The 72,089-nt window shown below is 38.5% G+C and overlaps 1 protein-coding gene across 1 annotated transcript; it reads right to left on the reverse strand.

The window, feature by feature from the left end:
* Nucleotides 1-10,925: 10,925 nt before the first annotated feature.
* On the reverse strand, nt 10,926-58,852 carry LOC5564999 (N-acetylgalactosaminyltransferase 7). Its single transcript, XM_021838287.1, has 3 exons — nt 58,360-58,852; nt 30,382-31,030; nt 10,926-12,745 (listed from the first exon to the last, which is right to left on the reverse strand). Exons 1-3 carry the CDS (start codon nt 58,577-58,579, stop codon nt 11,824-11,826), a joined length of 1,791 nt encoding a protein of 596 aa, XP_021693979.1. The 5' UTR covers nt 58,580-58,852; the 3' UTR covers nt 10,926-11,823.
* Nucleotides 58,853-72,089: the final 13,237 nt, after the last annotated feature.

Genomic DNA, 72,089 nt, shown 5'->3' on the forward strand with positions numbered 1-72,089 from the left:
TTTTGTCGAAAAATCAGGCTCAACTTCCAAGGTATTTCAGCATTTTCTAGTTGTCTTCAGATGAATGGTAGAACTTAAACCTGGTGTGAAACAATGTAATAAAATCAATCAGAGTGTTTATTCCAGCAATAAATTCTCTCTTTGATGTTGATTAAATTTTTTTTACAGATTTGTAGCAACATTTTTCAAAAAAAAAAAAAACTTTTCGATATGCTTTATAGAATTTTAGTATAATCGAATTCCTCAAGTAACATTAAAGGTTGGCTTCAAACTTTTGCAAATCCTTTGGAAATTAGTCAATTAAAATTGTGGGACTTCATACTTTCAAAGCGAATTCCTCCTGGAAGACGTTCATTCCTCCTTTGTCTACTTTTTATTAGCAAATTGGTTCCGGATAATGTTCCCGGATTTACCTAAAAAAAGTTACTTAATCTTTCAAAAGTTCAGTGTTTCCTCGCCATTCCTCCAAAAATCATTGATTCTATCAAATCTAATACTAAGATATTTCGCTGAAAGTTCTATTAGACATTTCTTTAAAAAGTTTTTCAAAAGAAAAAATATTACATTTTTTTCCGCAAAGTTCATTACAAGTCCTTAAAAAATATTTCAAAAAAACATCGAAAATTGCATAAAAAAAACCTTTTTTCCAAGTAATTTCGCTTTACTTCCCCGGTTCGTTTGAAAATTGGAAAGAAAATTGTTTTTGAAACGCCTCTTGCCATAGAATCATCAGAGGGAATTTGCTGAAAACCTTCAGGAGAACTTTCGCTTTCAAAATTAGCATAGGGGTAAAGTAATCTGTAGAAAAAAATGTAGCAAAATAACTGGGAAGAAGGAAAAGATTTATTAGGATATTCATAGATACATATATTGGTCTTCCTTAAAAAACTTCTTAGAAACAATGTTATCAATTATTAGCAGAATCCATATTCTTGGTTTGAATTTTGTGCAATACGAGGGCGGAATTTTTAGAAGCTTTCTGGCAGAATTCTAGAAAACCATAAATCAAAGAAAGATAAATTTTAAGGATATTTTCCAAAGAAGATTCTGATGGACCTTCTTAAGAAATATGTAAGAAAATCTGAATATTTCTGCATTAGGTTTGATATATATTCATCTAATGTTTTTGAAACAAATATCTCAGTTAACGATTGCAGTTAAGAGATTGCATGACGATTCATGTTGAATCGATCGATATTTTTTCATATAATTGAAAGTCTATTTTCGGTTTTGTGGTAACTTTTTGATAATGGGTGTGTACACAAGAAAATCGCCAACCAAACTGCTGTTCAGCATCATTTCAGTTAGAATTTGATTGGAGAATGTTAATGGGGAACGTGGGTTAATATATAAATAACAGAATTTGTAAAAAAATTCATCTGCAAAAGTGTTTCAAGTTCAAATATGCATAGCAAACACTTATAGGTTTGTATAAATGGGTATAAACTAATATTTCTAAAAATACATGGAATGATTCACGTTTCGACATTGAATTCAACATAAATCAAACATTTTTGAAATATAAATATTTCGAACAAAACCGAGTGAGGATGTCGCATACCTTCAGGCGTATAACATTATATGGAAATTTCTGACTTTGATTACAAAAATGGCCCCAATTTGTGAAAATGATGTTCGATATGAGATTTGAGACCGGATTCATGATCTACTTTAACTGGGCTGTCAGGGATATGCAACGAATTATTTAAAATCTTATCAAAATGTTTGTAAGGATTTCAAAAATGCAAAAATCTCATCGATTTTTAATATTAGAATATAAAAACTCAAACGCTATCGCTTCCAATGAAAATAGTCCTGTCATGAAGTATCATACTAATACTCTTAACTTTCGCATATTTAACTGATTAACATAAATTATGTTATTTCGTTTAGTATGTTGTGAGTCCCTCACTATCAATGTTACCCGCATTATCAAAGATACACCGTTTAGGGTATTTGGAAATTTATTGAAGAGGTTTTAATTATCCGACTTCAACATTTTGTTGTTTCACCTTCCTTCGCATGGAACATTTTCCATACTCCAAACAGTACTACAGTACTACAAAATAATCGGAATTAAACTTTTCAAAAAAGTTTGTTTGGAATTTCTAAAGGTAGGAAAAATGGGACCTACATCAATATGTTGATCATAGTATCATGAAACTTCGGAGTTCATACAATATGTTATCTAAGATTTTAATTACAAATATTTGCAGTAAAAATTCCATCCGTTTTAACACCAATAATATTCTAACAATAAAAGACGAAGGAAGCTTTTCTGTGAGAAACATTGTCAACAAGTTTCAGAAATTCTATGGATTATTTCTTGAATATTAAGACAGGAAATAAGTATTTTTTTCCGAATTCTTGTGAAGAATTATTCAAAAAAAAAAAAATACCAACAAACTTCTTCCAACCCATTCTATGTGTTCTAGAAATCTGATACGCAGCGATTGGTATAGGAATATGTAAAGCAATCACTAAAAATATTGAAATATTCCTGAAGTAATTAATAAGATGAAATTTTTTTTCAGTTTTTTTATGGAAGAATCCTGAGATTACCATTCGTTAAAAAATTATAAAAAGTTATTTTTAGAACCTGAAAGTTATTTTTAGAACTAATAAGAAGTTCTAAAAATAACTTTCAGGTTCTAAAAATAACTTTTTATAATTTTTTAACGAATGGTAATCTCAGGATTCTTCCATAAAAAAAAAAAAAAAAAAAAAAAAAAAAAAAAAAAAAAAAAAAAAAAAAAAAAAAAAGAACTAATAAGAATATTTGTTGGGGCCCAGATAGCCGTAGCGGTAAACGCGCAGCTATTCAGCAAGACCAAGCTGAGGGTCGTGGGTTCGAATCCCACCGGTCGAGGATCTTTTCGGGTTGGAAATTTTCTCGACTTCCAAGGGCATAAAGTATTATCGTACCTGTCACACGATATACGCATGCAAAAATGGTCATTGGCATAGTAAGCTTCCAGTTAATAACTGTGGAAGTGCTCACAAGAACACTAAGCTGAGAAGCAGGCTCTGTCCCAGTGGGGACGTAAAGCCAGAAAGAAGAAGAAGAATATTTCTTGGAACTTATGAAGAATTTTTTTGAGAAGTTTAATAATGAATTGCAAAATCTTAGTTAATCTGGTGAAAAAAATATTGAAAAAAAGTCCCAAAAGAATCGTGAGTGTGGTTTGAAGAAAAAAATATCTCTGGAGAATACTTAGATTATACTCTGGTTATTTTTTTGGAAGAATCAAAGGGAAACAGTGATATAATTCTCTATGCAATCCCTGAACAAATTACTCGAGAAATCTTTGAGTAATTTCGCGGAAGAGTTTTGAAAAAAACGGTTGAACGCTAGGAACTTTATAGGAATTTTAGATTTCTTCAAACATTTTATAGTTAGGCATTTTTAAACAAATAAAAATATTTTTGAAAGCGTTTTGAAGTAATACGAGATGTTGTTCCTTTATTTTAAAGGAATCTTTAAATAATATTTTGTGAAAAAACACAGATAGATCTGCGGAGAGCTTCTATGAGAAATCATGATTAGTATTGTTACAATTGAATTATTTTTAATTTCTTGTGAGATATTACGATGAAACCTGGAAGAGTCATTTAGTTTTTTTGCAAGAAGTTTGGATAATTTTTGCTAAAATTTTTTCAAACAAACTTGTAGAGGAACTTTAGGACGAACTTCAAAAGCAAAGCTGAAAAAACTGGTTTCAAACTTTCTTAGGAATCCGTGGAATTAATCCTTGCTTGATGATCTTGAAGACATTTATGGTGAAAGTCCTAGAGCTTTTTATGGTGAAATCCTCAATAATTCCAAAAAATCATAATCAAATTATTAATTAACAACCAGAGGATACTTTAAACAAAATATTGGAATTTATATGTAATAAGTACGTAGAGAACCTTCCAGGAGAAATAGTTAAAATAATTTGTAATGCATTATCTGGCAGAGTTCTTCAATATATTTTTTAAACAATTCGATAGAGATTCTTCGAGACATTTTCTGGTAAGATCAGAAAGTCGTGGGAATCCCAGGACAAAATCAGTGAAAATTGGTAAAGGAGTTCTTGGAGAAAACACTGAAAATTAAAAAAATATAACTCCTGAAGAAAATCCCGTAGGAATTTTCAGAGGAATCTCTTCAAAACACATGTTTGAATTTCAAAAATTTCGTGGAAGAATAACAAAGGACATTTCTTGTGATTTTTTGTTAAAATTATTTAAGAAATTTTGACTGGATTACAAAATGAATGAATCTTTTTCGTAGCGAAAATTGAAATTTACAAACATCACTAATGTGCCGTGAAATGAGACAGAATAACAAATAATTAAAATCAATACAAATCTGTTAAAACTATGAAATTTTGCTATGGATGCTATAAATCAGTGGTCACCAAAGTGCGGTCCGCGGGCCGGACGTGATGTATGTATCTCTTAATCTAATCTAATCTAATCTAATCTAAGCGCTTACACAGCCAATATTGAAAAGCATCCTGGAAATACTGGAAATTATTTCAGTATTTTCTTGTCAGCATTAATATTTGCAGCATATCGTCAATATGTTACAAATATTAAAATGGCCAGGCCCACTGTGCAGACTTGGGTTTGAAGATAATCAAAAAATTACGGCGATCAGATTATTCACGTATGAATAACGTGATAGACGAGAATTTTTCAATTTTATGATTGAAGAAACGGGGACAACCGTACCAACCGTTTCATACAAGGGAAGGTGAGTGAAATCGTTGGAAGTGGCGTTGCTAAAAATGTTAATGCACACTTCTTTTGTTTGCTTCTTTCCAGGGATGGGACATAGGTTGAAAAAAAAACAGGGCTGAGGATCACTGCTATAAAACTATTAAACTAAAAAAAACATGAAACTATGAAATTTTCTAGCCCCCCCCCCTAGGCCCCCTTCAGAAAAATTTCCTAGCTACGCCAATGATGATTCAAGTTGATCGCTACTTGTGACATTATCCGATAAACTCTTTGTCCCACGACAAACATTGCATCGGATGCTCCTTATGTCGGTGCAATGCGCGCGTGGTGCGGTTTTCAAATCATGCTGCTGCAAGAGCGACGGCCCTCTTAGACCGTTCGAATACCATGTTGTTTGTCGCTAGAGACGATTATTTTCCATCCTTGCTGTTGCCTGCCGAGAAGTTGGTTAAGCATGCAAAATGCAAACCCAGTTTATGATTATGAATAGCAAGTTATCCTTAAGTCCTATCAAAATGTGGTCTTCAGCAAAGTTGTAGCTGAAAGGATTTCACATGAACAGAGGTTGTTCACTTTTCCATAAAATAGTATGTCGAAGAGATAGAGGCCTGGACACAAAAAGTTGGCGTTTTTCATAGTAGCGGACTTTGGGGCAAGTGTGCCATAGGGGCAAGTGTGCCACCCCTGCTTTTTATAAAAACTACAATATATATTTTCTTTTTGAGCTTGACAATATGTTCCCTTATATTTCACAATACAATGATCAAAATATGATGAAAAATGCTCTATTTTTCACGTATTTACAGCGACTTGTGCCAAGACAACCAAATTTAAGTGGATTTTTATAAGATTTTGTTGTTTCTAAATAGCATGGTGAAAGGTCAATTATTAACAGATTTTTCTAACGTACTGTACATCGTGAAACTATTCAAATATGTAAGTTATTGTGGCATTTGAACGAATAAAGTATTTAGTTTTACCAACGAAATTCAGTTTGGTTTAAATGTATACTTATTGGGGCAAGTGTGCCACCTATTTGGTAAACAAAAATTGTTGGAGTGAAATTTATAAAAATGTAAACATCATCAACAAAATCATAATAATAAATCAAAATGAGGCACCAGTAGTAGTTTCTGAAGTATAGTAGGGGAATAACTGACATGTTGCCCCCTAAAGTGATTTTTTCTCAAAATATTCAAAATTCAATACGTTTTTCGGCTTATTAAGTACAGTTTTTCATATCTACATCAATATTTTACCGTTATTTAGTGCTTATCTAGTCTAATATTATACAGTGAGAGGCAAAATAAAGTGCCCACCTTACCAGTTTTCGAATTTCTCTCATTGATTTGGTTCAAATTAAAGTTAACACACCTAAATCTTTTGTGATATTTTATTTTTGATGTTCTTTTAAAGTTGCACTTACGAAATTTTGATTAAAAAAAGAATTTTACTTAAAGAAAAAGAAAATCAATTTGTATTGAAAAAAAAGTAGTGACAAAAATAAGTGCCCACTTCCTTCTTGGCCCCAGAAAAGATGATTTAAGAAAAATAAAAAGCAATTTAATAGTTAATGTGTCCTCCTTTGGCCTTAAGGACTTGCTGGAGGCTCTTCGGCATGCTTTTCACCAGGTTTTGTAGGTGTTGTGGATCTAGTTCTTCCCAGGCGCGCTCCAAGGCTTCAAAATAATTATTTTTGTTGGTAACACCAGTTTTTTCAACCCTAGCATCGAGAATCGCCCACAAATTCTCGATGGGGTTGAGGTCTGGGCTTTGTGGAGGCCATTCCAGCGGTTTAATCCGACAAGACCGGAAGAAAGACTTGGTCTTCTTTCCAGTATGCTTCGGGTCGTTGTTCTAGAGAAATATGAATTTCTCTTCAAGGCCCGTCTGGATCAGCGAAACCTCCAGATTTTCCAGCAAGATGTTAATGTAGGAATCTGCCGTCATTATTCCGTCGATTTTCACGACGCTTCCTACTCCACTCCATGAAAAACACCCCCAGACCATCACATTTCATCACATCACACTTCCATGCGTCACCGTTCCTTGGATGTGGCGCTCCTGAAGCTCGAGCTGTCTAACCGAGAGCGGCGGGCTCGTGTGTGATGCAGAGCACCACATCCAAGGAACGGTGAAGCATGGAGGAGGAAATGTGATGGTCTGGGGGTGTTTTTCATGGAGTGGAGTAGAAAACCTCGTGAAAATCGACGGAATAATGATGGCAGATTCCTACATTAACATCTTGCTGGAAAATCTGGAGGTTTCGCTGATCCAGACGGGCCTTGAAGAGAAATTCATATTTCTCTAGAACAACGACCCGAAGCATACTGGAAAGAAGACCAAGTCTTTTTTCCGGTCTTGTCGGATTAAACCGCTGGAATGGCCTCCACAAAGCCCAGACCTCAACCCCATCGAGAATTTGTGGGCGATTCTCGATGCCAGGGTTGAAAAAACTGGTGTTACCAACAAAAATAATTATTTTGAAGCCTTGGAGCGCGCCTGGGAAGAACTAGATCCACAACACCTACAAAACCTGGTGAAAAGCATGCCGAAGAGCCTCCAGCAAGTCCTTAAGGCCAAAGGAGGACACATTAACTATTAAATTGCTTTTTATTTTTCTTAAATCATCTTTTCTGGGGCCAAGAAGGAAGTGGGCACTTATTTTTGTCACTACTTTTTTTTCAATACAAATTGATTTTCTTTTTCTTTAAGTAAAATTCTTTTTTTTATCAAAATTTCGTAAGTGCAACTTTAAAAGAACATCAAAAATAAAATATCACAAAAGATTTAGGTGTGTTAACTTTAATTTGAACCAAATCAATGAGAGAAATTCGAAAACTGGTAAGGTGGGCACTTTATTTTGCCTCTCACTGTACATATTCGCCGTAATATAAGGGTAATACATATACTGTATTGAATGGAGACAAAAATAACCATTTTAGTTATTTGAATTGAGTAATAGGGAGTTACGCATGTTTTAAACCCTGTTATAAAGCCCCTTATTACGGTAAACTTTTTTTTAAATTATCGATCAGCGTCTGCTTTGTAAGTATTATTAATAGGAAATAAAGACAATTTCATTACAAGTAGAATTACATGCGATGTTCATTCGGTAGCCGTCTTGCCCCATATGGGTGGCACACTTGCCCCATAGTGTCGAAAAATAGGTTATTTTGGATGATATTTGAGAAGCTCCAAAACTAATACTTTTTGAAATTATTTTCTTTTTGAATGGCACAGTGGTTATGAAAAGATGTAAAACTAACATCATGAGGATAAATTGGTGGATTTAATGAGCTTTAGACAAAGTTAGAGAACAATTTGCTTAAGGTGGTACACTTTCCCCAAATTCCGCTAATCTCCATATAAACTTCAAATGGCTTGTGCACAGTCAAATTTATTCCGAATCATTTCAAACTTTGGGAGGATGCTGTTTACCATAATATAAATCGTTTAAGCATAGGGGAGCAAAAATTTCAAAATTTGCATCACTCTAATAAGCACCCTATTCGATCTGATGCAAAGTGTTCTTCAGGAAGTCGAGAGTTGTCTATTGTTCTTTTTACGGAAAGACGAAACCGCGATGGAAATCGACCTTTACGTCTTTTTGGCACTGAGATTAATGTAACTGATCAGGTGAAGTATGTTGGAGTCGTTCTAGATTCCAAACTTTCTTGGACACCTCACATTGATTTCAGAGTCAAAAAAGCTTGCATGGCCTTCGGTCAATGCCGGCGAACCTTTGGTAAAACTTGGGGCCTCAAACCCAAATATATCAAATGGATTTACACAACAGTTGTTCGACCAATATTGGCATATGGATGTCTTGTGTGGTGGCAAAAGGGCGAAGTGAGAACAATCCAATCAAAATTGGGCCATCTCCAAAGGATGTGCCTGATGGCGATGTCTGGTGCGTTCTCCACAACTCCCACAGCAGTGCTCGAGGCTCTTTTCGACGTTGTGCCACTACACATACATCTTAAACAAGAAGCACTTTCTTGCTCTTACCGTTTATGGGTACTGGATCTACTGGAAAAAAAATCCAGTGAATCGTCGATCTACACACACTTCGTTGTTTCCACTTTTGGTAAATTGGGACAAAATTGTTCTTGCTCCAAGTGATCTCACAAATGCTTGTCACTTTCCTTACAGGACATTTACCACACAATTCCCTTCACAGGAAGAGAGGACGTCTGACTATTTGGAGAGAAGTATATAAAACAATATAGTTTGTTACACTGATGGCTCCCTTTTTGAAGGAAGAGCTGCTGCAGGTGTATATTCTCGTGAGCTAAGGCTGAGTCAGTTCCACTCACTTGGTAGAAACTGTACCGTTTTTTAGGCGGAAATATTTGCTCTTATGTGTGGAGTGCAATCAGCACTTCAACAACGCGTAATGGGTAAAGTCATATACTTCTGTTCAGATAGTCAGGCTGCTATAAAAGCTCTCGCTTCAGCCAACTCAAGGTCGAAGCTTGTTATCGCATGTCGAACTCAAATTGAGGAACTGAATTCAGTCAACTATGTAAACCTTGTATGGGTACCTGACCATTCTTCCATCGCTAGAAATGAATTGGTTGATGAGCTAGCTCGCGATGGAGCATCGCATGACTTCATCTTCCCTGTGCCGGCTATTCCAATTTCGAAGTGCTGGGTAAAGCTTCAGATAAACTCTTGGGCGGCAACTCAGCACAAGCAATATTGGAATAGTTTGGAGTCATGTCGTCGAACAAAATTGTACATTACTGAGCCATCTCATCTTCTATTGCCACGATTAATGCGTTATATGATTAGGTTAAGTTAGGTTAAGTATATTAAAAACTTTTTTTTTCTCTTATAAGCAGGTGAAATCAACTCACCTGTAAAAAATCTGAACTGCTACGGCAAATGAAATGTAATATGTTGTTAACAAAATGTTAATAAAATCTTAGATTTGTTTTACCAAATTAGGATGATAGTGTTGTCTAATAACACAGAACACCTAGATATAAGAAATAATGAATGTAATGTTTGGAATGATACTAATAAAGAAATTAAAAAAAAAAAAAAAAAAAAAAAAAAAAAAAAAAAAAAAAAAAAAAAAAAAAAAAACTGAGCCATCTTCAAGGATGGCGAAGTATTTAACAAATCTGTCAAAGCAGAATTGCAGTCTCTTGGTCAGAGCGTTGACAGGCCACTGCCGACTCAACTATCCAATGGCAAATATTCAGCGTGCTGACTCATTTGTGTGTGATAGTTGTGACTCCAATTATGGAACTTCGTATCACCTGATATGTGACTATCCAGTTTTTGCGCAAATGCGATTCCAATTACTTGGTAAACACTTATTAAGTGAAACTGAATTCAGAAGCCTGAATCTTCAGGACATTCTGTTATTCTTAACCCGCTGTGGTAATGAGCTATAGGCTCTTTTTACGCTCTTGCGTTTTGCAGTGGTATGGAGCTACATGCTCTCAATTCGCTTGCTAATGCGATCTTCCCTCTTCAAGGGACCCCACTCCTATTTCCTCCCATCTTTCCCTTCCCTTTCCTCTCCCATCGGGTAGATGACGAAATAGGCTCAAATATGGCGATGGCACAAATCTCACAACTGGTGGGGAACGTGCCTTTGGAGCCGGCCTTCTGATACCTGATACTTGATACTCTACGAATTTTAAATTTCATTTAAATCGGTCAATAAATAACTGAGAACAAGCCTACTCCAAGTTGACCATTTTGTATGGAGGATTGAAAAACTTTCAATGTAAATGGGACTGGTATGCGAATATTGGCAGTACAGCTCTTTAAAGTGCTCTGGCGTCAGAACACAGACGAACGGTTATGCAAAACGAAATGAATCAAAGCTCAAAAAACCAAGACAGGGACATGTTCTCAATCATAGAAAAAAAAATCGTCAGCTATTTAAATTTAATAACAAGGTTTATTTGTCTTAATTAATACAGTTAACTCTCCCTTACTCGATATTCCGTATCTCGATATCGAGTAAGAGAACCATAGTAAAAGTTGGTTTTCATGGCTAACTCGATGGTCCCTTGCATCGCATTTGCATTGGTTTTGTGTTCTGTAACTCGATACCTCCCTAACTCGATGGTCCCTTCAATATCGAGTAAGGGAGAGATGACTGTAGAAAATTTATCCTAAATTGATTCAATTTTAAGTCGTAACCAGGTGATTTCCGTTTCACTTATTAATTCTTTACATTTCCGTATCAGCTCATGTGCTTCGATAATACTCCTAGTTTATATCAAGAAGGATTGCCATTGTGTGTGTGGGATTCTTATAGTTTAAATGCTACTGTACCGCGTTGTAAATCGGGGCTGGCGTGATGTACCAGTATCTCACTATTGAGTTATTGATAATGAGGAAGTCTTGTATCGTATTGTAATGGAGCACACGGGTGTATCGTACTAACACAAAATTCAGTCAATCTTTTGATTTCACAATTTAAGGTTCTGCATTCCAACACAAACGGTACCTCAACTTAATAACAAAAAAAATGTTGCAATCCTCCGTCAGCGGAATTTTTGTCAACTGTAAAAGAAGGCACACGCGATCGTACGCGCTTTAATTGTACCGCTAATAATTTGTTCGGTTTTTGCACGACAAACAGGTCATTGCTTAGTGGGCTAAATCCTAGCCATAATCGCACTTATTTCGTGACGCTGGTTTTTGAAAGGTGTGAAACCAAAGACACAAAACAAGTTCCGAATATGGGTCGGACTTTTTTCCACTGTGCACTGCCTTGGGGGTAACATATCCTACTGTTTCAAATTGAATCGATCGATAAATTAAGTGATTGCTCCTTTTCCGGAAATTTTAAGTCATTTTGGCAAATCGCTATTCCCAAGTATTGCAGCTTTACTGTGTAACAGTTTTGGCGGACGAGGATCGCCTTAAAAAAGTTCCTAAACAGTTTCTTACGTTTATGTACAAGTGTTAGTCAGCTGAGAAAGGAACGTAGGCTAAGTTCTTCACGTAGGCGGTTGTCGACACCGCCCCCACCTATCGTCGGTGAAGAGCTTAAGCCCGTTCCGTGGTGTGATCTGGAATGTTGTGCAGCGTCGAGCCCGGACGGAACTATCCGCCATTCGACTACCACCGCGGAGTGATGGTGTGGAACTTCCAAGATTGATATGCATTGTGCACGTCGCATGGCATCAGTGCCAGGGCTCGCGTTTGCGGATGGTATCCCATGCACATTTTGTACGTCCGGTGCAGCAGCGTGGAGGTGTTCTCGTCGTACTGCCACGGACCATCGACCGTTCCCATCCGGCAGAAGGCCAATTTGATGCCCATATTGTCCGCTTCGATACACCGCTCCCCAACACCCAACTGCCCAGCGGCGTTCAACCGTATCAACTGATTATGGCCCTGGCCATGGCAGTGCTGTAGTCCGATCATCGCCGGAGGTTGACGACCCAGCGCATCGACGCACTTCTCCGTTCCGGAATTCTTCAGCTCTCCCCAGAACAAGTTGGCTGGAAGTGCCGGATACTTGTCCAACACGTCGTAAGCAACGTTGTCCATATACCACTGGAAGCTCTTGCACTGCAGGCGTTCCTTCAGAGCCAACTGTTCGCTGATATCACCCATATCCAGAAACCGTGCCAGAGGTTCCCGAGTGTAGAAGTACTCCTTGTACTGCTCATCGAACCACGTTTCGATGACTCGCTTGTAGTTGATCGTGATCAGTGGTCCCTTCTTCTTGTTGGCCAGCTTGCCAAAGTTGTACGGCATGAAGCCACGGTACACATGGCCCACTCGGGAGCACGGGACCCACTCGATACTGCCACCGCACTGCCAGATCTTGAAGCTCAGCTCGAAGTTCTCTCCGCCCCAGACCAGCAGACCCGGATCGTAGGCGCCGATTTCGAGGAAGAACTCACGATTGATGGCAAAGAGACCGCCGGCATGCGTCGGGCTTTTGTAGGGTTCGCTGTCGTGCTTTCGGCGTTTCTGCTCCCGGCGAGGCACCTCGTTCTCCTTGTACAACATGCCCCATTCGAAGATGCCCCTGCAAATGAACATAAAAATAATAGTTAACAATAGGGAAAAGCAAAACACATATGAGCGGTTCCACGCGAAATCGGTAAACGATGAAACTCGACTACCTTGGATTCAAATGGAATTTTGCACATAGTTTCGATATAATAGAATAAGTTTTTTCCACTGGTGGAGAGACCATTTAAAATCAAGAGTAACTTCTGATAAGGGCGTAAGTATTTTTAGCATCACCATTTAAAAAAAATGTATCACGGAAACCGTTCGTTATAGAGAAAAAGTGTCTGAGGAAGGATGGTAGACAATCAAATAGGCTTTGTAAAAAAAAATACACTGAAAAAAAATACTTATATTTTCATGAAAAAATCGAAATTAAACCTTAAAACACAAATTGCAAAAAATAGGTATCTTCGATTTGTTTCAATTTTTTTCTGTAAAATTTCAATGTAAAACCAGATGTTTTAAGCACAGTTTCAACATGGTGCAATCTAAAATAAAAAAGTTTTTCTAAGAGCAACTTTTGGTGCATTTCTGAAAATTCAATTTCTGGCCGTAGAAAAGACGTTTTGATGCTGTAATATGATTCTTCACCCAAAAACAATTAAAAATGCTAATAACAATGATCTTCCTAAAACTAGCCGTTTTCTAGATATTTAGGATTCAATTATATTAATATCATAAAACTTAAGAAAACACGCCCGTTTCATAAGTTACTCCAGATGCTCCACCAACAATGTTACGTTTATCTCTTTCCACATTAATATCCCATGTTTTAAGGGCAGTTTCAACATGGTGCAATTTAAAATAAAAAAGTTTTTCTAAGGGCAACTTTTGGTGTATTTCTGAAAATTCAATTTCTGGTTATAGAAAAGGCACATTGAAAAGGATGGTTACTAGAGCTAGTCTGGCAAGACAGTATGAGCATCCAGTCACTAATGCAAAAGCTTTGTATGAGTGGGCTAGTAAGCGGAGAGAAGAATACCTGACAAAATTGTCATTTTGTTTTGTGTCACAGGAAGATTACGAACAAGGATCAGAAGAACTAAGTAACATACATCAACAAGCAAAGCTAATTCCAGAACACAGAAATTCCATTGCTTTGTATTCATTTCCAAAAACAAAATCGCAGCAAAACTGTATTCAAGCGATGAGGCAGTAAGCTATTATAATGTTTATAGAAAAGTAAAAACATAATCAAATAACTTGACATTTAAAATCTGTTCTATACCAATATATATTAAAACAAATAAAAATATTAAAATTATGTACAATAATCGTGAGAATAAATAAATAAGGTTAAGAAGTTTAAAGGCGTTTTTCTTTCTTCCCCTCCTTAACATCATTCATATTATCATCTTCCATCGTAATACCACAGACAAACAGAAGTAACACCTCGAACATTTTTCACGAAATTCTCTCGACCACAAATACTACCACCATCTAGTGAGCTTATTGAACGAAATAACTTTTTGTGCCACATGTCCAACAGGTGGCGGTAGTGTGAAATGTCAAACACGAAGGAAAGCGACGCGCGCGCCTCTGGTTGTGAACTTACAACTGTTGTATTTTAAACTAATCGTTAAATTCGTGGGCGATGGAAATTTATCCAGTGTTACGTCTGTTTGTCTGTGGTAATACTTATATTAATTCTCAACAATATTCCAACAATCATCCTGTATCTTTCGAACAGTTCATCCAACCGTCTAAATGTCAAAGAAAAAGTAGATGGGATATTAATGTGGGAAGAGATTAACGTAACATTGTTAATGGAGCATCTGGAATAATGTAAGAAACGGGCGTATTTTCTTAAGTTTTATGATATTAATATAATTCAATCCCAAATATCTTGAAGCGGTAACTTATAGAAATTGATATTAGAATTTTGAATTGTTTTTGGATAAAAAATCATATTGCAGCATCAAAACGCCTTTTCTATAACCAGAAATTGAATTTTCAGAAATACACCAAAAGTTGCCATTAGAAAAAAAATTTGATTTTAAATTGCACCATGTTGAAACTGTGCTTAAAACATCTGGTTTTACATTGAAATTTTACAGAAAAAATTTGGAAAAAATCGAAGATACCTATTTTTTGCAATTTGTGTTTTAAGGTTTAATTTCGATTTTTTCATGAAAATAAAAGTATTTTTTTTTTCAGTGTATATTTTTTTTACAAAGCCTATTTGATTGTCTACCATCCCTCCTCAGACACTATTTCTCTATAACAAACGGTTTCCGAGGTACAATTTTTTTAAATGGTGGTGCCAAAAATACATACGCCCTTATCAGAAGTTACTCTCGATTCTAAACGATCCCCAATTACATGAGATAATTTTCGTCTCATATACTTAATACATCTGCGCAGTTTCATCCAAATCGGAATGGTACATGTCAGATTTCAGCATTTTATGGACGATTTCGTGTGGAACCGCTCATACGTGTCTAAGATTTATGAAATTAGGAAAATTTGCACATGAAAAGATTTTGGAGGAGAAACCCGCCTATTCTGTGACAAGAAGCGTAACCTGGAAGAGGTAGAATACCAAGAGATGAAGTTGACGTGCCGTTTTTATTATTATTATCTTTATTAACGAGATTTGCAGCCCGAGGCTGGCTCATCTCGGTGCCGTACCGTTGTCAAGAAACACGGAAACTCCACCTCGGAATCCCACGCACGCTGCCATTTGACCATAGAGACTAGTTTGGTAGTCCTGCGTATACCTCTTGTGCCGCGCCTTTCGAAGCACTGACACGGTACGGTACGCGCTCGCAACCCTCAGGCAGATTAGCCTATAAGTACTCTCTAGCTTGCTACAGTAGCTATCGGTACTTAAAGCCGTGCCCCAAGCCGGGCCACCATACCTCAGTATGGACGAGGCGACACTGGCCAGAAGCTTACGCTTACTGGCGTACACCGCAGAACTATTGGACATCACCCGGGACAGTGCCACAATAGCTGTGGAGACTCTCTTGCAGGCATAATCAACGTGGCTACCGAAGGTAAGCTTATCGTCGATCATCAACCCCAAGTGTTTGACGGAGCGCTTCGAAGTGATCGTGCAGTCGCCTACACTCATCACCGCTTGCTGCACCGTCTTTCGGTTGTTGACAACAACAGCCTCAGTTGTGGTGAGCCAATTCCAGTTTCCTGGAGCTCATCCACTCCTCCACAATTGCGATCGAGTGGGCTGCAGTCAATTCCACTTCTTCGATCGATTCACCGTAGACCTCCAGCGTAATATCGTCGACAAAACCAACAATGACCACACCCGCTGGGAATCTTAATCTCAACACATCGTCGTACATGACATTCCATAACACCGGACCCAGGATGGAACCTTGAGGGACTCCTGAGGTTATGTGAAAGCACTTCCGACCCACCTCTGTGTCATAGACTAATACCCGATTCTGGAAGTAACTCCCGAGAATCTTGTACAGGTACTCAGGTATCCCCAGACGCAAGAGCGCATCAGCAATAGCCGCCCAACAAGCACTATTGAATGCGTTCCTTACATCCAGAGTCACTACTGCACAGTAGCGAATCCCCCTCCTCTTACGCTGGAGTGCTATCTCAGCGGTTTTTTTTAACCGTCAGAATAGTGTCTACGGTGGACCTCCCTTATTGGAAGCCGAACTGGTTGCTTGAGAGACCATTTACACCCTCGGTGTACCTCAACAGTCTGTTGAGGATGATCTTCTCGAGCACCTTCCCTATACGCCTACGGGTCACCGGGTGGTTTTTCTGCCTTTGGCAATAGTATCAGGCTCTGCCTCTTGCACACATCTGGAAATACTCCCTCGTCCAGGCATATCTGCATAGCAGATCTGAACATCCCGGGAACCTCCAAGATTGCGACTTTGAGGGCCAGGTTTGGAACTCCGTCCGGACTTGGTGCCTTACCTATACTGAGGCATTTTGCAATCCCTACAAGTTCCTCATCGGTTACCCTCTCCTCATCGCCAGCCCCAATCCCCGGCTGTCCTACGAAAGTAGGCCAAGGGCTAAGGTTGTGGCGCGGAAAGAGCCCCTCGATGATCCCCTCCAGCATCTCTGGAGATTGCTCTGTAGGAGACATTGCACCTCTTGTCTTCGCCATAACGATCCTGTAGGCATCACCCCACGGATTCGCGTTGGCACTCTGACAGAGTCCCTCAAAGCAGGCCTTTTTGCTTGCCCTTATCTCGAACTTCAGCGCGACTTTGGCAGCAGTGAACACCACACGTGGTTCTTCACGCTCCTCCTCGGTACGTGCTCGCTGCATCCGCCTCCTGGCCCGTAGACAGGCACGGCACAGGTTCGCAATCGCTTGAGTCCACCAGTACGTCGGTGGTCTCCCATTCCTAGGGTGGACTTGATAAGGCATGATCGCATCGCATGCACACGAGAGAACCGCTACCAGTTCGTCCCCGCTTAGGCCGAGTAGGTTACGCTCACGGCGGAGCGCCTCTCTAAGTACTTCGTCATTGAAGTACGATGTTTCCACCTACGAGGGCTTGACCTTGACCTAGCCGCTTCTTCTAATCGACTCCGCTACGTTTCGACTAAAGGTACTTTTGGTACCAACATTAGCCAGATCGACATCTGGCACGACCAGTGCCTCTAGCAGAATTTGACCCGCTGGTTCGTGATACCGCTTCCCCATTCCACGGCCCAGGCATTGAAGTCACCCGCTATTACTACTGGCCTTCGCTGTCAGCACGGTCGACATACAGTCCAGCATCTGCGTGAACCGCTCGGTCGACCAACTCGGAGGCGCATAGCAGCTACAGAAGAGGACTCCGTTTACCTTGGCGATCACGAAGCCCTCGTAGGTAGTAGACACCAACTCCTGGACAGGGTATTTACCCGTCGTCCATATCGCCGCCAGTTTTCCGGATCCATCCACGACCCAGTTGCCGTTGCCGGCGGGTACTCGGTATGGGTCCGATATAATGGCGATATCCGTCCCCCACTCAGCAACTGCTTGATACAGCATTTGCTGAGCTGCGTCACAGTGGTTCAGTTTCAGCTGCGTTACCTGCACTGTGTTTTTTTCAATTATGGCTCTTTTGAAGGTCGGGCACCTTGAGCCTCCCGTTGGATTCTTATTGTTCACGAACTTCCCGGAACAAATCAAATACTTGGGAGGGTTCTTGCAGCCTAGTGCCTTATGACCTTCCTCACCACATCGCCTACACAACTTGATCCTATCAGGGCCTTTACAGCCCCAGGACTTGTGTCCTGGTTCCCTACACCTGAAGCAGATCACCGGTTACTCGTGTATGGTCAATGAGCATACTGACCAACCCACCTTGATCTTTCCTACCTTAGCGGACTTGTTAGCGTCCGCCACAGGTAGCTGTACTAAGGCCACCTGAGTTCCTGCCGGACCTTTCCGTAGCCGAACGACAGCGGTGGGCACCTGTTGCCACAGTGCCGTGACGAGCTCTTCTGCGTCAGTGATTCCGTCAAGGTTCATCACCTTCAGAGCCACTGCCTGCGTTAGAGCCCTCACCTCGACACCCTCGCCAAGGACCTCTTCCGCCAAGCTTTTGTATCATTTCACCTGTACGAGTGCTTCTGACACTGCGTACATCGGCTCCTAGATCTGCGAGCTTCGCGTCGCTGCGCATCGCCTTCAAGACTTCCGAGTACTTGGACTCTTCCGTCTTGATGATGATCGCATCACCCTTTTCGCGCTTGGCACCTACCCTCCTACCTTTCTTTGGCCTGGTATCCCTACGCTTCTGCACTTCGTGCTTCTTGTTCTTCTTCTTTCGCTCTACGGTTGGGGTGTTTGAGGACTTCTCAATGGTCGCAACCCCCTGTTCCCATCAATCCGTGAGGGGCCAGCCTTTTCGGGCCCACCCTTCTCAGCTTTCCGGGACGCCTGGTTGGGGTCCGACTTTCCAGCCCTGCTGCCGACTTTCGGGGTTAATATCCGCCTGGCCTTGCGAGCGCCGTCGGGTAGCTCCTCCCCTGACGGCTGCCTCGCACGCTTCTGCGATTGCTTGTTATAAGCATTCGCTTCCGCACTTTTAGGGCTACCCGCAAAAACGAAGGGCTCCGTCTGGGTAGACTTCGGCACTTTCAATTCCACGGGTTCTGCCACTGTCACAGTGGCTATGGATTCAGCATGGTTCTGCTTGGCCGCCAACATCGACTTACGAAGTCTCAACAGGGCCTGCTTGAGGTCCTTGCTGATGTTGGACTTCGAGGACGTAAAGTCAATGATGGAGTCAAGCTGCTGTGCAGCCACTTCCATCGCAGAGAGCCCCTCTTTATTTTTATTGATGGCCCTGATCAATCTCGCTCCATCCATAACCTCACCCAATACGTTAGCCGGGAATGAAATATGGTGTCCAGCACTGGCACTACGTGCGCTGCTGCCTCCTCCTGCTTCCACTCTCCTCAACGGAGACCTAGCTAACCCACTTCTTGCGAAGGGGTTCGCTTTCCTACTACTGCTACCTGCGCTACTACTGCTATTTTGATAAGAATTTGTACTCATTATGGATCCCACGAGTTGCACGGGAAAAGAGGTGCACCACGCCCTGCACAGCCCTGCATTAACGCGGTAAGGGACAAATTACTGTGAGGGGTGCCCAGGTGCCCCACAGGCTCCGTTAACGACCGAGCATCTTTTTCACCCCCTCGACCACTCATTCCTTGGCACGGTTTTTCGCTTCACACCTTGAATTGGGGTTACCCTGTTTGGTGGACTCTTACCACCGGAACAGGTCATCTGTAGTTCTATTCTAAGCCAGAAACTACACAGTAAAGGAGACGGAGTATGAGAAGATGGAACAGCTGTGCCGATCTCAAGAAACACGCAAGTTCTATCAGAAGCTCAACGCATCCCGCAACGGATTCGTGCCGCGAGCCGAGATGTGCAGGGATAAGGATGGGAGCATTTTGACGGACGAGTGTGAGGTGATAGAAAGATGGAAACAGCACTTCGACGAACACCTGAATGGCGCTGAGAGCACAGGCAATGAAGGACGGGACAACGGAGAAAATGCCTTCGTCAGTACTGCGGGCGATGGAAACCAACCAGCCCCCACTTTGAGGGAGGTTAAGGATGCCATTCACCAGCTCAAGAACAATAAAGCTGCTGGTAAGAATGGTATCGGAGCTGAACTCATAAAGATGGGCCCGGCGAGGCTGGCCGTCTGCATCGGCTGATAGGCACAATCTGGAAAATAGAACAGCTACTGGAGGAGTGGAAGGAAGGGGTAATATGCCCCATCTACAAGAAAGGCGACAAGTTAGATTGTGAGAACTTTCGAGCACCATTCAAAATGCGGCCTACAAAGTATTATCCCAGATCATCTTCCGTCATCTGTCACCTGTAGTAAACGAGTTCGTGGGAAGTTATCAAGCCGGCTTCGTTGACGGCCGTTCGACAATGGACCAGATCTTTACTGTACGGCAAATCCTCCAAAAATGTCGTGAATACCAGGTCCCAACGCATCACCTTTTCATCGATTTCAAGGCGGCATACGACAGTATCGACCGCGTAGAGCTACCATGGACGAGAACAGTTTTCCCGGGAAGCTCACGAGACTGATAAGAGCTACGATGGAAAGTGTGCAAAACTGTGTGAAGATTTCAGGCGAACACTCCAGTTCGTTTGGATCCCACCGGGGACTACGACAAGGTGATGGACTTTCGTGCCTATTGTTCAATACTGCGCTAGAAGGTGTTATGCGGAGAGCCGGGCTAAACAGCCGGGATACGATTTCCACGAGATCCAGTCAATTTGTTTGCTTCGCAGATGATATAGACATCGTCGGCCGAAGATTTGAAAGGGTGGCAGACCTGTACACCCGCCTGAAACGCGAGGCAGCAAAAGTTGAACTGGTGGTGAATGCGACCAAGACAAAGTACATGCTAGGTGGTGGGGCCGAGCGCGACATGGCTCGACTAGGTAGCAGTGTTACGATAGACGGGGATACGTTCGAGGTGGTCGACGAGTTCGTCTACCTTGGATCCTTGTTGACGACTGACAATAACGTTAGCCGTGAAATACGGAGGCGCATCATCAGTGGAAATCGGGCCTACTTTGGCCTCCAGAAGAAGCTGCGGTCAAAAAAGATTCACGCCCGGTAGTCGGTAGTCCTCTACGGGCATGAAACGTGGACGGTGCTCGAGGAGGACCTGCAAGCACTTGGAGTCTTCGAACGTCGGGTGCTTAGGACGATCTTCGGCGGTGTACAGGAAAACGGTGTGTGGCGGCGAAGGATGAATCACGAGCTCGCCCAACTCTACGGCGAACCCAGTATCCAGAAGGTGGCCAAAGCTGTAAAGGATACGATGGGCAAGGCATGTTGCAAGAATGCCGGACAGCAACCTTGCATTGTGCTCGCTTGAGATCCGGTTGGTACAAGAAGACGTGGAGCGCAGCGAGCTAGGTGGGCGGATTTGGCGAGCGTGGGGCAGAACCGAGGATGGAGAGATGCGACCACGAACCGAGTATTGTGGCGTGAAATTGTATTTCGTTTTCTTTATAATGTGTTTGAATGGATCAACCACATGTTCAGCACACACGAAAATATTTCTAATGTTGATTAAACTCAAAATATTCTTAATTTTATTATTACGGTATCAACATTTCGAGTATTATCGAAGTTGTATGCTCCTCAGATATATTTCCAACGAGGAAAAGTAGCTCGACAAAACTTTCACACGCAGAAAATTTTAAAATATGTATTCTGTCTGGGTAAATAAACTATCTTCAACTTTAACAGTTGTTTTCGATACTAAATTCAAGAAAACCCAATATTGCAGCTAAAACTGTCCCAAACAAAATATATAGTAAAATTTTCCTCGACAGAATAATTTTAACTATTTGATGGCCCAAATGTTGAACGTTTTCGTGAAAATATCCTAGGTACATCAATGTTCAATAATGATCGAGATTTTGACACCGCTTTGTATGAAACTCTTAAAAACTTTGTTATGTCATGCACCTTAACGTCGAAAACAACATAATGTGAACACGATTTAAAACAACGATTTAGAAAATTCTAGGTATAGCTTGGTTAAATATAATTAAAATCGTATTTCAAAGCAAAAAGTTAAGACATTTCAAGGCATTGGTCCATATTTTAAAAAGTGTCGCGGAGCACCTGCCAAGATTTCGCGGAGCACCAAGTACTCCGCGGAGCACGATATGAAAACCGCTATGTTATACGATCATTATTCGATGAAATTTTAAAAAGTTCGTCGCTTATCCCTGACAGCTCAGTGATAGTAGAATATGAATCCGGTCTCTAATCTCATAGCGAAAATCATTTTTACAATTTGGGGCCAGTTTTATAATCGAAGCCGCGGACTCTGACCACTCGGCTAAGGAAGGCCTAAATAACCGGAAAAAAAATATCTCATAAAGCTGAACACAAAAGAATGAAACAACATTAGGGTATGAGAATGAAGAATGAGTATGATTATTTCGACACAAATGCCAAATAAATGGGAAAGTGTCCTAAATTAACATTAATAATAATTAACAACAACATTAAGCTATTATTTTGACATCTGGGTCAATGGCAAGTATCACCCTGGTACCCAGTCAAATCGGAAAAGGTGAAAGAAAAATGTTGAAATTCCTTAACAGTAGCTATTTAATAGTAACGTGAATTTGTATAGCGATATAGCACAGTAATTACTAAGATTATTTCACTACCAAGGATCCTGAAGCGAAAATTTGCTAACAAACTTACATCTTGTCACCTTAATTCACTGGAGAGAGGATTGATGATAAACAAGTGATCATGTTACGATTGACCTTATTCTAGTGCATTTTATTTTTTATAAAAACTTGACGTCAGAACTAATGATTAGCCCTGAGACGGGACTCGCGAAGACGGTCTTCTTTTTCTGTGATTGCTGAGTTTTTTTCTTATTCCACTTTGTATTTATACTAATTATGCGCATGCTGTTCAAAAGCTCACATGAACCTCTCAGCATAAAATGATTGAGTTTGCATCACATCGAATCATAAATAGCCGTTTGAGTGAAATTTCACGCCAGCAAACGTAACATACATTAGAAATAATTAATCTTCTGCTTAGATTTATCTGCAACTTTGGAAAAAACTGCTCCGCCGACTGAGGTTTTTAATAACAGTTTACTTTGAACACAATACTTTTCACTTTTTCAGCCATAAAAACGGTGGGCTGCATTTGACGTTTCGTGAGAGGAAAATATGGGCTGCATATGACGTTGATATTTTTCCTCTTCACGAGTCTATCTCAGGATTAGCCTACGTAGGGTAACAGTCGTATTTTGGACCCCCTAAGGAAGTGATTTTAGTTTTGTGTCGTAATTAATTGATTGCACAGCGTAACAATGTCAAAGAACATGTCAAAATGTAGAGAAAAACTTCCTCTACGAGATAAAAATGCGCAAACGGTCATGTAGGATCCAAAAAACGTCGAAAATAATTGAACTGTGAAGCACTGTTTTTCATTATTTTGGACACACCAATACATTTTGGACCCTCAAAGTATATATTTTGGACCCCCGGCATTTTTTTATCGTTTGGCGACAAAGTCCATGACACTGGATGTATAATATGCTTGCCCATAGTCTAATCAATCGATCGACAATGGAAAACCGAAGAAATTCTACGCTTTTTGTCCAGAAATTTGAAAAAAGTTTTTGTTTACATTTGAACAATTTCTGACGGCTCCAATTTCTGTGTGTAACGTGTTGTAACGGTTGCATAAATGCACGGATTAAATTAAATTAATTTCAGATAAAATAAACACATTTTCTTTGTACAAACGGTTGATGCAAGTGCGGAATAGTCCTATCTTTTCAAATGGCATGCAAATTGAGTTGGTCTTTCGATTTAAACTGGGAAATTTGCAGGAAAACGGCCAAGGGGGTCCAAAATATATTGCCCAGGTAACCATAAGCCGTATATCGGGCCCTTTCAGCCATATACGGCTAATATAGTGCTATTTAACGGCTTATTGGCATTATATCAGCCGTAAATCAACATTTTGGCCCAATATACGGCTTATTGGTTACCTGGGTGGTTACCCTACTACGTACTACTACCAGGGTGTCCATTAAAAATCAGTTTTCCGATTCCCGGATTTTTCCCTTATGCTCAAAAGATTAAAAAACGGATGACTAAAAGATCCTGCACCTTGATATCTTCTTTTTTCCTCACACAAAATGGTCAAAGTGTAAGCTCTTATTCTTGGCTTGGGATTATATTTTTCAGCCAGCTATAATTTTAGATATTTGATCGCTTTTGTTACAACTTTTTTTGATTAGAAGTTGAGTGAATTTCAAAGCAATGGCAAAATTTGCATGTATTATAAAATTCATATTTTATTTTCTGACCTAAAGATTCTGGTCAAACTACTGCTTAACACGGCTTCTGCTAAATCACTTATACAGGGGATAGGCAAAATGATTGAGATAGGCAAAATTTTGCCCAAATTCAAATGCTTATAACTTTATGAAAAATATGAAAAATTTGGTCCAGTTTTAGGAACTTTCTGGTCCATGCATATTTGCCACTGGACACCGGAGATGTTCCGGATTTTCTGAGGTCATGTCCAAATGTCATTTTTTCTGTCGCTTGTATTTTTGTGCGGTGTAAAGTTAGATAGATGTTTGCAATTTTCCTAGAAACTAGAACTAATAGGAAGTTGAATGCCACTGGACGCATTAAGATTGGTTGGAAATCTTCAGAAATATGACCATTTCCGTAAAACTGGTTCCGGAAAGCATGGTCAGTCATGTTTGTATTTCAAATCATGTAAATATTATCCGGAGCTATATCCAAGCGGACAGCAACCTTAAAAATGATGTTTCCTGCAGCGTATTCAGAACCATTAGATGCACAGACCACTCTATAGAAGGTTCCAGGTACCCCGGGGGAAGTGGTCAATTAGGAACATATCCGGAACCATATCGATATGGGCATCAAACTTCATGATTTTCAAAGGTTATGCTTTCCGAAGCATTTCCAGCATCACCGGCTGCCATGACCACTTTATAATAGGTTCCAGGTGCCCCGGGGGATGTGGCCAATTCAAAACATGCCCGAAAACACATCAATATGGGTATAAACATCAAGATTTTTGAAGGTGATGCTAATAGAAGTATTTACAGCGCAACTTATTTATACGACCACTGTATAGTAGGTTCCATGGGCCCTGGGGGATGAGGTCATGTTTCGAATTGGCCACATCTCTAGGAGCCCCTGGAATCTACTATAGAGTGGTTATTACATCATGTGGTTCTGAAAATGATCGCCATTTTCCAAGTCCCATGGATCTTACTGTTTATGGTAGAATGTGATTCTAAACAGATGAACGGACATGTTCCGAATCGGCCACATTCCCCGGGGCACCTGGAACCTACTATAAAGTGGTCATGGCAGCCGGTGACGCTGGAAATGCTTCGGAAAGCATAAACTTTAAAAATCATGAAGTTTGATGCCCATATTGATATGGTTCCGGATATGTTCCTAATTGACCACTTCCCCCAGGGTACTTGGAACCTTCTATAGTGTAGTCTGTGCATCTAATGGTTCTGAATATGCTGCAGGAATCATCATTTTTAAGGTTAGTGTCCGCTTGGATATAGCTCCGTATAATATTAACATGATTGGAAATACAAACATGACTGACCATGCTTTCAAGAACCAGTTTTACGGAAATGGTCATATTTCTGAAGATTTCCAACCAATCTTAATGCGTCCGGTGGCATTCAACTTCCTATTAGTTCTAGTTTCTAGGAAAATTGCAAACATCTATCGAACTTTACACCGCACAAAAATAGAAGCGACAGAAAAAATGACATTTGGACATGACCTCAGAAAATCCGGAACATCTCCGGTGTCCAGTGGCCAATATGCATGGCCAAAGAAGTTCCTAAAACTGGACCAAATTTGCCGTCGACTGCTTCCAGATGCATCCAATTTCATCCATTTTTCATAAAGTTATAAGCATTTGAATTTGGGCAAAATTTTGCCTATCTCAATCATTTTGCCTATCCCCTGTAATACGGGAAAATATAATTTCAAGCTGTCGAGAAGATTACAAACTGATGGTGGGTTATGGGCACAGTCAGACCCTTGAGCTTGCAATATGGGTTTGTATATGGGAATGCCATTGACGATTTGTAAACTTCTACGAGGTTTTTCGAGTCCCAACAGGGCGCGTACACCGGGTTGCGGATAGGAGCAAAGGGAGATCAATAACATCTACTTAAAATAATAGAGCAAAAATCCGTTCTATGATTAAGCAATGTTTAGCGGTCTCATATGGTGTTTTAGTACCTTAATTTTTTTCACTCACTGGGAATTCTGACTTTGGTGATATAGGGTGTCCCAGAAAGTATGGGCACGACTTTGATAACGAATATCACAATATTTTTCCAAACAAATAAATATTTTTATATTTTTGTATTTCCTAGGGGCATTTCAAATGTTGCTTGTGAAAATAATGTTTGATAAAATAACCTTTTACATTGAAATGTTTGACATTATAAAATCATGCTAGCCAGCACAGACTCTACTTTTGTGTTTTGTTGGAACTTAACTTAAATAAATGTATATATATTGCATCCAAGATGTTTCACAAGAATTTTTGTTCAAAATTTTACTCGGCTTTGCTAGAAAACGTTTGACAAAATGGTAAAATTTTGAAAAAATCGCTAATTTTCCTCTCCACACAAGATAAATTCACGAAATCAAAACTTTTCAGGTATTTTCAATATGAATAAAATGCTTTATTTCATATTTACTCATATCAAATATCTATACTTTTGGATAGGCAACAACAGTTTTAGACTTTTACATGTTTTAACGGATATACAATTACTTTTTTTTACCCTTTTAAAAATCGACCACAGCTGAAATTCAAATTTTATATACTTAGGTTTATAATTTCCAATAAAATCAGTAATAGTCTAATTATTTATCGTATCAGCAATGATGAATATATTTTTTTCAGATTTTTATTGTACGTACTTTATGACAGGCACAAATTTTATACAACAAAGTCGTTCAGAAATAACGCGATTTGTGCAAAACTCATAAGAGGAGCTTCCACAAATGTTACATAATATACAAACAGGTGATGAAAAAATCTCTCAAAATTCAAAATCTGCTCCTTATGAGTATAAAATGTGTGAAAATCAGAATATTATCTGCACAAGTCTCGAAATGGCAGTATGGTAAAGTCGTGCCATTACTTTCTGGGACATCGTATATCAATAGTGACTTATCAGTTAATAATTAGAATTAAATAATACTTAACATAAAAAAGGTGCAAAGCAGCTTTATTGCAGTGCTAAATAAAAAAGCATCAATTTTCTATACTTGACAAACTATTGAAGATAATCAATGAGCAAAAGAACTACCAATTAGGAAAGTCACATCAGCTAACTCCATACACATACAAATGTTAGACATAGGGTCATGGCGAGCATTTGGTATGTATGATGATGACTGATTCTTACCTAATAAGGGTACTGGAAAATTTATTTACAAATTATTTATCTACATCGGTCTTACGAACCGAAAGGCTCAGCTATGCTGTAAAATCGTTTTTTTTGAAACTACTCATGAGTAACTGCAATATAACTAACGGAACGCAAGAGTGGGTGCGTTACTTTTGGGACGTATATGTAAATAGTACAGTAAATGGAACACTTGACTTTCTTCAGACCTAGAACAGTAGTACGACATAATAGATTCAACTTTATATAGATATTTTTTTTTATTTGTTTGTAGGCATTTGATATATAAGATAGGTTTTAATTTCCATAATGACAATGAACATTCAATTAATGAAACAGTACGTAATTAAGAAAATGACATCACACTTCATATTTCTGCTACATTAACGACGAATCTATTTACTTTTCAAACTTGAAGATCTGTATGAACAAAGATGTTTTCGGCTAGTGAACTACCTTAGACCTAATTTAAAATTTTAGGCATGAACGAATATTTTGGACTCCTTCCTGATTATAACTTTTTTATACAAGAGGCAACACTATTACGATCATCCACCATACTTTTTTTGTTGGAAGAAAGCTATCCTCAAATTTGGCTATTTCTTTTGCCAGGCTAAATTCTAGCCAATGCCATAGAACGTTCTTGGAGAATTGCTTCAAGGAATTCCACATAGATTGCTTAGAAATTCTTCTTGAAATTCTTAAGATATTTTTCCAGATATTCCTTCAATACTTCTCAATGAACTCTTAAAAGATTTCCTCCAGAAGCTCCTCATCTCCAAGATTCTCTAAAAATTGTTAGAGAATTTCTTTCAGTCTTAAATATTTCTTAAAATAGCATTTGGATTTCCTAGAACTATTTCAGGAATGCTTATAAAATTATTTTTCAGGATAACATATTTTTTTCCAAATTGTTTTCCTTTTTTTTTTCTTAGAATATCTATGATAACTCTTCACAATGATTCGTTACAGTTAATATTTTAGGATTTTGATATGAATTACCCCTAGTTTTTCTCCCCGAAAAAATAACTTAATATTCTTAACAGAATGCATTCAGGGCTTGAACAATGCGCTGATTAAAAGGTTTCCAATGTTTCTCTTGTACTTGTCGTACCTTCAGCAATGCTCCGAGGAACTCTTCTAAGAATTCATCTACGAGTATCTCTAAGTAATATCACAAATTGTCAATAGCAGGGCTGGGCAAAAATCTGAAATTCACTCAACAGTAGCCACACAAAGCCAATCACAGTCAGCGAAGCCAGTGAAACTCACGTCCATCGCTGCTGTATACAAAAAGCCTTGAAAATTGCAAAACACCCGTTCCTGAGGGCAACCCAAAATAACTGTAGAAATATGTTCTATTTTCCGCTGCATTTCCCGCATTAAGAGCCTTCAATGACACTAACGTTTTAGAAAATTATTGCACCCAACATAGGTTACTTGATGAGATTCACGTTTTTGAACTACTGTACTGGGAAAGCCACGTGATTTTCGCGAAATTCAAGCTTACTACTATTACCATTCCCAGCACTGGTCAATAGATTATCAAGATTATTTCAAATGATATTCCTGAAATTTCTGCGTTTCAATGATTTTCTGGATTACTAAAACTAATCGAGAAACTTTGAGAATTATCCTCAGAATTTCTGGAGAATTTTCTGGGTCCTGGTTCCTTAGTCGAGTGGTTAGAGTCCACGGCTGCATAGCAAAGCCATGCTGAAGGTGTATCGATTTAGCATGATCAATTACTTTGCAGACAATAAATTCGTTTGATGTTCTAGTATTGATATTTTTTCCCTGACCTCAAGTGAAATTCCCTGATTTTCCCTGACTTTCCAGGTCAAAAATAAATTCCCTGACATTCCCTGACTTTCCAGGTTTTTCCAGGTAGTCGACACCCTGAATTCAACTAGAGTTTGTATCCTTTGACAGCTCCACGCGTATTTCGACCTCAACTGTAAGGCCATCTTCAGTGTCGTGTCTCCAGTGCAAAATGCAAAAAAAAAGAAAACATACTAGCCTCCCCCATTATTGACATCAATACCGAGATGTATGACATTCTCGCTGTTTAAATCAAACGATTCATTGTTGTTAGAATCACGCATGTTGTTTGTTTCAAACAACAAAGTGATACATTTCAGGTCCATGTTTGTTATGCTAGGAGTCATACGCATGATGTTTGCTATGAGAAGCGTGGATTGTTATATTTTCATAAAAACTGACAAAACGAACAAAAAAAAACGCTGCCCTAGGCCATGTCTTTCTTCCGCCTGGTAAAAAGGCGGTAGGGGTAGACAGGGTAAGATGAGCACCCTAAGGAAAAGCTCGATTTAACCCTACTCAAACATTCTTTTTTTGGGGCTATCCATGAATCACGTGGTCATTTTTTTTAGGAACCTCCCTCCCCTTCGTGATCTTTTGACGATACAAAAAAAATCATCGGTCACCCTCTCCCCATAGATGACCACGTGGTCGTCATATCAATTTATTAGATAATTAATTAGAATCTCAAATAATTTACTGAAAAACTTCGGTAAAACGTCTCAAACAAAGGGTGCTTATCTTGCTCCGCCTAGCCCTACTACATTTTAACACATAATAAGGGATGATTCAAATATTATGTTACGCACAATTTGTCAATTTTAGACATCTTTTTCCCCCACGTAATAGTTTTCATATGGATTTTTTTTTGTTGACATAGAGTATCTTTGTACCTGCCACATGATTTACACGTTAATTGATAACTGTGAAAGTGCTTATAAGAATACAGAGCTGAGACGCAAATTCTGTCTCAATTGGGACGTAATACCACAAAAAAGAAGAAAAGCAAAAAAAAACGCGTTGATTCATTTGAGCACGATTTACCCCAGATTCTACAAATTTTATGCCAATAAATTAGCTGATATTGGTGCCGCTTATTGGGCCATCTATAAAAATGAGATAGTGATTTTACAGCGACAAAGCATTATAGATTTCGAAACCATTGCATACCTACTTATATCGAATAGACAGACTAATTGCAATATACAGTAATTCAGGTAGAGTTACCTGCGACTCTCTTAAATATCGTCTCGACAAGAACGTGCTCATCAAGCTATACAATGATTACCGTTAGATTGCACAGCTGACAGCTGGCCCTTGAGAAACAGTAATGGAATCGAACAGAAAAAAACTCACCTGTAATGATGCCCATCCGCATACACCGGCCGGTACTCGAACGTCTTATGGTCAATTCCATCAATCACCGGCACCGTCATCACGGTTCTATCCCGATAGATGGGCGCCAACAGCGGAGGCAGCCAGTTCGTATTCACCTCGCAGTGGGCATCCAAATACACGATAACTTCCCCGGTGGCTTCCTTGGCCCCTCGAGACCTTGTCCGAATCAAACCCTCCCGCTCGACGTTCCGAATCAGTTTCACCTTGCCATCGAACCTCTCAATGTAGTTCTCCAGCTTTTCTTTGAGGTCTTCCTTGTCGGAGAAGTCGTCCACCAGGATGATCTCGTGCAGGACGTGCTTCGGTGAGCGGTTCAGGACCGAGTGGACAGTTCGCATCAGCACCGAGAAGCCCTCGTTGTGGAACACAATGATCACGCTGGTCGTGGGCAGATTGTGCGGGTAGTCCCAGTGCTTGCACTCCTCCAGTCGGGTGTCCCGGATGGTTCGATCTAAGGAAATTGTGTCCGAAACTACAATGTTCATGCCATATTCCATCTCCGCATCGGAGGCCCGATTTTGCTGATCCTCCGGCAGAATGTAGGCCTTGCCCCCTTCACCGGGGCCATCACGACGATCGACTTCCTTCGGTTCGAAGTTGCCCAGTCCTAAAACAATGGGATTAGAGAGAGGTATGTAAGTTATTTGCAGCGATTTCAATTCCTCCCCCACCCAGCAGAAAAAAAAGAAGCAACATGCGAAACAAATGCCAGCCTATTCGACTCGCTTCCATGCACAACGAGCATCATCCCTCTCGCAGCAAGGCAAGTTTCCCAACCGCTTGGGGAAGAAGAATAATGCAATAAACCAGTGTTTCCCAAACGGTGCTCCGCGGACCCCTAGGTTTGTTTAGCGGTACCCAGTTTTTTATATATTTTTTTTTATATCTGGATCTAGGTTAAAATTTGAACTAGAACACAAAATTTCAAAATTGTCCTTGCCTTGGGGGCTAGCGGTCATTGTGTAAATTGGAATGTCATTGGAATTCTGGAAAGCTGCCGTTGTGTAATTTGATACGTATTGGAATCAGTTTTTAATTATTTATAATATCAAAATTAAAGTATTGGAGCGCAATAAAAATGTGATATAATAGGGTCCTAAAGCCCTGTCCCAATTTTAGTGCCAAACGCTTAAGTTTAGGCCAAAAACACATGTTTACTCAATTTTATAATGTTTTCCGTTGGTTTAAGCCCAAAAAACATTTTTTTAGATTTTGTCACGTCCTTTGGCTTAAACTCAAATTTTGAGTGTATTTTGTTTTCCGTGTCCCTTACGAAATGTCAGATAGGAACAACCCCAGTGGTCGAACTAAAACCCCTGTGGTGTTTTTGTCGACTAAGCGAACGTCAAACATGATCTTAAGTGTCAAAGTTCATTTATGGACCAAATTTTTTAATTAAAGTTTAAACATGATATAGCCATTATTTGAGCGGGAAAAATTGCTAAAGTAGTTACAGTAACATGCTTTTTCGTGTTATTAAATAAAAACAAGATTTCATTAAAAATTTTAGGACCCAATTAGAAATTTTGGAGATGAACCAGCCACGGGCTGAAAATCTCCCTACACTGAGCCAGAAATTGCGTACGAATTTCATAAGAGAACGCTTGTGAATTGATTTCTTGACTGGTTTTCTCTCTTTCATAAGATTCTTATGAAATACAAAACGTCCGATATTCACACTGAGGAAACGGAACGTATGAGGTACATAAGATTTTCTTATGGAATAACGACATAAGAAGTATTTTGTTCTTCATTCGATAATCTTATAAAATTCCACAACAGACTTATGAAACAATACTCATTACATATACAGATATAATCTCATAAGAAACTTTTTGGTTATCATACGCATTGATCATTGGGTTCCATAAGACAATCTAATGGAGTACGATTTTCTTAACAATTTCATACGAAAATCTTATGAAACACGTGGAGCGATAGTAATAACATAATATTCACGATAGAGACTCATAAGCGCGCGTATGACAATGATTAGTAACACTTGTGAAAAACAGTCGACTCCCTATCGAAAAACACGTAAGAATTTCATACGAATTTCTTATGGAATAAAGACATAAGAAGCATCTAATGAGACTCATAAGAAAAACTTGTGAACTTCCATCGATCATTGCGTTCATAATATAAATGGGTATAATATCATAAGATACTCTTATGAAGGATCATAGATATCAATTAAGGAAAATAAAGATATTCATAAGATCTCTAATGATAACGACAAGAATTTCTTGTGCAATAAAGCTAATAATAATAATAATAATAATAATAATAATAATAATAATAATAATAATAATAATAATAATAATAATAATAATAATAATTTTTTTTTTTTTATTTTTTGTTTATTAGTGACACTTTACACCAGAAGGGTGCATTCGTGTCAAGGAAAAAGAAACCTAATTTATTTATTTACAAATTCACACATGACATACACATAACATTTTACATCTTTCTGTACAATCCTGTATCGTGTAGATATTTTAGTAATTTTTCATTATTTTCCTTAGTATTATTCAAAATTTCATTTAGGCTAAATGAATCCATGGCGTATTTCCGTCTTTCTTGCTCATGTTTTCTGCAGTGCAGAATAATATGTCGCACATCAAGTAAAGTTCCGCAACAGTCGCAGTTTGGTGCAGGTTCCTTTTTTAGGAGAAAAGTATGTGTGAGCCGGGTGTGTCCGATTCTCAGCCTGGTTAGGACGCGTTGGTCGGCCGCATTGCCACTGTCTAACCACCTTCGCGTATCCTGTTTAACTTCCCTCAGCTTGTTGTCCCTAGTCTCGAACCATTGACTATTCCACCGGTACCGTATGGCTTGCTTTGCTGCTCTCAACGCATCTTCGCCGGGGATGGGAGTGTCGATAGTCGGTTGCTGTCTTGCTACGTTGGCCAGGCGATCGGCTTCGTCATTGCCGGTAATGCCGGCATGTCCCGGGATCCAACAAAACCTTACATTTTTATTTCGTACTATGTCTTCGATCTCTTGAATCCACGGGTGCTTGGATGCTCCTGCCTCCAGGGCCTGCAGGCAACTGGCTGAATCCGTAAGTATCGCCATTTCGTTCCGGATGTTGGGGATAGAGACTGCCATCTTCATAGCATACGCCTCTGCAGAGAAAACGCTGCATTCTCTCGGTAGGCTGAACATCCCGGAAAGACCGTTGTTGAAAAATGCGGCTCCTACTGTGTCTCCGCTCTTTGACCCATCAGTGTAGACGACGGTGGAGTTGCGGAAGCGAGTCGATAGAAGTTGCTGGACGACGGGGCGAACTTTCTCCGGTGGGTCACCGGCACGAATACTCCTCTTCACGTCCCATATAATCGAGGGTTTCCGTCCGTTCCACGTACGATCGCCTTGTCTCACAAGATGGCCGACAGGAGGGAGTGCCGTATCTGTGATTTCCTCTAGACGATCCGAAGCGCGCCGAATCAAAGGAAGGGTGTTGTTTCGATTGTTCTTTGTTAGAATGCGAATGGCTATTCTCGCTATGCACTGAACCGCCAGCAGCTCAAAGGGTAAAGTACCCGCTTCGGCCATGACCGAAATTATAGGGCTGGTGACAAAGGCACCGGACGCATATCGAACCATTTTATTATATGCCGGAGCGAGGGTCTGCAACGTTGCTGGTCCTCCTCGGCTTACCAACCCGATACCGTATGTCAGTTTTGCAGTAACTAACGCCGATCCGACTTGTAGCAGACTTGTCCGACTGCCCCGCGGCAGTTTGGCTCCGATCATCTTCAGTATTCTTAGACGCGACTCGCATGCTATCTTCACCATCTTACAATGGGGCTTGAACGTCAAAGTCCGATCCAGGGTGATTCCTAGAACCCTCAACCGGTTGGTTTTCGGGATGGAGACTTGATCAACGACTACATTCCGCGCCGGTTCCCGACGCGCATTCGGGCTGCAGTAGAAGATATGCGACTTTGCCGCAGACATCGAGAAGCCGACGCTTTTCGCCCATTTACATACAGCCTTGACGGCGGTCTGCAATTTTTGATGCACTCCTTCGCTTTTAGCCCTTTTTACGACGAGAAGGATGTCGTCGGCGTACAGGAGTATGTCAACTCCATCCGGCAGTACCCGGAAAATGGGCTGCATCGCCACCAGGAACAGCGTTACGGATAACACTGATCCCTGCGGCACACCATTTTCCAGCTTGTGTTCACTGGACGTGTAACCACCCAACGACACCTGAAACGTTCGCTCCGAGAGGAAGCTTTGCAGAAGGTTCATCATCCGACCACGTATCCGCCATGATGTCAGGGTGCGAAGAATACCGTGTCGCCAGGTGGTGTCGTATGCCTTCGACAGATCCAGAGACGCTATCAAACAGTGTTCGTCGGCGTTTGGTATCGACCTCTCCAGCTCGGCGAAGTACGTATCGGTGCCGCGTCCCACACGAAAAGCGTGCTGACGCTTGTCAAGTCGTCCGTTCGACTCTAGCTCTGTGATAAGACGACGGTTAATGATTCGCTCGAGTGTCTTCGCCATGCAGCTGGTAAGCGAGATAGGACGGAAGGCAGCAGGACCGGAATCTTGGCAGTTCGATTTTGGAATCGGGACAACAAGGGCGTTCCGCCAGCTAGCAGGAAACTCACCGTTGCGCCAGATTTTGTTCAGCAGCCCCAGCAGTACAAATTTTACGGACACGGGAAGACGTTGAAGCAGCGGGTACCCTATCCCATCGGTACCTGTCGAGGCGCCTCGCCCTTTGTCGAGAGCCCACAGAAGTTCGGCTAGGGTGATGTCAACGTTGTACGCGTCGCCGGTATTAGACGAAACATCTATGGACTCTCTCTCAGCTGCCATCTTCGCCATCTGAAACGATGGAGGGTAGCTGGACGTCGCCGATCTTTCGCCGTAATACGTCGCCAGTTCTTCTGCTACTTCTTCGGGGTTGTCCGTGAAACCGTTAGGCCGTTTGAGGATAGTTGAGCGTTTCTGCCGATTTCCTCGCAACGTGTTAACCGTCCGCCACAGTTCGGTCGTTGTACTGTGCGGGGAAATCTTCCCTACGAAGCTTTCCCACGATTTCTCCTTCGCTTCTTTAATCGCCTTTCGCGCCTCCGCTTTCGCTGCTTGGAATTCCGCCAACGCTTCGGGTTGATCTTGGTTGACCTGCTGTAAACGTCGGAGTGACCGAAGACACTTTCGTCGTCGACGAATTGCCGCCTTTGCCTCTGGGCACCACCATGGTACCGCTTTTGGACCGATTCGGCCACTAGTTCGCGGGATGGACTTAGACGCTGCTTCGATTAGTTTTTCGGTGAAGCTTCCTACATTCCACTCGACCTCTGGGCGGATGGTTTCTGCTGTAATCCGTTCGTATAGCTCCCAATCAGCCCGATCGTACAGCCATTTTTGTCGTGTTGTTTGCTGATTCGACCAACCAGGTATGGATACTGCAATCGGGAAGTGATCGCTACCGTGCGTGTCTGTTAAGGTTCGCCAGGTGAACCTCCGAGCCAGACTCTCTGTGCAGATGGTCACATCGATCGCTGAAGTGTTGCCCGAAGCCGGGTCGATGCGGGTAGCTGAGCCGTCGTTCAAGATCACCATTTGCTTCGTCAGGGTTGTTTCGGCTATGAATCGCCCAAGCGCGCTTGATTGGTGCGATCCCCATGCGATGTGGTGAGCGTTGAAGTCTCCGAGGAGTAATATCGGACCTTCCAGCTGGTCGAACAATTCATCCAGTGCGGTCTGGCACTGAGCTGAACTCGGTGGGACGTATATCGACACAACGGTTGCCTGGATCGGCGCGTGAAGGCGAGCAGCAACGAGATGCAGAGAGGTATTGACTTGGATGCGTTCGAACGGTATGCCTTCCCGGATGGCAAGGCCTACACCATGTTGCCAGTAGTTAGCGTTTGTAGACTGTAGCAGCAACGTGTAGTTTCTGCCAACGAAGTCTGGCGGAACAACAGTCTGGTTCACCTTGGTCTCCTGCAAAGCTACGACGCACGGTTCGAGGTCGGAGATTAACAGCTTTAGCTCGCTGATGTTGGCCCTAAGACCACGGATATTCCACTGGAGGGCGAAGCAGCCTCCGGAGCGACTATCCGTAGCTGATCGTGTGGTGGATGACGAGGTTGACGTTCTTCGGATCGGCGGGTCTGTTGTGGGAGAAAGAGGGAGTGCGGTAGCCTCTGACGATGAAGGAACCAAACTGTTTCTGCGATGAACTCTCGAAGGGCCTTCTCCGGGAGATGGTGGTGATGCGGCGTACCCTGGAAGATAATCAGGCGCAGCAGCAACCGTTTGGGATTGGAATTTAGAAAGACTGACCTGTGGGACGTCTTGTCCCACAGTGCCAGCCATTGCCGAAACTACTACACGATTGCTTCCAGAAACACCGGCAACAGCCGGCACTGGGGAAAGGCTTTGTGTAGTATCGTCGGTGGGATGGTTGTTGAATACGAGGCGGTAGGTTGATGCTGGTTGATGTTGATTGGTATTTGCAGTGGTTGGTGGTGTTTGGTGGGTGTCTGAAAGTATTGCAGGCGCGGAAGTACCTGATTGAGGTAGGGATAAGCGAAAACTGACCAGTGGGACGTCTTGTCCCACAGTGCCAGCCATTGCCGAAACAACTACACGACTGCTTCCAGAATCACCGGCAATAGCTGGCACTGGGGAAAGACTTTGTGTAGTTTCTTCGGGGCGGTTGTTGATAGCGAGACGATTGGTTGATGTTGGTTGCTGTTGATTGGGATTTGCTGCGGTTGGTGTGGTTTGGTGGGTATCTGAAAAGATTGCAGGCGCGGCAGTACCTGTTTGTGGTTGAGAACTCATAAGACTGACCTGTGGGACGTCTTGCCCCACAGTGCCAGCCATTGCCGAAACTACTACACGACTGCTTCCAGAATCACCGGCAATAGCTGGCACTGGGGAAAGACTTTGTGTAGTATCGTCGGTGTTCTCGTTGTTGGTTTCGATGCTATTGCTTGATGTTGGTGCAAAGTGGATGTTACCTCGGTGGTACTGCAATATCGTGGTGTCGTGTGGGATTCCATCGGCTACGGAGGTGAACTCGTCATCAACGGGTTGGGGTAAGACGTCCCGGATGACTCCTTCAGCCTGCCGTACTTGCGTCGGAAGAGGTACTACACTTTCCCTACTTCCGAACCGAAAAGTGTCGTTGTCAGTGTTCGTGCGAGGGTCGTCGTTGTATTCCGAACGTTGTTCAAGAGTGGAATTATCGAAGACGCTGGTTAGGGGGTGTCTCCGATACCTCAGACTCTTCGCCGGAATACTCCATCTGAGTCAGGTCATGGGTAGTGGGTGCGGTCTTCTTCGGGGGCGGGCTGGTATCTGGCGAGGTGGCTGGTTTGGGGTAGACGAATTTTGGAGGTCTTCCGCGCTTGGTCTCCTGAACGGCCGGGGAGTTGTTCCTTGAGCGTGTCATCGGGCCAGCCGTCGACTGGGCCACTCGTTGCTCTCGGCTGTGGCGGGGCTTCTCAGCGACGACGGTTTCGCTCACATGATGCACTCTCTCTGGGTTAGACTGCTGCTTGACCTGCTTGATGAAAGCCATCATCTGCTCGATCCTCTCCTCTTTCTTTTTGTTGTCTTCCTGCAACCGGGCGATTTCTTTATCTTTTTGGAGCATGGCCGCTTCCAGCTCCTTCAGCTTCCTCTCAAAAACGCTCTGTTGGGCCGCTACCTGGGCGAAGCTACCAGCTTGTTGCTCCACGCGTTTTCTGGCCTCCGGGAAACTCAGGTTTTCGCTCACTTTGATTTTAATCACTTGCACTTCCCTTTTATATACCGGACACTGGCGATTGGTTGGCCGATGATCACCCTTGCAATTTCGGCACGAGGGAGCTTCACCGCATTCTTCCCCGTGGAAGTTCTGCGAACAATTGACGCAGCGTTGCGGTCCAGGGCAACGAACACGAGTGTGCCCGTAGCTGAAGCAGCCGTAGCAGAGCATCGGGTTCGGAAAATAGGGGCGAGTAGCGACACGGAGCAAGCCAACTTTCATATACTCCGGGTACGTGGTCCTACAGAACGTAAGGATCAGTGCCGGTGTATTGACCCTTTTGCCACCTTCATTTCGGGTGATACGCTGCACACGAATCACCTTCTGGCTAATCATCTCCGTCAAGATGTCCTTTTCCTCCATCTGAATTAGGTCCATGCAGGAAATGACGCATCTACTAATGTTCAAATTGGGATGAGGGACGACCTCTACCTCAGTCCCATCAATTAGCTTCGTTAACTTAAGTAACTTGGCTACTTGGGCTGGGTCGCGAACTCGTAGGGTGTATTTTGTACCCTGCGCTTCGGATTTTGCGCTCTCAATAGGTCCGCCGGCACATGCCTCAACCGATTTCCCGGTAATGTACGGGTTAATCGGTAACGCTACTCCGTTTTTCCCAGACAGTTGCAGGAACGTCAACTCACCAAATTGGTTCGTTGGGTCCATGTACTCCGGTACTCTACGTTTGACAGTCCCACCTGGGTCGCCGCTACTAGCGGCCGCCATGTTGATTCACGTGGAAAAAACTTTCACTGGCAACGGTCACCCGTTACCTACCCCAATTGGCGATGAAAAAATAAAAGGAAAGATCCTACCTTATTTTTTCCTCGGACGTAGAGACTGATGCCTAGGCGTTCCCAAAATTTTGTGCCGCACTGTAGACACTACTGGACACTACTGTAGTGAACCCCTGATGAGAATCGCTCACTTTCTCAATTCCAACTATTTCCCAAACTTCCGACACTTTTTTTTTTGTTTCAGCGAAAAACAATTCAAGCACACTGTGCACCACCGAATGCTGAATGAGAACGGCCGGGGAGCCGGCTGACGGCGATTTGTTTGGCCGTTTCAAAGCACGTGGGTGTCACTTTTTTTCGCCGTTTTCGGCCGGTTTAACACCGATTTTCACCAAACCTTCACTGTGCACTTATTCTTCACCACCGCAACCACAGATTCACACGCGTTTCGATCGCGAAAACCGCGAAAAACTCGGAAAAACACCTGGTTTAACTCGAACGCGTGAACGAAGACAACCGGTCAACACAGTGTGCTGGAACGATCTGAATAATAATAATAATAATAATAATAATAATAAATAATAATAATAATAATAATAATAATAATAATAATAATAATAATAATAATAATAATAATAATAATAATAATAATAATAATAATAATAATAATAATAATAATAATAATAATAATAATAATAATAATAATAATAATAATAATAATAATAATAATAATAATAATAATAATAATAATAATAATAATAATAATAATAATAATAATAATAATAATAATAATAATAATAATAATAATAATAATAATAATAATAATAATAATAATAATAATAATAATAATAATAATAATAATAATAATAATAATAATAATAATAATAATAATAATAATAATAATAATAATAATAATAATAATAATAATAATAATAATAATAATAATAATAATAATAATAATAATAATAATAATAATAATAATAATAATAATAATAATAATAATAATAATAATAATAATAATAATAATAATAATAATAATAATAATAATAATAATAATAATAATAATAATAATAATAATAATAATAATAATAATATAATAATAATAATAATAATAAATAATAATATAATAATAATAATAATAATAATAATAATAATAATAATAATAATAATAATAATAAAATAATAATAATAATAATATAATAATAATAATAATAATAATAATAATAATAATAATAATAATAATAATAATAATAATAATAATAATAATAATAATAATAATAATAATAATAATAATAATAATAATAATAATAATAATAATAATAATAATAATAATAATAATAATAATAATAATAATAATAATAATAATAATAATAATAAATAATAATAATAATAATAATAATAATATAATAATAATAATATAATAATAAATAATAATAATAATAATAATAAATAATAATAATAATGAATAATAATAATAATAATAATAATAATAATAATAATAATATAATAATAAATAATAATAATAATAATAATAATATAATAATAATAATAATAATATAATAATAATAATATAATAATAATAATAATAATAATAATAATATATAATAATAATAATAATAATAATAATAATAATAATAATAATAATAATAATAATAATAATAATAATAATAAATAATAATAATAATAATAATAATAATAATAATAATAATAATAATAATAATAATAATAATAATAATAATAATAATAATAATAATAATAATAATAATAATAATAATAATAATAATAATAATAATAATAATAATAATAATAATAATAATAATAATAATAATAATATAATAATAATAATAATAATAATAATAATAATAATAATAATAATAATAATAATAATAATAATAATAATAATAATAATAATAATAATAATAATAATAATAATAATAATAATAATAATAATAATAATAATAATAATAATATATTATGGACAAAATATAAAGGCAAAGGTTTATTTGGAACTAATATCATAATTAACGGCTGCTATAGAGCCACGTTTGGCGTTTTTTTTCTGCTGCTTCTGAGTGATCAGTTTTAGTGAATTTAGGCAGCGTTTGCAACACAATTGTCTTTGAGAATTTTGAAGATTTGCGTCCGGAAAAGAGTGGCCTTCGAGTTCAGTTTTCCGCGTTGTCGGAGTGAATTTTTGTGAGCTTATGCTCATCAACGGATGGATAGTTGATTTGGTAGGCTCGTAACATGCTTCTTATCTTAAATATTTGATACCGTGGTGAATCAAAATCCGGACGGTACCAATATCACTGCGGAACACGGTTTTGTCTCAAGAACCAAAATACCGCTATTTACTAAATTAAGGGTTGCTGAGTCCATTGCCGTTTTCAGAAATATCATGGCACGTCTAGTTTTTGAGATATTGACTGTTGAAAATGCTAAATTTGACTGTTTCAGCCAACTTGCATGCAAGTTTTCCAACTTTAACGGCAATTTGTTTGCTCAATTTGTCACAGAATTCAAACTTTATGTATAGAACAATTATCAACGAAGTTCATAATATTTTCGATGGTAAAATGTTATTTTTTGGTGGTTCAGAAAAGTATTGTATTATGCCATATAAGAGAAACGAAGAATTTTATATGAAGACATGTTGAAAAAAATCGATTTTACCTAAATTTTATCGTAAAATTTCAACTGATTTGTATCTAAATTGAAAGTTCAAGTCCTATTCAGCATGTTTGGTAGATTATATCACAAAAAAGTTAAATATAAATCATACCTTAAATTTCATGTAAACATCAATAAAACTAGTGTTTTATACAACTTTGGCGACCTGTAGCTAAAAATTGTGACGTGCTGGAACATTTCTGAGAACGGCATCAGATTCAGCGACCCAAAATCTACTAGAAACACTTAATTTGATCCTTGAGACACGCGAAAGTGTCATTTTTGTTACGCTGTGTATCCGGACACTCTGGTAAAATACATTAATTAATGATGAAATTAAGTATTATAAAGGTTTTTTTTTCATAATGTCAACTTTCATTCTTGCTGATCATTTTACAATCATTCGTTATCTAGTAACCATCGCCTAATAATTAACAATAATCAAAACAAAAAAGTCTTTCGTGTTGGACGTGTTATTTTTCTGCATTGTGAATCATTTCGGAAGAAGTGGCGAAGAAAGTGTGTTTATATTCAGCTGGTAGTCATGTGTTTAAATGACATTATTTACAACTTATTTTGAACATAACTGCAAAATAAACATAAATTCATGTATTTGGAAGCACTAAAATCGTGAAGTTCGTGTAAATATGCATATAACGGTGTAAAAGAGACTGTCCGGGATTGTCAGCAGATGGTTTTAAATCCGGACACCAATCAAAAGCATTGTGTTTTACTTCTGTGAGTGAATATGTGAAGGATATATCTGAAAGAAATCTTACAAACGTTATCAATCAGGTTTTAAGAGTGATTAGAATACAGTTTTATGCTCTGAAAAGTAGTGTGCCTTAAATATTTCAGAGGTTCTAACGACAAGCGCTCAACCCCATATGTATGGATGCATTTGAGGTAATTTAAAAATTACAACCATTTTATTAACATAAGCATTATAAATCACATTCCTGCATTTAATGTTTATAAATGTGACATTAAATTCAATGAATGTACACTTTTTATGGATTTCGAGGCAATATTCCATATTGCATGAGCGCTGTCCGGATTTTGATTCACAAGTGTCCGGATTTATAAACAAGTAATGCTTCTGGTGTCCGGATTTAAGGACGAGACAAGCTTGATTGTTTCGATGATTTTCATGGTATATCATAAATTTTATCATAAAATTTAATTTTCATATCAAGTTCTGGTATAGAGCTATATGTAGCAATAATGAAATAAAATCTTATGCGATGAAAAATGGTTTAAAACGGAGTTTGAACAAGTGTGTCAGCTTAAGCGTCCGGGTATTGATGCATCACGGTAATTATGAAACATATTATAGGCTCCGTGGCCGTGTAGTTAGTGCTACCAAGCAGTGGCGCAACCAAAGGGGGGTTTTTGGGGTCAACACCCCCCCTCCCCCCAGAGCAGATTTTTTTTGAAGGAACTGTCAAATATGTTTTTGAAATTCAACACTCAAATCCACAAACACCGGAGCAGTAAGTTGTATGAACAATTATGTTGTTCTAAGATGTGGCTAATTTGACGACCTTGTAGGGGTTCAAAAACCTTTTTTAGCTTTCTTTTTTTCATAAATAACCTAGATGTTTTTGAAGAGAAGTCTCTCAAACAAACATGCAGGAATGTATGCATACCAAAACTTTAAAAAGCTTTAAAAAATGTTTTAGTTGGCTCAGAATTTAGCCAAATTTTGTGACTAAGAAATTCGCGGCAAAATTATTTAAATTTTACTTGTGATCAAGGTGATAAATTTAAGATTTCGAGGTCCCATAATTTTGGCTATATTTTACCCAAAAATACACATTTTTAGTAAAAACAGACTTCATATGTGTGGATTATTTTTTAGTTGACTTTTAGTAATCAAACCTCGCTTTTCGCATCCTGCGCAATAGTTTTTGCAATATTTAATCGCAGAATGGACGCGCCCACCCCCAGCGCCATCGTCGACACCACGCGTGTTCTACATGTAACAAAATGCGAGTATTTTACACGATGCAAACTGTTTTGGTTCAATTCTATGTAAAGATATACATGACCATGGTGACCATAGATAGTCACAGTTTTAAATTGCAAGATTAGTTTGAAACCAGTGCTGTTAAAATTGTCACTACTTCTTCAAAATTCATCATTGAATGATGACTGATTATTGGGTTATTTTGCGATGACAAATTTACCGGTTTTTATTGACTGCTTAACAAGAAACTTGCGACGACTGACGCGCTCCCATTATTCATATAACGGTGGGTTTAGAACTAAGTTGGAGGTGATGATTTCGCATTTTGGAAGAAAACACTCCACACTAACGATTTTGCGGTGGGATATTGACGTAACTCTTTCGGTACTCACCGTATCAAAACAACGGCGGAATTTAACATTGTGACAGCATCGCTGTTATGTCCAACACACAAGACTACGGTGGCGCTATCTGTGCTTTTCATAGCGGCCGTTTTGGTTATATTAATGATCCATTGACCGAAAGCGCACTTTTTTCTTGTTTGGGGCGATCCATTAATTACGTAAGACAATTTTCGGGGTTTTTCAACCCCCCCTCCCCCCATTGTAAGATTTTTTGTATGAAAATTAAAAATAAATTGTATGGCGCGTAAGAAATCTCAAACCCCCCCTCCCCCCATTAACCCTTACATAATTAATGGACCGCCCCTTTTGAACGGTTTTATTACGCTCGACATCTTATTTTTGACATTCTGAATGATCAAAATAGATTTCAAGCTCAAATTTCAGGCTCAATGACATCTAATCCCGACAGCTCGTCTTGTAGTAAAATTTTCCAAGGGGAATTAACAATTTCAGGGCACGGAAAATGTTGAAACAGAATTCTAGTTCAATTTTTAACGAAGGTTTAGAATATATAAATTGGATACCCATATACAACTCTATTGACAAATTCAACTAAAGAGTTTGATTACTAAATAAAATATAAAATATTTAATTCGATTGAAGAGCTGAGAAAAACACATATTCGAGAATGGTGATTACCACTCTTTATACTTAAAAAGTTGGTCCGTGGAGCATACATATTGCAAAAAAAAAAGATAAAGTTAAGTAACCAGTGCACAGGTGGATAATTAGGTCACGCGACGCCTCTGGTAAGTAATCATTTACATTCCTCAGTAAATGTTGCTTGAGCTTGCTTTTAAAATGAATGTTGTTGATTATGTTTTTTTAAATCATTTGGAAGTGAATTAAATTTTAGAGGGCCGTAACTGGTGATACGTTCTAGCCCCAGATTCGTGTATGCTCTGCTTCTCGAAAGCTCGAATGCATGTCTAGTATTATGGATATTTAATCTATATGGAAAAGAAATGTTGTGATGAAAACTGCGGTTGTTCAAAGTATTGTGTACATACATAATTGTTTGGCAATCGCGTAATCCAAGTACGGGGATGACTTTGTGATTCAAATTACTGTAGAGCGAAAATGTTGGGAAGAATGGAGATAAATTAAAAATGACTTTCAAGCATCTGTTTTGCAAAACCTGTAATCTCCTAATTTTTGATTTTGCGGCATGACCCCAGACAATAACGAGATACTGAAGAATTGAATGGATACAAGCATAATAAAATTGCATTAGTACATCTTTGTGCACAAAAGAACGTACTCTTTTCACTAGTCCACATAACGACGCCATTTCACCTGATACATTTCTTTACGGGAAGAATGAAAAACCATATACTTTGTCTTTGCCAGATTTAACGAAAGACGATTGCCGTTGAAGTATTCTATGAGACTCTCAAGATCCTTTTCAATATCGTTGACAATTAGTTGAACATTGGCCTGCGGGTAAAACAATGCAGTGTCATCCGCAAAAAGTCTTGGAATTCCTCGAAGTCTTAAGTTACCCAAATTATTAATAAAAACTAAAAACAATAGGGGACCAATGTTACTCCCTTGGGGCACTCCAATATCAATTGGGCGTAAACTACTACGAACACCATTTATTACAACAAATTGCTTCCTATTTGAAAGATAACTTCTTATAAGATTGTTTGCGATTCCTCTTATACCACATCTGTCGAGTTTTTTCAGAAGAATTTCGTGGTTTATTGTGTCAAAAGCTTTTTTTCAAATCAATGAAAAGACCTCCAACAATGTTTTTTGGTTTATTTGACTGATCAACTCATCAATAAGCTCAATATTTGCAGTAGTAGTTTCACAACCTTCCCGAAAGCCGTATTGAAATTTATAAAATACATTGTTGGCACACAAAAAACTTACAAGCCGGCATGTTAAAAGTTTCTCCAAAATTTTGTTCAGGACTGACAAAGTAGAAATTGGGCGATAGTTAGAAGGATCCTGTTTGTCTCCAGATTTAAATACAGGTGTAACTTTTGCGATTTTTAGAATATTGGGATAAGATCCAGTTGTTATCATTTTATTGAAGAGCTTAGCCAAGATTACTGAAAATGGCTCTATGTTAGCTTTCACCAAATCTGCTGGAAAGTTGTCATGCCCTTTGCTTTTTCTCCCATCAAGCTGGCTTATCAAAATACGAACTTCGTTCGTGGTTGTTGGTATGAGAAATATAGTGTTGCTAACATGTTTTACAGTTTTAAAAAAATCATAATTGTCATTTGGCAATTTATCGGCCAAATTGTTTCCAATGCTGGAGAAAAAGCTATTGAATACTTCGGCAACATCATACTCTGAATCTTATAACCGTCCATCTTTAAGTAACTTTATTTGATCGGTCTCTTTAGAACGGCCAAATATTTGGTTGAGGGTTTTCCACACATTGGCATGGCTAGAACTTTTCAAAATGTTTTCGTAATATACTCTTTTGCATCGTATTTTCGCATTTTTAACTTTTTTAGAAACATGAGCCAGCATTTCAGTATTACGTCTATCATTGGGATTGATTTTGTGTTTTTCAAGATAATTATTTTTTATTTGTATCAATCGCCAGAGGCCATAAATCATCCATGGGCAATGCACTCCATTAATTTTGACAATTTTAGTTACGGTTTTAGTACACTCAAGCAATAATGAATTATAACTTGTGACAAGAGTGTACAAAGTAGCATCAACATCGTCAGTGGTTTGAAGATTATTTAACAAGATTGAAAATTGGGTTCGCGGTTTCTCGTGATCTACCATTTTTATTTTAAGTTCTTGTTGCCTTTTACCAACACCGAAAGGAAGAGACGAAATCACAGGAAGATGATCACTCATATCGCTAAATATAGTGTAATTTTGGAATTGTGAAGCAAGATCCATTGGACAAATGCAGTGGTCTAAGATATTGTTACTTATTGGAAGCGTTGGGATAATATTTGCACATAAATATCTGTAAGATTCTAATAAATTTTTATAACGAATTACTATGTTGTTGTTTTGCATGTTGATTGGAACGTTTACATCGCCAAAAAGAAAAAATGGTTTAGACGACGTGGAGGTTGATAACCAGCCTTCTAAAATATTTTGAAATTCATTGTAATCAAATGATGGTGGACGATAAACACCGACAACATTGAGAAGGTTGCCACGAAATTTGATTTCTAAGTGCACGTAGTGCAAGCCATCAATAGTTTTGTTGTCTATCAATTTATATTCTAAAGATGTTCTTATAAAAACAGCTAACCCACCAGACGAACTATCACGGCATGAGAAAAAAGCACGGTAACCATGAATGTTATAAACACAAATATTCTCCTTTTTCAACCACGCTTCACCGACAATTATGACATCAATATCTATTTTACACTCATTCACAAAATAAATCAATTCATCAAATTTCTCAAAATTATTCATTCCTCTTACATTCCACTGGATCACATTCAAACAATTGTTGTTCATTCCACAATTTTGATTAAAAGCGTTTAAACTATTATAATACTTATTTACAATCATATTCGGTAAGGTATCCATTTTAAACATTTAGGTATTTATACTACTAATCGAAATTATTCGTGAAATTATTTTACTGTACATTTTTTCTACGCTTAGGTGACGGAGAATGCCCAGAAGCATTAGCGTCATCAGGCCCGTGTGTAGACAGCAAGAAGCGATTCATAATACGACTAAGATCTTCTCTGGTTTTAACAATCTCTGGTTTACTGCCATCATCTTTCTTAACCAACACAACTCCGCCCCTACCAGCCCAAACGTACTTAACATTCAGCATTTCCTGATGCTCTCTAAGCTCTTTCAAAAGCTCCAAAGAGAGAGGAGACAACTCATCTCGTAATGTTACGTTCATCGGTTTCCCATTAACATTGAACGTTTTATCGATGGCTGTTGAAAGTAACTTTCCAAACTGTTTTTTCTTATTGAACACTGCCTCTTTTGATTCACTATCATGGAATACAATTCTAATAGGAACCAGCTCGTTACTAGCTTTGGTGTTGACAAAAATACGCTCAGCAGATGCTACAAGTTCAGACGGCTCTCTGAGTCCTAAGTACAAGAGTATTTTTTCCACTAACTGCAGTACATTTTCACCAGGAACAGTAGCAATACCCCACACAACAGCTTTGTTAACCAAGGATGCTCTGTCAGACCTATCCACATTAGCTTCTAACTTATGTACCATACCCTGTAACTGATGCTGCGATTTTTTCAAATGGACTATTTCCTCTTTCAACTTTTCATTTTCTAGCTTTAGATCCTTAAAATCGGTGACAATCTCATGAAATTTAGCAGATAAAAATTCTTGGGATTTTTCGATTGAAGTTGTGATTTGTTTAACGTCTGCTTTAACCGACAGCATTTCCTTAGCAATAGATGCTGAAACAGTTGCTTTCATTTCAGCAGCAAACGAAGACATCAAGTGAAGTGATTAATATTTTGCATAGTTACGATTCGTTGATAAATAGCAGAACAATCAGATGAACAAAAATATTCGGTATCCCTCATACGACGCACAGCATTTCCAACAATGTTTTTACATTTAAAATGAGAACTCGTTAAACAGTACATACACGTTAAAAATTTGGAGCCATCCGTATCTTTTTTTGAACAAATATTGCAGATATAAACGACATCTGTATCCATTATGCAAAGTTTAGATTTGAATTGAATTGAATTGAATTACTTTTTATTGAAGGGATTTTCTGCCGTAGGCAGGTTCATCCCCAACAAAGTTTAGATGAAAAAGCAAGCTGAAGCAAAAAATGTCAACAAACAGGAATGTAAATAAACAATCTATATGAGGAGCAACACGAACTAATACTAAAACGTAAAATCAGAACAAAATTGAAACACACAAGCTATTTGGTTCAATGGGGTGAAGTACTGGAATAACAACAGATAGGAGTTGCCAGATACAAACATTTAATAAAAAAAGTCCTATGGTTTTTTTTTTGTGCGTGAATAATAACCACAACAATAACGACAACCAATGCTGAACATGAACTCTAGTATTCACGGCTAGTCAATACTAGAACGTTGAAGTTTGTTTTCCAGCCTACCAGACTAAACCGCTCAACCAGGACCAAAGCACTTTGCTCGTCAAGTAGCCGTTTGGGCGGCAAGAAGTATCACAAATACAAGCTTTTTTGTCTAGGGAGCGAGACCACAATGAGCATCAATCAGATAACTAACAAATGTTTTCGCTTGTCAAGTGGCCGTTTTGGCGGCAAAGAATAGCACGATAAACCTTTGAAAGAATCGACGACACTAGCAAAGTGTATCTATAGGTGTACTTACAATTAACTTCTACTCAATTCGTTATATTTTCACCGACAATTTTTTTTCGTCTCAATACAGCATCGACAGCATAACAAGAGCAGCAACTACAAGCAGGAGCGCATTCAGAATGAATCACACAAAAAACAATAGACCCTTTTATCAAGATCACTAATGGGCATAACAATCTATTTTTCAGTAGTATTCAAATAGTAACCACAACCATAACACCATTTAGCTTGCACAACAACGTTATCACTTTACAATCGCACAAAAATCAAGAATTAATTTAATTTTATACACAATTAAACTGAATTTAAAACGCGGGAAGGTAAAGATTGCGTGTCAACCATACAACAGTGTTGCCAGTCTTCCACATGTTTGGAGTTCTCGAAAGTGTACATTGATGGTGGAAAGCTACTCCCAAGCTACATCTGTTGGTTCCTTGTGCAGTTTAGATTATTCTGGACAATCACGAAGTAGCAAGTATGAATTGTACGGTCTTCAATGCTTATGCTTAATACTTCTTCAGGAACTTTTCTAATATTTCTCCCAGAAACTCCTTAACTTTTTTAAGTGGAAGAATCTAATTTTTGTGCAAAGTAACGAACCGAGAAAAGTTTTTTTTTTTGCTAGTGTGATCAAGGAAGAGCCTTTTAACATATGAGAACGATTGTCAGCCATTAAGAATAATACAAGATTTTATGGAAGTTTTCATGTTGCCCAATACCTTTTTGATCCAATTTTTCATCTAGTTTTTTTTTGACATTTAATGTATTTAACATCACCATGTATGAAAGTAGCACGTCGTACTTATTTAAATTCGAAAACTAATCGAGGATAACTAAAAATTATTTTCTTTTTATGGACTTAAAATACGCATTCGTGTAATGTGTTCATTATGAATCTTTTGGGATTGTATCAGGAAAACATAATCATTTTTTCATGGAATACAGGTATGTTCCGTTTTTATCACGTTCCGATTTTGTCACGTTCCGATTTCGTCAACAAATTATTCCGTTTTCATCAACACCAAAAAATATTTTTTTAGTTCTCAAAATGTTAGAATATAAACTTAATACTTATTTTGAAGCAATTTAAATGCTTTTCAATAGCCTCAGAGTTGAATATTTGAAATTATGTTAATGTTTAGTACCTACGATTCATGATAGGCATCAGCTTATACACGATTCAAAAAGTTTTGACTCCTTCTTATCCACTAATCAATTGGAGTTTTCAAACTTAGCATGGTCTGTTTGACAAGATTGATCCATCATTCAACAATCGAAAGTTGCTCTGGCCACGTCCTAGTAACAACTGGAAATTGTGATTAGTTGATTACGTACTTAAGAGAGTTGTAGAGACCTCTTCTTTCTCTTATATAACATGGCATCAAGAATTTTCTATGTGAATTTGTTAGACATAGGAGCTGTCCATTGATTACCTAAGATAATTCTGGCTTTTCGATCCCTTCCCTCTATGGTATGATTTTGTGTATGAAAATACAAAAATAATTTGTATGGCACGTAAGATATCTCAAATCCTCTTACCCCCATAACCCTTCACGTGATCAGGGTGTCTACTCGTTTAGCAAAATGAAATTCCCTGATATTTCCAGGTTTTATAAACATTATCACAAAAAATACCACAAGGCTTTCATCAGAAATTCCTTCAGATATTTTTTGTGAAAAAACCCTTAGTCCTCGAGGATTTTATCCGGTGATTCTCCAATTAGTTTAGCCTCCAAGGATTTCTCAGGATTTTCTACAAAATTTTTCTTTAGAATTTTTATGAGATTTTGACTACAAATTTCTCTGAGGATACCTTTTCGGAAGTTCTTCTATTAATTCTAAGATATTTCTCAAGGAAGTTTTCAAAACCTTTTTCTCAAGCATTCTTCCAGAAGTTTTCACCAATAAAATTTGAATGTAATTTCCCAGAGAGCTGAGAATTTAAAAAATAAATCCTTGACGTAAATTTATGGGTACCTTCTGTTACAGTTACTTATGTAATTTCTTAGGCCACCCTTGATTAAAGAGGATTTTCAGGAAGACTTACTCTTGAAGAACTTTTAGAAGATTTCCAAGATTATTGCTACGATAATAATAAAAAAGAAAAATCATAATATCTCGCAGGATCTCCTGGAACACTGGACGAAATTACTAGAAAATTGTGTAGGAATAATCATTCCTACAGTCGAAGCATTTCATAGAAAAAATTGCTGTGGTGTTAAATTGTGTGGAACCTTAAAAGAACTTTTCAATATTCCATGGGGATTTTTTGAGAAATTTATTGAAAAATGTTTGGATGAACTCCAGTGGTCCTTGGATGAAATGCTGGAGAAATTCCTAGAAAAAAAACTCTAAAGAAACTTAATAATGAAACACAGGTCGAATTGAGGAAATTATTTGAAATGTTCTCAATATATTGACTCGAATAACCCCTCGAGGAGCTTTTGGGTCTATTCTATGGAATAACCGTAGACGAAATGGCGTTGAAATTCTTGTCAAGTTTTCTTGGGAGAAATTCTGTGGGAAACTTTGGATATCTCTTTGATTAACGACTGTAGAATTCGGTTGGATAGTTAGTGAAAAAATATCTGGAAGAAGTCCAAAGATAGTCTTTGTTCAAAGTACTGCCTGAGAAAAATATCTAGAGGTATTAACGTTGAAATGTTCAAGGATTTCCTGAAGCAAATTATGAAGGAACTCCTGTAAGCATCCTATGAAAAAAAAAATGCTGAAGCAATTTCTTGAAGAATTCATAATAAAATCTTTGGAGAAAACACAAGGATATTTCCTGAGGCTGATCTCGAGAAATATGAGAAGAAATTTTGCATCTCAGTTATCTGCAAGCAAGATAAGGAAAGAAAAGAGACTTTAGATACTATTTTGGTTAAAATAGAGACTTCAGACACCTTTTATCAAAAATAGAGACTTTTTAGAGACTTGCAAAAATATGGTATTTAAAAAGAAACCTGCTACTAGCCCTAGATATGTTAATCCTTTACCGAATAAATTTAGATACATGAAAAACATCAATCATGTTTTGATAAGCTGATGAAATTTCATACTCGAAAGAATTCTCACTGAACAGCTCATATAGCTTTTGGAGAGCGGCGCAGCCGAATTTTTTTCGAACGAAGATAGTTTTCTGGCAATTAATGATAGCTCTGGGTTATAACGCAAAAATCCTTTGTCGTGAACATATTCTATCATGAATTACTGCTTCCCGAGCAACACACATATTATAATTGAGTATTATCAACTTATATATGACTAAATTTGGCTATATATCTGTTGATAATACTCAATTGTAACATGTGTGTTGCTAGGGTTCAAAATAATTTCCCTGATTGTGATCGAAATTCCCTGAGAATTCCAGGTTTTTTCCAGGTTGAATAAAATTCCCTGATAATTCCAGGTTTTCCAGGTTTTTCCAGGTAGTAGACATCAACGATCACATACATGTTCAGTTCTTTTTTATAAGGGATGCACTTGGAAATGAACTTAAGAATGTTTTGGACAACTGCAAAAGACATGATCGAGTTTATTTTATTTATCCTGAAATATTTTGGACATTATCTTCTATCTCTCAAACTCGATAGAATTGCACAAATTTTAGCAAACAGCAATTGATTAGATCCTATTCCAAGGGGTAGAGGAAAAGGTCCAGCAAAACTAAGCCATCTATAGAAAATTTTGGAATCTTCATATAGTAAGTTTGCATCGAGGAATAGGGTGAAGGGCTGACAATTTGATAAACTGTTGATACCGGACATTCCGACGTCACGCACGTTGACATCCCAAACTTGCTGGGATCTTGATTTTTGAGCAGACATGAACCCCCATCCTCAAATGAAGACTTAAAGGTTAATTAACTCCTCTACCGGCAGCTTCATTTTTTACCGTTAAAAAAATATGCTAATCGCGATAACTTTTTTGTTTCTCGATATTTTTGCACCACACAACTAGAAGAGTTTTTTAGGATCTTGTGAAAAAATGGTGCAAAAATATCAAGAAACAAAAAAAATATTTGGCGGAAAAAAATGAAGCTGCCGGTAGAGGGGCTATTACAAAAGAGTTTTTTACCAAAAAGTTCTAATTTGGTGATGCTTGTTCTAGAGTTTGCACACTTTTGTTTTTTGATATAAACTTCTATATAAATAAAAAAGGAATAGTGTTTGTATGTCACGAAATAGCTTAACGGGCTAATAGATTTACATGATTATTTCACTGTTGCATTCGTCAAGTGTTCCGACGTGTTTCAGTAAAGGAAACGAGTTGGAAAATTCTCTGGAATAACTTGAAAAAACAACTGAAAACTTATATGTCATTTTGTATGGAAGATTGCATGCCATTTTTTAGCAGCCTACTTGATGGCAAAACGAAGTTTGACGGCATCACTGGTATTTAATATTATTTTTACTCAACGAAAAACTAGAACTTCAGGTTAGTTCATTGCCAGTCTGTTCGTGATTTAACGTAAAGCCAAAAGGCGATGGTGACACTGTTGTAGATTGGCGGTTAGTGCATCCCTGTCGAATTTGGAAGAAATAACTTTAGCAGAAAGATCCTCACCATGTTTTTTATTGGTAAAATTTCGGCAATTCAAAGTACAGGAAACCGTATACATTCATTTCAGTTTGCAAAACTTTCGCAACATAACTCCACACTTAATCGCCAATCGGGTGTGGCCAAAAATGCAAACAATGTTTTCTTGGCAAAAAAGGTCTCAGTTGATAACTGCGGAAGTGATTAAAGAACACTAAGATGAGAAGAAGACTCTTTCTCATTTGGGATGTAATACCATAAAGAATAAGAAGGAGACGAAGAAGAAGAAGAAGCAAAAGAAGAAGAAAAATAAGAAGAAGAAGCAGACGGATGAGGCTGAATAGTGGAAAAAGATGTTGTTTTTTTTTTTTTTTTGTATGGTATTCAGTTGGAGCTGCCTGACAGCTTAACTTGTCAAGGCTGAACCCTCGGTCTGGCTTAGTTGCCAAGTTTCCCCTCTACCAGGACCAATACTCAGACGGACTAGGCAATGGCGCCCACATGAACACTGTTTTTTTATTAGTATTGTGACGTGGTAGTTTTTGAAAAGTACCCATATTCCCTTGCTTCTGAGAAAAGGAAGCATCATGAAAATCAGCAGCTCCATTAGAATTTGTTTGAAATAGTAGTGTAGAATTTGTTTGAAATAGTAGTGCATTACTAATACTGTCTAGTCGAAATGGTTTTGAATAATTTGTCATTCAAGTGCTATTCTGATTACTATTGTCTTTTACGTAAGATTAGAGTCTTAAATGTCAAGTGTCGTCAAGTCTTAACAAAATTAGGCTGTTTAGTAGTAGTTCTAGTTAATTTCATTTTTTGTTGTTAAAAATATTTATTGGTCATTACGTTCATATATCCTTAAAGAAAAAAGTCGCTTTCCTTGTCTGTTCAACAATTTTTCGAAACTAGCAAGTGTACCCTAATGATCGATCTCAGCGTCTTACTTTCCATAGTCATTTTTATAGTGAATATTGAAGAGTAAAGTTACCTTAGGCTTCTATTACAGTCTCCCACAAGATTCACTTTTCGGTGGCAAATGCAATGCTTCACAACGCCTACTTTCTACTTGTAAATTTTGCGAAAATGAAGCTGGAATTAGATTATTTATACCGCTGTTACAAAAGAGGTATTTCTTATTATGGCAATGTAAAAACCATATTAAAATAAGATTGTCGCCACTCATTTCTACTCAGTGAATCTACTAGTCATTTTCCTAAGAGTTCCTAAGTATTCCCTACGTCGTATATGATAACGATGTATCTAGCTAGCTAATAGTAAGAGTGGCTACGGATCATTCTGGTTAGCAAAAGGCAAACTGAACGTCACCAATAGTATTAATGTCCACTTCGAATAGATTAATTATTTGAAATGGGCATCAATTCTATCAATGACGCAGAATGTCCGTTGGATCACATCCGAGATATTATTGCGTCTATGCCATATGAATTATGACGCGGCTTTAAGCAAAAAATGCCAAAATGTGATACCACCACTACAGGTTACGCCTTTGGTTTCCATCATATGGGCTAATGGATTATGCCCTCCCATCGCGGCAAGGTCGCATAACCAAGGGGAGGGGAATAGTGGAAAAAGATGTTCCCAGACAACCAAAATGCACGTATAACGTAATCACCTGGAGGCTTTATATGTGAAAAATTTCACTTATAAGATGTCGCGAAAAGGTCTTCTACGTACAAAACTGGAGGCGATATGCGTGCATATATTATGTGATGAATAATAACATACATTGCGAGTGTATAATTATTCTACCGAAATAACCAATGATCTTATGCGACTTGACGTATGATAATAAATGTTGATTTGACAGCTGCTACGGATTGATTCGACTTACTTTGTACGAGTGTACGGGACGAAGCAAAATGTACAAATGAACTCAGAAAAAAGTGTTTTATGCGAGGAAACTCATCAAACTGGCGAGTTTATCCACGGTGGTTTGCGAGTTTGATGTAATTAGTATGAATAAACGAGTTATAATGTGAACTTTCATGCGATTTCTGGTTGTCTGGGTTGTTTCTTGTTTAATATTTCTTGACGAAAGAAACAATTGAACTTGACCCACTTCCTTGTAGCCATTTTTTCAAATATGATGCAAAGGACATTTATGTGAATATCGTTTCAATATTCTTTGTAACATTTATTGAAATTCTAACCAAGAAAACTTAAACTATTAAAGATATATTACAAAATCATATTGATTGATAGGAGTATGCAATCAACCTTCAATACGAACCTAGAAGAATGAACAATCTAAATGCTCTTCACAGCTCTCAAACATCAATGCTGTGCATTAATATGATGAAAATGTATATTATCCTGACAAAACTGCAATTTTCTTTTAAAATTTGTAAAATATTTTGTCCAAGAAAATTATTCCGTTATTGTCACGGTTCCGTTTTTATCAACTGAAAATTGCCGATCTTGTTGATAAAAACGGAACATACCTGTACTGCCCATAACTGCATATTTGTAACATTCGACAAAAGTAGGCATTGAGTAAATGGGATACCAAGTTTGCATTTTGTTGCAGTATGGGATGCCTCCCATACTGCAACAAAATTCAAACTTGGTATCCCATTTCCCTATATTTCAAAAAATCACTAAGAATTCAAAAGTGCTTATTTGAGGCTGAAATTTTGTTCAACTCAAATAACTTATTGGGTGAATAGTCAAAAAAAAAATTCTGATAGAAATTTCGTTGCCACTGCATTATGGGGCTCATGTATAATCTCAATGTGTCTGTTATGCGGTTACAATTGCCAATGTGACAAAACAACTTGGTATTTTTTTCGAATTTTCTAGAACAATCTCGCAGATTTTAGTAAGTGGATCGAAAGTATTTGTCATTTGATGACTCTTCCCGGTATTAACTCGAAATTGTCAAAAATGTCGAATGTGACTGTTATGCAGTTATGGGCAGTGTACTTCCAATGACTCTTGATGATGATTCGTTATATATTATTTCATTCATTTATTTAGTGAACATCTTAACAGATAACTCTTAATCAACAATTTCCAGGTTTTTTATTTTAACTAATATTTTAAGATTTCGTTATGATTTTATCAGAATATTTCTAACAAAATGCATTCTGATATTGAATAACACGTTAATAACAAGTTTTCTACTGTACCCCTTAAATTTGTCGAGCCTCTAGCAAAGCTCGAAGGAACTCCTCTAAGAATTTTAAATGAGTATCTCTAAGTCTCACAAACTGTCAATGAAATATCGAGCAGATTCTTTCAAACCGAATTTCGGAAATTTTAGCTTCCAAGCATTTTCTGAAGTCCCCAAAAAATTTTGATTGAGGAATGGTCTGAACTTCAGAATATCTGGAGAATTTCTTGAATACAATCTTCAAAAAACAAACTGTACATATTTGTAAGCAGAGTTGGGAAAAAATCTGAAATTCACTTTACAGTAGCCAAACAAAGCCAATCACAGTCAGCGGAGCCAGTGAAACTCACGCCCATCGCTGCTGTAGGCAAAAAGCCTTGAAAATTGCAAAACACCCGTTGCTAAGGGCAACCCAAAATTACTGTAGAAAAATGTTCTATTTCCCGCTGCATTTCCCGCATTTAGAGCCTTCAATGACACTAACGATTTAGAAAATTCATTCACCCAAAATAGACTACTTGATGAGATTCACGTTTTTGATCTACTGTACTGGGGAGAGCCACGTGATGTTCGTGAAATTCTAGCCTACTGCTATTACCATTCCCAGCACTGTTTGTAAGTAACCTAAGTAAGTAAGTAAGTAAGCTCCTGATAAAAATCCTGAACTAACGCTTGAAATCTAATTCATCACATTTTCAAAAATTTTCTGGAACATTGAAATAGAAAAATCGAAATTGAAATACATAGCAAAATGAAAAAAAATATCATTATAAGAGCACTATTGTGGCATTATCTTAATATGTTTCCAGAAACAACCCGATACAAAACAGGAAATATCCTGTCCTGCCCTTGAGCTCTTGAAAATGAGAACCCTCATTGTTTCTCTCTGTTTATTGTTTTACTAAGATATTTTGAGCAAACTCGTAAAGATTAACATGATTTGAGCTCCATATTTCCTCAGGATTTTGAGCAAAATGACCGGAACTAGAAATGAATTGATTTGAGAAACTTTAGAATTAAATGATCATCATGTCATTGATGGTTCTTGATCTTTTAATTAACTATGCTAAATGACTGTTATATGGGCTCCCTAAGGGAATATTTTGCTTATATGTCCTTGAAAAGATACTCTTTAGTGACCGTTTTGGTGAGCAAATCACTAAAAAGTAACTCTCTACCAGCCCTGGAATCACAAAGGGGTTTGCAACTCTAAAAATGATTGGGAATCACTGCTATAAACCAAAACCTCATTATGACACCGATATAGCGGGCGACTCATATTTTCCGACTTCTGCCGATTCACACATTATCAAAAAGCCAGACTAGGCGAGCTAACGATCGACACCATTAAAACCCGATTTCTCCCACCACTCCTCGAATAGAATCGGCACCTACCTTCGATCAGCACCGGGAACTCGTTCCGATGATCCTGCTGGGCCCGGTGGCCTCCTTGGTTCCCGGTCAGCTTGGCAGCGAATCGCGAATTGTACGCATCTTTCACCGTTCGATGGTCAACGCCGGACCAGGTCGCGATCATGTACAGGATCAAAACCAAGATCACAACGGTGACGGCAATCCGGGCGATTCGACCCCGGCGGATGTTGGTTACCCGCATTCCGACGGTTTCCGCACGCAGCTAAAACGAACTATTTCACAGCACTTTCTTCCCGAAGGAACGAGATATCCGGGTGCCTAAAATGACGACAGCACCACCGCGATATGGATAAAATACCTGCACTCGATTGTCTACGTGTACGTCTTTTTTCACTTCTGGAACGGGCAGCCGGATAAAAGAAGTTGCAGCGCGACGCGAGGGACGAATGTTTTTGGGGATCTTTTCCAGTTATCTTCGCTTGCTGACGCTGACGGACGAATGATGAGAGAGATCTGTCAAAAGTACCGTTGCGTTGTGGTGGTGAAGTTGAAGACGGAGATAACTGTCAACGTTGTGTACGCACACTACCGTTTTGTTTGTTGCTGCAGTCGAATGAACCGAAAATTCACCGACACTTACCAGACGTTGCTTTGTACCACTTTTGAATCGGATGAATATTTTGCATTTTTCGAGCAGCTTCGCTCCTGTTGTTATGCGCGGTATGCACCTGAAACGTAAAGCGCTCAAGTAAAATTTCTCCTATTTTAAGCTAGGTATGCTGTTTCGCCCAGGAAAAGTAAAAAAAAAAATCTTGACAGAATAGGTCAAGAAATTGAATTTTATATTGAGATTTTTTTACCACCTAGACACTCGATTTCGCTGACCCTTTGGCCGGAAGAGGGTCACGTCGCGCCATTTTGCGCGCCCTAGACAGGCAAGCCGCCATCACCTTATCGCCAGCGTCAGCAATTTCATCCGTGTCAGCAACCCAACCGCCAACAAGGAGGGAGACGATCGAACGCACGTTCCGCGCTCACGCGTAAACCCGCAGAACCAGTGTGGACCAACTTTTTGAGTCTCTTCCAGGGATTCGTTCTGAATGTCATCCATAGATTCTTAATTATTCTACCCATTTCTTCTATCGATTTCTCCTGTAATATTAAAATCGAAGAGATCTTCGAACGATTTCTATATGTATTTTTCCAAGAAAATCCCCAAAGTTTTTGGGAAAATTCAGAGTACATACTGTTTATTTTTTTTGTCAAGAAAACCTACAACAATTTTTCTATGCATTTTAATATGAATTACTTCTACAGTTCATTCACGATTATGACCAGAACTGGCTATAGAAATTTTTTAGACGAGGAATTAAACGAGGAACTCTTACAGAAATTTCTCAAAAAATAAATCTTGGGAACCTTTATGCGGTTCCTCCAGTTGTTTTTTAAGAAATTTCTCCAGCACTTCATTCCTAGCTTCCCAAGTAACCATAAGCACTAATAATAAGCCCTTAATCAGCATCATAAATGCGTACAAGCATTATAGTAGCACCACAAATACTTACACACCCTATAACAGCACTTCCGCTGCATAGAAACCCTATTACAGCATCATTAATGCTTCTAAGCCTGATGCATACGGGCATTCAATAAGCACTATATTGGCTCTATATTCGCATACAGGGCCTGTTTAAATGCCATCAAGTGTTTTGACAGATATACCACGTGCTTTGTGTTTACATATAGTGGTGAGAGGGAGTCAAACATAAGTCTTCTCACTACTACAATTGCAGCTTTTATGACGGCGAAAAGTGGTGGTTTAAATTGGTCACTTCCCAAGTAACCACAAGCATTATACCATTGCATTAATTTGGTCGAAAGTCAACATTTTTTGCATTAATAATGTTATCATGCATTTATTCAATAACTGTCAAGCAATGATGCATTTGATTAACATTGTAAATGCTTTGTAGCGTTATTTTAATACTAGTGGTCCCGGCAAACTTCGTTTTGCCATCAAGTAGGCGTCATAGACCGTCAAATACAAAATGTCAGTTCCGTTCACTCTCATTTTTTCGACTTTCCCGTTGAATATCCTTAACTTTCTATACACACAAACACGTCGGAACACTTCACGAATACTTTAGTGAGAGAATCATGCAAATTTTTTGACCCATTCTCAAGCCATTTCGTGACATACAAACACCATTCCATTTTTATTTATATAGATAGCATTATGCTAAGCGTTTAGAGTGAATATACAGTTATGCTGTCATTCAAGATTACATAACCTCATTAAACGCACTCGAATTTGTAATAAATAAGTAAGACGATCGAGCACGTTCTCACTCGCTCATTACGTTTTGGGATATGGAAGAATAATGAAATGACTTTCTTTCATCTCGAACCCCTATTTCATGATCTAAGGATATATGTATTCAATCAAAATTGTTGTATTTTATCTATGAGATTCTTTTATTCATAAGGAGCGAGAGGAAATGTCGATCAATTTCTCTCCCCCGAAATCTGTGTAATGCGCTAGGGCTTTGTTTTGTAGGTTAAGTTCTGTTACTTCCTTTACGAGAAAGAATGGAGATCAAATTATTTCTATTGATATTTCATTTGGTGAGGAAAGGAAATCAATCGCCGAAGAGAATTCTTTCTATTCGTAATAACTGGGCGAATAGTAATGTTAACACACACAGTGGCTTCGTTTATAAGGAACTTTTATCCTACCTTATTACATCAGCAGCTTTAGCACAGGACACCAACGCGCCAGGCATCCAGCACACCATCATCCTAGTTGTGGGTTCGAATCCTGATTCCAACAAAAAAAATCATTAAGCTGGTAAAGAAAACCGTTGAAAGGTAGTCAATGGATTCATTGTTTTGTTTATTTTTACCGCAAGCCCTAAACATACATTATTTTAAGCTAATATACATCATGAACCCTAAATATACAAACATAAATGCTTTAGTAGGGCTTGTGCATTAAAACTGCTTTACTAAGTATTGCATTAATTTGGTTGTTGTGGGGCCCTTTTCCACTTTAATTATGCTTTATAAAGCTTTTAAAGATTATGTCACTTTAAAACAAAATCTGATAGCATACTATAGAGCAAACATAAAGTATTCATATATTGCTTCGTGGTTACTTGGGTTTTCTTTCCAATGCTATTCATCTTATGTGGGCGAATGAGCAAAGGAGCAGAACTTCAACAACTCAACAATACAGGTGTCACAGGTTCGACACGCAAAATGAGAAATTTCATCATCATAAAACAAGGATCAATATGTGGCAATTTCAAGTCCTCAAAAGGATTAAAACCACCAAAATGAATAAGTCTGATACGGAGAAGTACTATCTCAATCATTTTATTACATTTTGCATACTATTCGAGGTTTCTATTTTCATTCATTTTTTTAATTTACCTCGTGTACCAGCTGCTTGGCCGCATACGCGAAAGCTCTCTGGCTGCGCACGCGAAAGCACAAAATATTCGCCCGAAAAACCTGGCGAAAACAACTGACGTTTCTCACGTGGTCTTATATCAGCACTAGTGATGCCGAGAAGCACGGTTATATCTTCGCATTATAATGGCACGCTATTTCGCCTTTTCTGGCATTATAATAGCATTATATGCGTATATAAAACTGACAAGCATCAAATGATTACCCTATATGCATATAATGCTGTTACCGTGCCGCATTATCGTGCTTACTGGTTACTTGGGTTACTCTTGGACTTCTACCAGACATTTGACGAGTAATTTATTTCTGATTAAAATCTACTTAGTTAACTTACTGACTTTAATTAAGTGGTAGAGCCAGGGGGTGACAAACTCGGCTCACTGTGCCCGGCACACTTTTCAGCACAGCACCTCACATCTGAGCACACTTCCTATAGTTTTTTTTCTGCAGGGTTAGATTTGTCAGCTGAAATTTTTTTGTTGGTCGCCCCTGGCTCAACAAACTTGTTTGTGTCGAAACAAATTGCAATGAACACTGCCATCGAGAACGAGATTTTCAAGGCAAATAACTTCCTAAACATTACCAAAATCTTCTTTCTGAACAAAAACCCAGGTTGATCAGCACTTTGTCAAGTAAGTTCTCTTTCCTTAGAAGCATGACGATCTATTAATATTCTTTCAATTCGCAGACTATGAAACATCATAAATGCCTATCGGAGTAGATTCTGAAAGAGCTTTCCGAGTTGGTCAATCTCTTGCTATACCATCTATATATCGATATATGGAAGGGACCGTCGAGGGGACCACACACTAAGATTTTATTACCGAAGTCGGTAAAATTTTACTGGGTTTTTGAACAGCAGAGTTAACTCAGTAATTCTGATACGTACCGAAAACTCCGTAAATCTAAAAGCTCTTCCATTTGTCAAATAATGACGATTTAGTCAGTAATGATAGGTGTACATATATTACCGGTTTTCTCGGTAATTATTTTATTGACTTTTTTTTGCTGAGTTTTTCAGTTTCAAAAGTAGGGCCCTCCTGGTGCTTCCCATTTTTTGTAGCTTGTTTGAAATAACAAATTAAAATTTGGCAACTAATTTTAAAATGGCAACGAACTCTTTGTCTCCGAAAAATAATTTGTTATTCGTCACTGCTTGATCTGTAGCTATCTACTTGGGAACTTCCCGGCAGCAACGTAGTCCTAACCCCAATAAGATTGTACCGTAGTTTCATTGTCTAAATTTGCCTTGGATAATCAAAATATATAGCAATACATCTGATATGTAATAATAATCAGTTACCTATATTCGATTGCTTACCATACAAGGCAAAGAAGGCACAGCGAAAACCCGCAATGAATGCAATTTCTTTTGTAAAGCTGAAGCTCATCAATTTTGCAATTATTTCTGCTGCAAGAGTTGTTATTTGACAATCACCCGCATGCGGGTTTGTTTTGTTTTTAATTTACCGAAAACCTCAGCTAGCAATTCATCGATACTGGAAGTCGGTTCTAACATTTTACTGACTTTATGATTTTACTGGGTACTATAAATAGAAGTATTAGAAATAGAACGCTAGAGGCGCTGTTTCCTCCATACATTGGCTGTGATATAGATGAATCAACCACAGTAGCCTTGAATTTCTACCGACGCGATCAACCGGTACTCAAACTGTCAAATCGTTTGTTTTGATTTTTCTCATATTTGAAAAAGAAAATGAAACGAGTGAAAAGAGCCTAGTATCTGGGACAATTAAGAAAGAAAAACCAATGTAATGAGAATCGCTGTTCGATAAATTCAATTGGACGAGATCTAACTTATACAGGATTTGTTAAGTAATCTAATGCAAGCAATACGTTTTCAACTTACAGGACTCTATGGTGCTTCTGTGAGTAAAGAAGAACGGCAGTTGAATGCATCTTCTTAAAACAACACGATGGTTTCCTTCATTGGAGTGAGAAAACTGCTCTAATTGTGTCGAATAAAATTTGTATCGTAGCTGAATCTTAGACGATTCACAAGTTTCCGCAGTCAGCTACATGGCAACTACAACTTCAACTCAGTGCCGATACTGTACCTTTAATTTTCCTCCCGTCATATATCACTGGATTTTTTGCTCCAATACTCATGATGCTGCAGGTTGATGTGTGCCGGGGGAGCATACTTAGTTTCAAAACGCAATTTGCATACTTCAAATCTACCCTTCAGCCTTCACTAAATTTATGATTAACCAAGGATAACTGGCAGCAGCTCAACAAAGTATTTTTATAGTCTTCAATTCAAAATTAATCCCACGCCAAGACGATAATGTATTAAGAGTCAAAATTCTCTAAGGCACTCAAACCACACGAAAGATCCATTCAACACGCTCAACCGAGGCTAGAAAAATAAAATGACAGAATCAATATTTTGATATCGAAAGCAGGTTGCTATGGATAGGATGAGGACGTTTGACACTTTGAGTACCACCTCCAAATTGCGCATACTAGATGTTGGTCACAAGATTAGCAGCGACAATAGCGGTCTAATATTTATATGTCTATTGTACTATACGGTAAAGCTTCAAAATAGCTGAACTATCAGTGACAACAACTACCGATTTCAGTAAAATGAAAAATATGTTGCTGAACATCAGTGATTGAAAGTAGAAAAGCTGAAATTTCAGTAAATTTCGTAATTTACGGTTCTAAAACCGTAAAAAAAATTACCGAACAGCCAAACTGAGATTGAGTGTGCATAATTGACGACCAACGATCATGTTCCTCTATAAGCATGCTACTTTGCTGTGAAAGATTCAGCCCTGTATGGCTGCGCTTAGTAGGTCTCCGCTGATAATGAAGCAGAAAACTTAAGAAGACAGGCAGAGGAACAACAGGCATCCGATTGATCCCTCGGAAGAGAAAATAAAAATAAAGCAGCTGCTATTAAAAGCAAAGCAACTGAGGAAGAAGTTACGGACAAGTTGGCAAATAGTCTCGCGAAAAGCATGTGTCAGTAATTGATCAGATTAGTTTCTGATCGTTGATAATGATTCAAATGAATATATTAATACTAATAAATTCAACCTTACGTTTAAGATGTCAGTAACAGCCAGACAACAGATTTGTATTATTGATTTGCTGAGAAACATTAGGAGCGGCATGCTACGGTCACGTACCATCTTGTAAACGACTTCTCAGCTGTCTCGATCACTCACTGTCTGATGATATCCATAGTACCCTCGTCAGGTCAAATTTTAGCTCATCAGTGTCGGCGGCATTGTAGATTGGCAAGCTTGGTGAATGCTCAAACAGGACCAGATTGATTCTCAAGGTTCTCGACTTCCGCATATTCGATGCTCTGGTTGTCAGCGATAATAGTCCGCTCGATTCCTATACCATTGAACTGAAACATTGTATGAATTAAATATTAATGTGTTGAAGACACAATTATACTTAAAACTTACCAACAATATGTTCAGAAATTTTAATTGCAGCTCTCGTCGAGTAAAAACTTAACTTTGATGCTGTTTAGATTGCAGTTGATGGTTTCGGTGGTTCAAAAATAAACAAAAACAATCCGTCATGAAGCGATCACAGTAGCCAGGTTTTGCAGTGCAACCAGACAAATGTGACACATTATTTCGTTCACTCACTCTCGCACAGTTGGCACAATTTCAAGTGAGCCGAGTTTCCCACCCCCTGAATCTGAATATGTTATTTGATGTTTTCATTGTTCTAAATGGGGCTATTCACATGTTACCTCCTCTGACATCCTGGGAAAGCCTACAGTTGTGAACTTTCTCTAAATCTTTAAAAATATATGATTTCATGTGTTAGGAGGCGAATTTTCCTCGGAGAATAATGAAACCTCTCGACAGCAGCTTAAGGCCCAAACGCAATGATAGCGGAACGGCAACGGAATGCGGAACCGGTTCGCCAGCATGAATCACAACATCTCAACTGAGCTGACAACGAATGAAATTAGATCAACACTGAGTCGACAAGCTGATTATAGTTCATGCTAGCGAACCGGTTCCGCATTCCGTTGCCGTCCCGCTATCATTGCGTTTGGGCCTTTACTGTAGCGGCAGCTTCAAGACTGCAACAAGTTAGTTTTTATTTCAATCATTCCTATTAGCTTCTATTAACTTACTTTATAGTCTTCGACTAATTCTCCGATACGCGGCTCTCCTAACCACATTTTCCGTGCATTATTTAATAGAACAAATTAAAGGGGATAATAAATTTACCGATCTTCATTTACGGTCACTATAGCCTCTGTACTACTTGTACTAATTTCTACTTATTGCGGCGCTTATATTAAATCCACATCCAGCGGCGGCGGTAACGCGCAGAAGATATGCGCGCAATAGACCATTTCCGTGAAATTTTTTCATTGGCTTATATGCTTTCTGTCAATTTACTGAACAAACTTTCCTAAAGAACCGATATGTTTTGGAGCCTTTAGCTATTAGAAAACAATGAAAAACTTGCGGCACGTTAGTTCACCCCTCGGTCCCCTACAATTTGTTTCACCTCGAAAAAATGCAGACCCCTATTTCCCCTATGGTTTTGCCACCACGTTGTGGTGAATTTAAGATCAGCTGGTATGACCAGATGATTTTTGTTTATGTTTCCATTCATCATAATGGGCTCCGCTGGTTTCGCTTTCTCCTTCCTTCACGGTTCCTGAAGTCTCCGTAATCACCGTGGAAATCACCTTCTCCCCTATGACCGCACCCGGCGAACACTACACGGTTCTGTAACGCAAGGATTGTAGTCGACAGATGCCTGATCTCTATGTTTTGTGCCGACGAGGATTGAATAAGCCGGAAGATTCCCGCCTAGAGGCAGCAACAGCCGCTCAAAATTTCCTTGCGCGGCTGTTGCTGTCTCAAGGCGGAAATCTTCCGAATCAACAGCCAACAGATAGATTTAGGCATTTGTCGGCATGAATAGTAAAAAATAGCCTTTAATAGAACTAGCGGTACCGTAACTGTTGGGTGGATGAGAGATTTGTTGTGAGGGGGTGGTTTTGAATTGAAAAACGGCTGTCAACTACAAACAAAGCTCGCCTAACAATCATCTCTAACGCTGGCCGACCCAAACAGCATAATCACAGACAAACAGACGTCACACTCTCATCATTGTCCATCGACCACCTTTTTAACGGTCGATTCAAAAATATGGTAGGTGGCCAATCCGCCACCCGCAGCGCTCGCATCGTTTTTGTTCGCGTTTGACGTTTACACACTACCGCCATCTGTTGGCCCGTCGGCCAAATACACTAATTCTAGCATTGGGCGTACATGTCCTCGTGACTATGATTTGGATCGAGATTTGTTCTAAGTGTTACGTCTGTTTGTCTGTGGCATAATCTCTCACGCGGCCCGCCCCAACAGCACACGAACAGACCACAAAACATGAACGGTAGGCGCACCTCGTTGCGTATGACCCCCCTGGAAAATATAGTTTCCTAAAGGAAGACCAGAATCGGGTTGGGGTTGAAACTGTGATTCAGAACGGGTTGCGTAAGTTCCAACCTGGTTCAAAAACGTTTGTTTGAGTAATTTCAAATTAGTTTCGTTGGCGCTACTGTTTGGGGCGCCCTGACCGAGATCACGGTCAGTTTGAGCGCGCACCTGATTTGACGTTTCCGAATGTAAACAAGCATCCCAATGCAGGGGTGGAATCGAAAAACTGTTGCAAATCACCACGCTGATACCCATAGGGTTGAACAAACTGTGCCGCATCTCGAATTATTTTTCAAAATGTGGTGAGTATCCATGTTTTCAAAAAATTGTAAGAAAATCAGGAGTGCATATAAACGAAATCTGAAAGCGTTAATATTCATCAATAATCAGTGGCGCGGGAAGTGGGTAGGACAGGTAGGACATGTACTACGCACAAAAACACCTGGGTAGGACAATCAAAGGATTGTCCTACCCACGATTTGACAAAAAAACAAGATCAACAGAGAGCTTGACAAAATAAATTAAACTTACATCTGTTAAATTTACATACAAACGTGATCAACATTGCACTTTTTTTTTGTGGAGGATAGAAGACACGAAAATATGTTTCATAATATTCTCATGCCTAGTAAAGCGTGAGTAATGGATTTCTTAAACATATGTACGGCTAAGTGTGGGTCTCTAAAAAGTCTCTATTTTTAATCGAAGGTCTTTTAAGGTTTTTAAACAGATCATTTTGTTTAAAATAGATACCTTAGAGACCTTCCAAAGGTTTTTTGTTGCCTGATGCAAAATTGCATCCAAAGATGCCTTAAGAGACTATAAACGACTGAACACGCTCTTCGAGTATTTTGTCTCAAACTCCACGAGGCAAAACATCAAAAATTATCATAGTAATTTAATTTAGAATATTTTCAGAGCCTCCTACAGGGATCTTTCCAAAAATTTGTCTGGAGACTTTTATACCAATTCTCCCAGAAACTCTTCTAGCATTTTTTTAAAGGATACTATCCAGGCTTTTAAAAGCGCTAATGGCTGCTGAAAACAGGCTCAATTTCTGGTAGGGATAAGTCGATTTGACGTTTAGCTTGGGTCATTTTCTGTTGAACGGACCCAAGTCAAATGTCAAATCGTTTGATCCCTACCAGAAAGCGAACCTATTTGCGGCAGCCATTAGCGCTCGTAAAAAGCTGGATAACGCTACCACCTCCAGTTATTTCCTCAGGTATCACTTTGATTTGTTTCCAAAACTCTTGTAGAATTCCCTCCCTTCAATCGAATTCTCCAGTTGTTACTCTGAGAGATCTTCCAAAGATTTCTACAGAATTTCTTCCAAAGAAATTCACAGGTTTCCAGAGTGTTAAAAAAAAAACTTAGACGAATTCCCCCACTTGTTCATGTAGATTCCTTCAAGAATTCATCCACGTTTCCTCCCAGAAACCTTAAAAGCAATCTTTGGAGCGATTGCAGAAGGTATCTTTAGAGAAATCCCTAGTTGAAATCTTATATATATCCTGATAGAGAATCCCTAGAAACTTCTGGAGAAGTTATTGATTGAATTTCATAAGACGTTTTGATCGGGAATCTTAGAGGATGTCCCAGGAAAATCGATGGAGGAATCACTGGATAACATCGTGGAGGAGTTAGGACTTTTTTGAAAAAAATATCAAATAATTTTTGTGGGATGGTTTCAGAAATGATCTTTGGAGAAATTTATTTCTATGGTTCTCCTTGGAAACATCAAGGTTGATTTCTTGAAATAACCTATACGAAATTCTTGAAGAAATTCCAAATGAAAAATCGTGGAGAAATTTCTTAGAAAATAATCGCTAATTGAACTCCTTCAGAAATATCCGGAGTAATATCTGAACATTTGGAGAAATACCTTAATAAATTTCTGACGAAATTGGCAGAGAAAATCATGAAAAAACACATTCAGTAATACTTGTCTTAATGCCATGAGTAATTCTCAGATTTTAGAGAAATGTCTGCTCTGATTGTATAAAGAATCAAACTTCTATCTCCATCCTGGCTTCCATTAGGTTTAGTTTTGATTTCTCAGTTCCTGTTTTCAGCCTATTTTTGTTTTTTATTTTTCTGTCAATGTCTTAAATTTCTTATATTAAAGACATTCTGTCGCTACCAGCTCTGTAAAGACGAATAGCTTTCTTAGTTTTGTTGTAACGATTGGCATGAAAATGTGGGGTCAGTGACAAAAACCAAGTTTTAAGAAAAACTACTTTTAAGTTTTTTCAGCAATTTGTCATCCTATACAAATTGTATGGAAGTAAAAAAAACAAGCTAGTCTTCAAAGATTTATGTTACTTTTTTCTGTTAAGCGGAAAAATCACCTGAAAATATCGTTAGAACGCTTGGAAACAGTATAATTTTCTCAACTCAACTCAACTCAAAACCGATCAAAATGTCACTTATACTCCGCATTTGAGCCCCTCAAATATGGTAATTTCAATTTCCAGTCCACGTTTAAAATTTTTCGTAGCTACACTGTGCATAAAATATTTGCCAACATTTGTCCTACCCATGGTTCCGAACATGGACGCGCCTCTGTCAATAATGATTGTCTTTCGAAGGAAAATACAAAAACTGGGGGTTAGATCTGACGGAAACGGTCTATTCAAACGCAACGTCAAAATTCAAGTAGGCTTGGATTTTTTCGTCCTTCAAGGACACAAATATTTCAAATTTGTTAAATCTGAAACATTTGGTGATTTTCATTATCACTGCGACGGTATTGCGGCGCTTATATTAAATCCACATCCAGCGGCGGCGGTAACGCGCAGAAGATATGCGCGCAATTCAAACGCAACGTCAAAATTCAAGTAGGCTTGGATTTTTTCGTCCCTCAAGGACACAAATGTTTCAAATTTGCTAAATCTGAAACATTTGGTGATTTTCATTATCACTGCGACGGTATATCGACATTTTCAGATAATCGCATTACGTGGATTTATCTTGCAGAGCACAATATATCGACATGTTCAGATAATCGCATTACGTGGATTTATCTTGCAGAGCACAATATATGACATTCTTAAAGACAGAACATGACAAACTGTCTGCATGTATGCAGTGGCGTGTTTGAGACTCACTATACACTGAAGGAAATAATGGTCGATTTCCAACAGAATGTATCACTTCGGTACACATATAAATGTTACGTACAGGAAAGGCAGCGCTAGAAGTACTAGAAGCTTCAACTCAGTCGAATAGACAGCTAATGTAAAACAATCACAGCATAATGAAAGAGAGGCAGATAGAAAATAGTCATCGATGCATAAATTTTAGTAATTCGATGAATAGCTTTATTTCTGAGTGTGAGCCGAGTTTCCCACTTCCTACGAATTTCGCAATTAAGGACATTATAAAGCGAAGCCAAACATGGCTTCTGGTATGGCGCCTACCACACTTCCTCCCACTTCCCCCCTCTCGCTCAGCATTTCGGTAGAGAAAAATTGTGCAAGCCTGTTGAATGATTTTAATCATCCTTACCTTCTAGCTTCAATACGAAACCGAATTCGTGAGGTTTTATCATCGTGCTGATACATAATTTCTTTCAGCTTCTTTTTCTTCTATCCTGGGCACTTTTCTTATGATTTAGTTTGCACTTCACTTTGAACCTCTTACGCAAATGATAAAGCTTTAAAAATATTTTCATCACATTCACTGGTAATAAAAGTATTGTATTTTTTGGTAAAATTCAGAATGCGATCGCATCTCAGTTTGGAGCTGCGAACTTATTTACACAGTGAGGGAATATTACCCAGAACAGTGTATAAAAACTTCCTTGATTTATCACACCACAGGCAGCAAAATAAATGAGCCTTCACATTGGTTATTAATATTTCTTGCCAAATTAGAGTAATACACATTATAATTGATAAAAATAAAACTATTTTCAGTGAAATTTCGACATCAGAATTATTAATTTCACAAGCTGCATAACATTTCATTGAATTTCGTCAATAATGACTTAGTGTGTAAGAGGTCAGTTTAGCCGTTTATTTACATCTGTGAAAGCCGCCCGGAGTCTTCACAGCCGCCGTCCCATTGTTTCGACTTTGACATTAGCTTCGCATCCAGAAAACTTCGCATCTCATGAGCAGGCGCGAATACGGTTTGGTGCTGCGAAGTCAATATCTACCAATAGTTCGAAAATCACTGAAAAACCTTATGATTTACATTGAACTGCGTTTAACTTTTTGATTTCAATTTCTCTATCCCGGAATATGTACTTTCGCGAAGGCGACTATCAACAAACGTGCTGTGTTTTAGTATTGGTGCATTTTTCAACTGTGGTGCCATAACCTTTTCTAAATAGCTTATGCTAATATTCAAATTTTATGCTTCATTTCCAAGTCAGAGTAAAATATCAAGTCAAATTTCTTAATGTATGTTTAGCATATCATGGGAACAGCATGAAATGTGTTTTCCTTAGAATCAAAATCGCATTTCACAATTATTTTTAAACTATTGAAAAACATCCTCATGAAACATCCGCAACACTGCCGTATGATCCAGAGCAGTTTAAAATACATACAGTAATAACACAGACAAACAGACGTAACACTTAGAACAAATTGCGATCAAAATCATAGTCGAGAAGACATGTACGCCCAATGCTGAAATCGGTGTGTTTGGCCGACGGGCCAACAGACGGCGGTAGCGTGTAAACGTCAAACACGAACAAAAACGATGCGAGCGCTGCGGGTGGCGGATTGGCCACCTAACATATTTTTGAATCAACCGTTAAAAAGGTGGTCGACGGACAATGACGAGAGTGTTACGTCTGTTTGTCTGTGGTAA

This window comes from Aedes aegypti, chromosome 1 (assembly GCF_002204515.2).
Source record: "Aedes aegypti strain LVP_AGWG chromosome 1, AaegL5.0 Primary Assembly, whole genome shotgun sequence".
Lineage (NCBI taxonomy): Eukaryota > Metazoa > Arthropoda > Insecta > Diptera > Culicidae > Aedes > Aedes aegypti.

Bases quoted from the DNA above. Each gene is read 5' to 3' on its own strand.
- LOC5564999 (XM_021838287.1), bottom strand. From the start codon at position 58,579: ATGCGGGTAACCAACATCCGCCGGGGTCGAATCGCCCGGATTGCCGTC. The intron at 31,031-58,359 runs GTAGGTGCCGAT...CCATTGTTTTAG, and splicing joins GTTCCCGGTGCTGATCGAAG to GACTGGGCAACTTCGAACCG. The intron at 12,746-30,381 runs GTGAGTTTTTTT...GTTCATTTGCAG, and splicing joins GCGGATGGGCATCATTACAG to GGGCATCTTCGAATGGGGCA.